General features: G+C 36.8%; 1 protein-coding gene across 1 annotated transcript; it reads left to right on the forward strand.

Moving 5' to 3' along the window:
• Positions 1–34,994: 34,994 nt before the first annotated feature.
• TMEM106B (transmembrane protein 106B) lies at positions 34,995–60,718 on the forward strand. Its single transcript, XM_065938681.1, has 8 exons — positions 34,995–35,196; positions 37,468–37,689; positions 40,796–40,859; positions 45,058–45,217; positions 52,423–52,563; positions 52,810–52,859; positions 53,901–53,954; positions 54,683–60,718. The coding sequence occupies exons 2-8, from the start codon at positions 37,470–37,472 to the stop codon at positions 54,819–54,821; spliced, it is 828 nt and encodes a 275-aa protein (XP_065794753.1). The 5' UTR covers positions 34,995–35,196; positions 37,468–37,469; the 3' UTR covers positions 54,822–60,718.
• The last annotated feature ends 2,379 nt before the right edge of the window (positions 60,719–63,097 follow it).

A 63,097-nucleotide genomic window follows, 5' to 3' on the forward strand; every position in this document is an offset into this window, starting at 1 on the left:
AAATAAATAGTCCCTTTTCCTCTGGGAGGTGGAGGAAACAGAGGAGGAAAATGTTTGCCAGATGTTGGGTGTTCCAAATAAGGAAGGGAAGATGGTATGATACTTGTTTTCCTGCCTCTATAGTACAGATGCTATCAATAAAGCGCTACAGTCAGACCATGTGGTCCACTTTAATGAGTCCTCCTGAGTGGCTATTAATTAGCATGTTACTATATAATGTCTTATTATCATTCTATAGTTTATAATTGGTTCCTTAGTTCCTTCATTTTTTTCAGAGTATCTTTCAAGTCTTAAGAAGAAGTTCAAATGCTGACCAGAGCTCAGGGCAGTAAAACGTTTTGTGGGCAGCAAAGAATTGATACTGGTGGGGAGGGAGTACACAATATAGGAGCCAGTACAATGCGGATAACTAGTAATAATGAAGGGCTAAATAAGAATGATGAATGAAGCTGGCTTGTTTTCTGTATCTCAGGCTTTAGCACCATTTAACTGGATAAAATATATATGGTTCAAATTATAGTAAAGTATTATTCCTCTCTTGATATTCCTTTATGCACTCAACAACTATTTACTGTTTACTTGTGATATTTCTGGCAATGGTGTGTGAAATAAAATTATTTTTTTAAACATCCTGATAAAAATGAATTTTAGGTCCCTTGCCTTTTGGACTTATACAAGATAAGTACCTTCTGACTTCAACTTGTGAAAAACTTTTAAAAGGTGAATAAAACACTGTGCCAATTACAAATGCTGCTGCAGCAGCTGACCTTCACCTCCCCGAGAAGAGAGTGCACAGTGAGTATCAAGAGGGAGGCACTCCACGCTCTGGGAAAACAGGCAGAACAGGTGTTCAGAGAGTTAGATGTTTTCGGGAACTGATTTTATTAACCCAATCCTTGACTCTCCTTATATCTAGAAAAGTACTGAATGCCTTCATGGTAACATCAGCTCCTTGTGACTAGCAGAAAATCTTGGCAAAGATAAATGCTTGATTGCCTGACCTCCCTCTACACCAAAATCACATACATATTTACCTTTCTCCCACCCCTACCTCTTTGGTGCAGTCTCTCAGACCCATCTGAGGTGCTGTCTTGCAAGCTGCAGTCCTCATTTTACCCCAAATAAAACTTAACTCAAAACACTCACATTGTGCATTTTTTTTAAGTTGACAACTCTAACAAACGAAGAACATCCATATCCCTCACAAATACATGAATAAAATCTTAATTAAAACATTAATTTTGAAAACAGACAGATTTATTCTTACAAGGTTACATTTTTCACTTTGGAAAAACACACTGTCTACCCATTTGCCACACCCAAGAGAGGTCTAGGCTATGTTGTTGTTAGCAATTTCACGGGTCTATAAATCACTTCATGGCAAATAGATGGGGAAAGAGTGGCTGACTTTATTTTGGGGGGCTCCAAAATCACTGCAGATGGTGACTGCAACCGTGAAATTAAAAGACGCTTACTACTTGGAAGGAAAGTTATGACCAACCTAGACAGCATATTAAAAAGCAGAGACATTACTTTGTCAACAAAGGTTGTCTAGCCAAGGTTATGGTTTTTCCAGTAGTCATGTATGGATGTGAGAGTTGGACTATAAAAAAGTTGAGTGCCAAAAAATTGTTGCTTTTGAACTGTGGTGTTGGAGAAGACTCTTGAGAGTCCCTCGGACTGCAAGGAGATCCAACCAGTCCATCCTAAAGGAGATCAGTCCTGGGTGTTCATTGGAAGGACTGATGTTGAAGCTGAAACTCCAGTACTTTGGCCACCTGATGCGGAGAGCTGACTCATTGGAAAAGATCCTGATGCTGGGAAAGATTGAGGGCAGGAGGAGAAGGGGACGACAGAGGATGAGATGATTGGATGGCATCACCGACTCAATGGACATGAGTTTGGGTAAACTCTGGGATTTAGTTATGGACAGGGAGGCCTGGCCTGCTGAGGTTCATGGGGCCACAAAGGGTCGAACACAAGTGAGCAACTGAACTGATAACCACCAGAGTGATCAAAAATTCTTTCCTGAGGTAATTTGTGAAAATGAAATTAATTTTTTACTTTTTTGTGAAAAAGATATCAATTGGGAAGTTGTTGTGAATGTATTATAATTTCTCATCTATGTTTTATGTGAGGTTCCCATGTGGAAAAAGAATCAGTGGAAGTTTACAATGATTTGTGTCAAGAAGAAAAGGTCATTTTCACTGTAAAAATTATGTATGTAATTAAGTATGCCAACAATTATTATAAACCATATCATCTGTTGGCACATGGGTCTTAATGATTATGAAAAAATTCCTTAGCAGCTTTGGTTTGTTTTTTAAGACCACTGTTAAGCCCCCTGTTTTCAGACACTGTAGACAAAAATTGTCGAGGTTCAACAATCTGTATTACTATGCCTAAAATTACTTGTATAAAATCTACATTATCAGTTTAAAATAGTTTACAGTGAATATTTAAGAAGCTATTCTTTGGCATTACACAAAATCATACATATATTTCTGCTCTTTCCAACGTGGATTCTTCTCTTCAAAATCAGAATTCTGTATCCTACCCCACTCCTCTCTTTTGAAGAAATCACTTAGTCAGCTACCCAAAGAACACGGATATGTTCCTTAAAAAAAAAGAGGTGCAACACATTCTCACATTCTCTCTAAAAAGAAAAACACACTGGATCTGGAAATATAAAACTGGAATTATGTATTTTATGAAAAAGATAAGAAAGATGTCAACCTTTAAAAAATTTAACTATTAAAGACAATTACACTTTGAAGACTTGGAGTAAGAATTAGAAAAATTTCCAAAACAAACAGGAAACATAAGCATAGAGACACAACAGCATACCCACCATAATTAGAGAACAAAAGAAATGAACCAAAGCTTGATTTAAAAGAAGGTGATGTCTTTTCATACACCAGGACAAATTTTATGGCAATTTCTCAGTGAAAAAGGAATATGGAAATCCACTGTCTGTTACACATAATTATGTTCCCAGTAGACTGAATAGTAAAGTTCATATAGTTCTCATTCCATAGTGAGTTCAGTGATTCTAGACAAGCACATAATAACTTAGGGTCCTAATTAAAGAATTATTGCAGGCATATTTGTAACAATGACCTCTCTGTAATTATTCTAGTCAAGTTCTAATGCCAGGATAGGGAAAGCAAAATAAGTAGAATGTTTTCATAGATGCTATCTTTAACAGAGCTTATCTTTGGGTGTTCTACTTATTGTATATACATGCCTGATCTCTTGTGAAACACATCCTATAACAATGTCAAGGTGAGAAGTGAGACTCTGTAATTTTCTATTAGTCATCAGGCACTAGATTCAAGCAGCAGATTGTGTCTTCCAACTGGTCTATTTAGCTGGTGCCAAAGCCTGTTCAAATGTTCCCTGTATGCTGTTTAGTTTTGTATTTGTCACTCAAAGTATTGCCGCCAAGTATTCTATGAACTCCCCAAAATAATTCAAAGAAAATAGGTTGGCAAATGTCATAGGAATGATTATATTAGGGGAAAAGGTCAAATATATCTGTCAGGGAGTCGGGGCAGGGGGAAGTACTTCCACGTACATCATTAATTCTTAATATAATGAGAATAATTAAAGTAAGGCACTGATGATATACTAAGTGTTTAACATTAGCTAGGAAATAATGATTAAGTAGTAAAAACATATAAAACTTCGATTGCAAGGTGATGAGTACATTAGAAGCAGAGCAGGAAAGAAATCAAAGTGACAGGAAGAACACGACAGGAAAGGCAGAAGCCCATGGACTGACTGCAGACTCCTGGCAGTGTTTACACTTGAATTCCCGTGCAGAAGGCATCAGTATCCTGTTAAATAGCCATCCTATCAAATACTCAAGCCCACATGCCTGGGGTCAGACATGGACGGGCTAAACTGCTCAAATGTGACTAGATGAACAAAAGGGCACATTTGAGTGGAATTAATGAGCCAATTCTGCAGGATACAATTCTCATTTCTTTTTTCCAGTAGCTGACAACCTTCCCTAACTCCTTCTCTAGATTAAAGTGCAAATGGCATTTCACTATTATTATCTGATAACAGCTCTTCAAAGCTACTGTCAACTTTGCCTCTTTGGTTTAGAGTATTAAATCTGTATCTATCATCCATTTCAAAATTCTGAATAATATTTATTATTTAATTTTAATTATTTAACATGATTTATTATTAATAATCAATATATATAATTAATTATGCCTATCTTCACTCTCTTCCTAGTCTTTGACCAGAAAAACCTTAAAAATAAAGCACAAAACAATTATTTAATAGCAAATATTACAAAATAATTTAAGATATATGATACACAATGATTTCCATGACACAATACATGTATTGAATTTTACAATTTCATCCAAATTACTTATGATCAAATCAGGCTAGATATATAGAAGAAAATACATCTATTCAAATACAGTCAAAGCATCAACTCATTTATTACTCAGTTTCATTATTTTAATTTACTTTTCTAAAAAGTAATTTATTACTGCCGTATGACCCAGCAATCCCACTCCTGGGCATACACACCAAGGAAACCAGATCTGAAAGAGACATGTGCATCCCAATGTTCATCGCAGCACTGTTTATAATAGCCAGGACATGGAAGCAACCTAGATGCCCATCAGCAGACGAATGGATAAGGAAGCTGTGGTACATATACACCATGGAATATTACTCAGCCATTAAAAAGAATTCATTTGAATCAGTTCTAATGAGATGGATGAAACTGGAGCCCATTATACAGAGTGAAGTAAGCCAGAAAGATGAACACCAATACAGTATATTAGCGCATATATATAGAATTTAAAAAGATGGTAACGATAACCCTATATGCAAAACAGAAAAAGAGACACAGATGTACAGAACAGACTTTTAGACTCTGTGGGAGAAGGCGAGGGTGGAATGTTCTGAGACAACAGCATTGAAACAAGTATACTATCAAGGTGAAACCGATCACCAGCCCAGGTTGGATGCATGAGACAAGTGCTCAGGGTTGGTGCACTGGGAAGACCCAGAGGGATGGGATGGAGAGAGAGGCGGGAGGGGGGATTGGGATAGGGAACACATGTAAATCCGTGGCTGATTCATATCAATGTATGGCAAAAACCACTACAATATTGTAAAGTAATTAGCATCCAACTAATAAAAATAAATGGGAAAAAAAAAGTAATTTCTTTCAAATGTACTGTATGCAATGCAAACATTTATTTCAAAACCAGTATATCGTTCCTCCAATTCATGGAACAGCATTATAAAGATAGTGCAATGAATGAAAAAGAAACATAGACACAAGAAGGAACTTTAAAGTTTATACAGGTACTGAAGGTCAGAAGAGGCAATAAGTTCAAAATCCAGGAAAACAGGTAAGGAAATAAAGCAGCAAAAAGACTGGGCAACACAGGTCAGACAAAGGCACATGCTCTATATAACAGGAATTTAGAGCCCAACTAAATATTAATGAGAGTAACAAGATATAAACATCAAATAGAGCTCCAAACTAATTAATTGAATATGACCTTACTGTCTCATGGGAAAAAAGTATGGAATATTAAGCCTCTGCAATGTAAAGTCAAGACAAACAGAAACCTCCAGGACAGAAGACAAAGTGAGATAAAGAGAAAGAAAAGTACATCTAATACTTTAAGTTTTCTAAGGTATAAATTTAAAAATTTTTATTGAAATATAATTTACATATAAGAAAAATCTACAATGTTCAGTTCAAAGAGTTTGTGCAATTGCATGCAACACTTTTTTTGTCAAAGCTAAAATAAAAGAACATTTATATAATCCCAGAAAGTTTCCTTATGCCGCTTTTATCCATTTCTACCTCTACTTGACACAATCACTTTCTGACCTCTGTAATCATATATTAGCTTTGGCTTTTCTTGAAATTCATGCAAACAGAATTACATTGTATACATTTTTTAAAATCTATATTATTTTGGCCGGGACTGGGATCTGGGAGCCGGGCTGGTGCACGGTGGTGCAGAGATCAAGTTCTGAACCTTTGGAGTGGGAGCACTGACCTCAAGACCCTAGGCTGCCGGAGAACTAACCCTAGGGAGTATCAGAAAGTGAGAACTCACACAAAGAAAGTTTACTGAATACAAGACCTGGCATCACTCAACCACCAGTAGTACCCTGTGCAGGAAGTCTCATCTAAACGAAAAACAAAAATACAAACCCAGTTATCAACAGACAGAATTACGATCTCATTCAGCTTTGTCCATCAGAGGAAAAACAAACAAACAAACAAACAAACAAAAACTCAGCACAAATCTCACCCTATATGAAGGGTAAACAAACCACTGGACCAACCTTGCTGCTGCTGCTGCTAAGTCGCTTCAGTCGTGTCCAACTCTGTGCGACCCCATAGACGGCAGCCCACTAGGCTCCTCCGTCCCTAGGATTCTCCAGGCAAGAATACTGGAGTGAAGGGCAGAAATCAAAACGAAGAAAGAATTCAACCTTGAAGACTGGGAAAAGGAGACCTCAAACACAATGATTTAAAAAATATAACAATGAAAAGGCAGAGAAATGCCATACAAATGAAGGAACAAACTAGAAACACAGAAGTCCAAATAAATGAAGAGGAAATAGGAAAACTACCTGAAGAAGAATTCAGAATAATGATAGTAAAGATGATCAAAACCCTTGAAAATAAAACAGAGAAAATGCAAGAATCAATTAACAAAGACCTAGAAGAATTAAGGAATAAACATACAGAGACAAACAACACAATTACTGAAATTAAAAAATAGTGTAGAAGGAATCAATAGCAGAATATCTGAAGCAGAAGAATGAAACCGTGAGCTAGAAGAAAAAATGGGGGAAATAACATCTGAAGAGTAGAATAAAATAAAAAGAATGAAAAGAGCTGAGGACAGTTTCAGAGACTACTGGGACAATATCAAATGCACAAACACTCGAATTATAGAAGTCCCAGAAGAAGAGAAAAAGAAAGGGTATGAAAAAAATTTTTAAGAGATTATAGTTGAAAATTTCCCCAAGATGGAAAAGGAAAAAAGTCAATCAAGTTCAGAGGCACAAAGAGTCCAATACAGGGTAAACCCAAGGAGAAACACAGCAAGACACATACTAATCACACTAACAAAGACGGAACACAAATAAGAATACTAAAAGCAGCAAGGTAGAAGCAACAGGTAACATACAAGGGAAACCCCATATGCTTAACAGCTGATCTTTCAGGAGAAACTCTGCAGACCAGAAGGGAATAGCAGATATACTTAAAGTATTGAAAGGACAAAATCTGCAACTAAGATTACACTACCCCGCAAGGATCTCATTCAAAATTGATGGAGAAATAAAAAGCTTTTCAGACAAGCAAAAGTTAAGACAACTCAGAACCATCAAACCAGCTTTACAACAAATGTTATAGGGACTTACATAGTCAAGAAATACAAGAGAAGAAAAAGATCTGCCTCAAACAATTAAGAAAAATCAACCCCAAACAACTAAGAAAATGGCAATAGGAACATATATATCAATAATTACTTTAAATGTACATGGATTAAATGATCCAACAAAAAGACACAGACTGGCTGCTGAATGGATACAAAACCAAGATCCATATACATGCTGTCTATAAAAAAACCCACTTTAGACCTAAAAACACATATAGACTGAAAGTGAGAGGATGGAAAAATATATTCCATGCAAATGGGAAGCAAAAGAAATCTGGAGTAGCAATCCTCATATCAAACCAAAGAAATCTGAAAATAAAGAAGATTACAAGAGATAAGGAAGGACACTACATAATGATCAAGGGATCAATCCAAGAGGAAGACATAACAATTGTAAGTATCTATGCACCCAACATAGGAGCACCTCAATACATAAGACAAACACTAACAGACATAAAAGGAGAAACTGACAGTAACACAATAATAGTAGAAGCCGATAACACCCCACTCACACCAATGGACAGATCATCAAAACAGAAAATGAATAAGGAAACACAAGTTTTAAATGATACATTAGATGAGATGGATTTCATTGATATCTTCAGGACATTCCATATAAATGCAGAATACACCTTCTTCTCAAGTGCACATGGAACATTGTCCAGGATGGACCACATCTTGGGTCACAAATCAAACCTCAGGAAATTTAAGAAAACTGAAATCACACCAAGCATCTTCTGCGACCACAACACTATGAGACTAGATATCAATAACAAGAAAAAAAAAAAAAAAACTGTAAGAAACGCAAGGACATAGAGATTAAACATGTTTCAAAATAACTAACAGCTTACTGAAGAAATAAAAAGGTAAATCAAAAGATTTCTAGAAACAGATGACAAAGAAAACACACAACTCAAAACCTATGTGACACAGCAAAAGCAGTTCTAAGAGGGAAGTTTATAGTAATACAATCCTACCACAAGAAATATGAAAAACATCGAATAGACAACCTAACTTTACACCTAAAAGAACTTAAAAAAGAAGAACAAACCCCCCCCCCAAAATTAGTAGAAGGAAAGAAATCATAAAGATCCGAGCAGAAATAAATGAAAAAGAAATGAAAGAAACAATAGTAACAATAAATAAAACTAAAAACTAGTTCTTTGAAAAGATAAACAATATTGACAAGCCTTTAGCCAGACTCAACAAGAGAAAAGAGAAGAATCAAATCAACAAAATTAGAAATCAAAAAAAGTAGCGGTTACAACAGACAATGCAGAAATACAAAGGATTTTAAGAGACTATGATGAACAACTATGTGGCAATAAAATGGATAACCTGAAAGAAATGCACAGATTCTTAGAAAAATTCAATCTGCCAAGTCTGAACCAGGAAGAACATAAATGAACAACCCAATTACAAGCACTGAAATTGAAGCTGTGATCAAAAAGCTCCCAAAAAACAAAAGCCCAGGACCAGATGGCTTCACAGGAGAATTCTATCAAACATTTAGAGAATACCTAATGCCTATCCTTCTAAAACTCCTTCAAAAAATTGCAGAGGAAGGAACACTTCCAAACTCATTCTACGAGACCACCATCACCCTGATACCAAAACTAGACAAAGACAACACAATAAAAGAAAACTACAGGCCAATGTCACTGATGAACACAGATGCAAAAATTCCTCAACAAAATTTTAGCAAACAGAATTCAGCAACACATCAAAAAGCTCATACACCATGATCAAGTTGGACTTATTCCAGGAATGAAAGGATTCTTCAATATATGCAAATCAATCAATGTGATACAACATATTAACAAGCTGAAAGATAAAAACCATATGATCATCTCAATAGATGCAGAAAAAGACTTTGACAAAATTCAGCACCCATTTATGATTAAAACTCTTCAGAAAGTGGCCATAGAAGGAACCTACCTCAACATAGTAATAGCCATATATGATAAGACTACAACAAACATTATTCTCAATGGTGAAAAACTGAAAGCCTTCCCCCTAAGATCAGGAAGAAGACAAGGGTGTCCACTTTCACCACTATTATTCAACATACTTCTGGAAGTCCTAGCTATAGCAATCAGAGAAGAAAAAGAAATAAAAAGCATCCAGATCAGAAAATAAGTAAAGTGCTCACTGTTTGCAGATGACATGAAACTGTACATAGAAAACCCTAAAGATAGTATCAGAAAATTACTAGAGCTAATCAGTGAATTTAGCAAAGCTGCAGGATACAGAATACAAAACAATACACAGAAATCACATGCATTTCTACACACTAACTGAAAAAATCAGAAACAGGAATTAAGGAATCAATCCCATTCACCATTGCAAGAAAAAGCACTAAATATCTAGGAATTAACTTACCTAAGGAGACAAAAGAACTGTACACAGAAAATTATAAGACACTGATGAAAGAAATCAAAGATGACATAAACAGATGGAAAGATAGTCCATGTCCCTGGGTAGGAAGAATCAATATTGTGAAAATGACTATACTACCAAACACAATCTACAGATTCAATGCAATCCCTATTAAATTACCAATGGCATTTTTCACAGAACTAGAACAAAAAATTTCACAATTCATTGGAAACACAAAAGACCCTGAATAGCCAAAGCAGTCTTGAGTAAGAAGAATGGAGCTGGAGGAATCAACCTTCCCGACTTCAGATTATGCTACAGAGTTACAGTCATCAAGACAGTATTGTACTGGCAGAAAAACAGAAATATAGACCAATGGAACAAGATAGAAAGCCCAGAAATAAACCTATGCACCTAAGTGTAACTTATTTTTTACAAAGGAGGCAAATATACACTGGGGGCAAAGACAGTCTTTTTAATAAATGATGCTGGGCAAGCTGAACAGCTACATGTAAAAGAATGAAATTAGAACACTTCCTGACACCATACACAAAGATAAACTCAAAATGGATTAAAGACCTAAATGTAAGACCAGAAACTATAAGACTCTTAGAGGAAAACCTAGGCAGAACACTCGATGACATAAATCAAAGCAAGATCCTCTATGACCCACCTCCTAGAGTAATGGAAATAAAAACAAAAGGAAACAAGTGGGACCTGATTAAACTTAAAAGCTTTTGCACAGCAAAGGACACCATAAGCAATGTGACAAGACAACCTTCAGAATGGGAGAAAATAATAGCAAATGAAACAACTGACAAAGGATTAATTTCCAAAATATACAAGCAGCTCATACAACTCAATGCCAGAAAAACAAACAACCCAATCAAAAAGTGGGAAATGACCTAAACAGACATTTATCTAAAGAAGACATATAGATGATGAACAAACACATGAAAAGATGCTCAACATTGCTCACTGTTAGAGAAATGCAAGTTAAAACTACAATAAGATATCACCTCACATGGGTCAGAACGGCCATCATCAAAAACTCTACAAACAATACATGCTGGAGAGGGTGTGGAGAACACAGAATGCTCTTGCACTGTTGGTGGGAATGTAAATTGATACAGCCACTATGGAAGATGGTATGGAGACTCCTTGAAAAAACTAGCAATAAAACCACCATATGACCCAGCAATCCCACTCCTAATACCCTGAGGAAACCAAAATTGAAAAAGACACATGTATCCCATTGCTAATTGCTGCACTATTTTCAATAGCTAGAACATGGAAGCAACCTAGATGTCCACAACAGATGATTGGCTAAAGAAGTTGTGGTACATATACTCAATGGAATATTACTCAGCCATAAAAAGGAATGGATCTGAGTCAGTTCTAATGAGGTGGATGAACCTAGAACCTATTATACAGAGTGAAGTAAGTCAGAAAGAGAAAGATAAATGTCATATTCTAACACATATATATGGAATCTAGAAAAATGGTGCCAAAGAATTTATTTAAAGGGCAGCAATTGAGAAACAGATATAGAGAACAAGTTTATGGATATGGGGAGAGGGGAGGAGAGGGTGAGATGTATGGAAACAGTAACATGAAAATTTGCACTACCATATCTAAAATAGGTAGCCAATGGGAATTTGCTCAGGAAAAACTCAAACAGGGGCTCTGTATCAACAGAGAGGGGTGGGGTGGGGAGGGAGATGCAAGGGAGTTTCAAAAGGGAGGGGATATATATATACTGATGACTGATTCATGCTGAGGTTTGACAGAAAACAACAAAGTTCAGTAAAGCAATTATCCTTCAATTAAAAAATAAATAAAAAAAAAGAAATTCCAAACATAACATTAAAAATAATAAATCACAAGTTAAGAGGACAAAAGAATAACTTTTGGCAAAATTCAACATCTATTTATGATAGAACCTTTCATCAGAGTCAGTGTAGAGGAGACCCTCCTCAACCTAATAAAAGTCATTTATGACAGACTCAAAAAAAAAAAAAATCTAGATTATTTTGCACATCAAAATATTCTTGGGATTCTTCCATGCTGTTTGTATCAGTAACTTGTTCTTTTTAAAAAATTACTGAGTAGTAATCTATTAGATGAATGTACAAATATATATCATTTGCTTGACCCTGTTGATGGATATTTGTTGGGGTTTTTCTTCAGGTTTTGACGTAGGAAGAATAAGACTACCATGAATATTCCTGTATAAGTCTTTTTATGGGCATGTTTGATATTTCTTTAGGTACCTGGGTCATAGGATGGATGTATGTTTAACTTAATAGAAGCTGCCAGATAGTTCTCCAAAGAATTTACTTTTCAATTTCCATTAGCAATTTACAAGCATTTTAGTTGTTTAACATGTTCACCGTAGGACAGAGTCCTATGTACAACAGTTTACACAATAGCAACAGCTTATATGAGTAAGGTACAAAGGTCCATCTGGTCAAGGCTATGGTTTTTCCAGTGGTCATGTATGGATGTGAGAGCTGGACTGCAAAGAAAGCTGAGTGCTGAAAAATTGATGCTTTTGAACTGTAGTGTTGGAGAAGACTCTTGAGAGTCCCTTGGACTGCAAGGAGATCCAACCAGTCCATCCTAAAGGAGATCAGTCCTGGGTGTTCATTGGAAGGACTGATGTTGAAGCTGAAACTCCAATATTTTGGCCACCTGATGTGAAAAGTTGACTCATTGGAAAAGACCCTGATGCTGGGAGGGATTGGGGGCAGGAGGAGAAGGGGACGACAGAGGATGAGATGGCTGGATGGCATCACCGTCTCGACGGACATGAGTTTGGGTAAACTCCGGGAGTTTGTGATGGACAGGGAGGCCTGGCTTGCTGTGATTCATGGGGTCACAAAGAGTCAGACACAACTAAACGACTGAACTGAACTGATATGAGTAAGGTACACTTGTTACCATTAATGAACTAATATTGATACATTTCATTTTCTTAGGGTTTTTTGCTTTTGTTTTACATTTCAGCCCTTCAAGTGGATGAGAAAGTTTTGATTTGCACTACCAAATGACTAAATTTTCACTACCTTTTCCTTTTCTGGGGCGGAGGGGAGCAGGTGGAATTTCCCTAATGGCTCAGATGGTAAACAATCTGCCTGCAATGCAGGAGATCCAGGTTCGGTCCCTGGGTTGGGAAGATCCCCTGGAGAAGAAAATCGCAAGCCACTCCAGTATTCTTGCCTGGAAAATCCCATGGATAGAGGAGCCTGGTGGACTTGGAAGATGGAATTTTTCTAAGAATCTGTCCATTTCTTCCAGGTTATCCATTTTATTGCCATATAGTTGTTCATAATAGTCTCATAATCTTTGAATTTCTGCACTGTTTGTTGTAACTTCTCCTTTTTGATTTCTAATTTTGTTGACTTGATTCTTCTCTCTTTTTTTCCTGATGAGTCTGGCTAAAGGCTTGTCAATATTGCTTGTCTTTTCAAAGAACTAGCTTTTAGTTTTATTTATCTTTACTATTATTTCTTTAATTTCTTTTTCATTTATTTCTGCTTGGATCTTTATGATTTCTTTCCTTCTACTAATTTTGAGGGTTTTTTTGTTCTTCTTTTTCCAGTTGCTTTAGGTGTAAAGTTAGGTTGTGTATTGAATGTTTTTCTTATTTCTTGAGGTAGGATGGTATTGCTATAAACTGGAGAAGGAAACGGCAACCCATTCCGGTATACTTGCCTGGAAAATCCCATGGACAGAGAAGCCTGGTAGACCATGCAGTCCATGGGGTTGCAAAGAGTCTGACACGACTGAGCAACTTCATTTTTCTTTCTTTTCCCTCTTAGGACTGCTTTTGTTGCATCCCAAAAGTTTTTTGTTGTTGTTGTTTTGTTTTGTTTTATAGCCATTATATTGTATTAACTTTATTTATTTCCCCCCAGTTATTTTTATTAGCTGGAGGCTAATTACAATATTGTAGTGGTTTTTGCCATACATTGACATGAATCAGCCATAGATTTTCATGTGTTCCCCATTCTGAAGCCCCCTCCCACCTTCCTCCCCATCTTATCCCCCTGGGTCATCCCAGTGCACCAACCCTGAGCACTTGTCTCATGCATCCAACCTGGACTGACGATCTGTTTCACACTTGATAATATACATGCTTCGATGCTGTTCTCTCAGATCATCCCACCCTTGCCTTCTCCCTCAGAGTCCAAAAGTCTGTTCTATACATCTGTGTCTCTTTTTTTGCCTTGCATATAGGGTTATCATTACCATCTTTCTAAATTCCATATATATGCATTAGTATACTGTATACTGTATTGGTGTTTATCTTTTTGGCTTACTTCACACTGTATAATGGGCTCCAGTTTCATCCATCTCATTAGAACTGATTCAAATGTACTCCTTTAATGGCTGAATAATATTCCATGGTGTATATGTACAATAGCTTTCTTTTTTTTTTTATTAGTTGGAGGCTAATTACTTCACAACATTGCAGGGGGTTTTGTCATACATTGACATGAATCAGCCATGGAGCTACATGTATTCCCCATCCCGATCCCCCCTCCCACCTCCCTCTCCCCCTGATCCCTCTGGGTCTTCCCAGTGCACCAGGCCCGAGCACTTGTCTCATGCATCCAACCTGGGCTGGTGATCTGTTTCACTACAGATAATATACATGCTGTTCTCTCGAAACATCCCACCCTCGCCTTCTCCCTCAGAGTCCAAAAGTCTGTTCTGTACTTCTGTGTCTCCTTTTCTGTCTTGCACATAGGGTTATCATTACCATCTTTCTAAATTCCATATATATGCATTAGTATACTGTATACTGTATTGGTGTTTATCTTTCTGGCTTACTTCACACTGTATAATGGGCTCCAGTTTCATCCATCTCATTAGAACTGATTCAAATGTACTCCTTTAATGGCTGAGTAATATTCCATGGTGTATATGTACCACAGCTTCCTTATCCATTCGTCTGCTGATGGGCATCTAGGTTGCTTCTATGTCCTGACTATTATAAACAGTGCTGTGATGAACACTGGGGTGCATGTGTCTCTTTCAGATCTGGTTTCCTCAGTGTGTATGCCCAGGAGTGGGACTGCTGGGTCATATGGCAGTTCTATTTCCAGTTTTTTAAGGAATCTCCACACTGTTCTCCATAGCGGCTGTACTAGTTTGCATTTCCACCAACAGTGTAAGAGGGTTCCCTTTTCTCCACACCCTCTCCAGCATTTATTGCTTGTAGACTTTTGGATAGCAGCCATCCTGACTGGTGTGTAATGGTACCTCACTGAGGTTTTGATTTGCATTTCTCTGATAATGAGTGATGTTGAGCATCTTTTCATGTGTTTGTTAGCCATCTGTATGTCTTCTTTGGAGAAATGTCTGTTTAGATCTTTGCCCATTTTTTGATTGTGTTATTTATTTTTCTGGAGTTGAGCTGCAGGAGTTGCTTGTATATTTTTGAGATTAATCTTTTGTCTGTTGCTTCGTTTGCTATTATTTTCTCCCAATCTGAGGGTTGTCTTTTCATCTTGCTTATAGTTTCCTTTGTTGTGCAAAAGCTTTTAAGTTTCATTAGGTCCCATTTGTTTATTTTTGCTTTTATTTCCAATATTCTGGGAGGTGGGTCATAGAGGATCTTGCTGTGATTTATGTCAGAGTGTGTTTTGTCTATGTTCTCCTCTAGGAGTTTTATAATTTCTGGTCTTACATTCAGATCTTTAATTCATTTTGAGTTTATTTTAGTGTATGGTGTTAGAAAGTGTTCTAGTTTCATTCTTTTACAAGTGGTTGACCAGTTTTCCCAGCACCACTTGTTAAAGAGGTTGTCTTTTTTCCATTGTATATCCTTGCCTCCTTTGTCGAAGATAAGGTGTCCATAGGTATGTGGATTTATCTCTGGGCTTTCTATTTTGTTCTATTGATTTATATTTCTGTCTTTGTGCCAGTACCATACTGTCTTGATGACTGTGGCTTTGTAGTATAGTCTGAAGTCAGGCAGGTTGATTCCTCCAGTTCCATTCTTCTTTCTCAAGATTGCTTTGGCTATTCGAGGTTTTTTGTATTTCCACAAAAACTGTGAAATCATTTGTTCTAGTTCTGTGAAGAATATCATTGGTAGCTTGATAAGGATTGCATTGAATCGATGGATTGCTTTGGATAGTATACTCATTTTCACAATATTGAGTCTTCTCATCCATGAACACAGTATATTTCTCCACCTATTTGTGTTCTCTTTGATTTCTTTCATCAGTATTTTATATTTTTCTATGTATAGGTCTTTTGTTTCTTTAGGTAGATATACTCCTAAGTATTTTATTCTTTTTGTTGCAATGATGAGTGGTATTGTTTCCTTAATTTCTGTTTTCCCATTGTTAGTGTATAGGAATGCAAGGGATTTCTGTGTGTTAATTTTATATCCTGCAACTTTACTATATTCATTGATTAGCTCTAGTAATTTTCTGGTAGAGTCTTTAGGGTTTTCTATGTAGAGGATCATGTCATCTGCAAACGGTGGGAGTTTCACTTCTTCTTTTCCTATCTGGATTCCTTTTACTTCTTTTTCTGCTCTGATTGCTGTGGCCAAAATTTCCAAAACTATGTTGAATAGTAGTGGTGAGAGTGGGCAACCTTGTCTTGTTCCTGATTTCAGGGGAAATGCTTTCAATTTTTCACCATTGAGGATAATGTTTACTGTGGGTTTGTCATATATAGCTTTTATTATGTTGAGGTATGTTCCTTCTATTCCTGCTCTCTGGAGAGTTTTTATCATAAATCGATGTTGAATTTTGTCAAAGGCTTTTTCTGCATCTATTGAGATAATCATATGGTTTTTATCTTCCAATTTGCTAATGTGGTGTATTACATTGATTGATTTGCAGATATTAAAGAATCCTTGCATTCCTGGGATAAAGCCCACTTGGTCATAATGTATGATCTTTTTAATATGTTGTTGGAGTCTGTTTGCTAGAATTTTGTTAAGGATTTTTGCATCTATGTTCATCAGTGATATTGGCCTGTAGTTTTCTTTTTTTGTGGCATCTTTGTCTGGTTTTGGAATTAGAGTGATGGTGGCCTCATAGAATGAGTTTGGAAGTTTACCTTCTGCAATTTTCCGCAACAGTTTGAGTAAGATAGGTGTTAGCTCTTCTCTAAATTTTTGGTAGAATTCAGCTGTGAAGCCATCTGGTCCTGGGCTTTTGTTTGCTGGAAGATTTCTGATTACAGTTTCAATTTCCTTGCTTGTGATGGGTTTGTTAAGACCTTCTATTTCTTCCTGGTTCAGTTTTGGAAAGTTATAGTTTTCTAAGAATTTGTCCATTTCTTCTATGTTGTCCATTTTATTGGCATAGAGCTGCTGGTAGTAGTCTCTTATGATCCAATTTTGTTGATCTGGTTCTTCTCTCTTGGTTTCTTAATGAGTCTGGCTAACGGTTTGTCAATTTTGTTTATCTTTTTAAAAAACCCAGCTTTTAGCTTTGTTGATTTTTGCTATGGCCTCTTTAGCTTCTTTTGCATTTATTTCTGCCCTAATTTTTAAGATTTCTTTCCTTCTACTCACCCTGGGGTTCTTCATTTCTTCCTTCTCTAGTTGCTTTAGGTGTAGAGTTAGGTTATTTATTTGACTTTTTTCTTGTTTCTTGAGGTAAGCCTGTAATGCTATGAACCTTCCCCTTAGCACTGCTTTTACAGTGTCCCATAGGTTTTGGGTTGTTGTGTTTTCATTTTCATTTGTTTCTATGCATATTTTGATTTCTTTTTTTATTTCTTCTATGATTTGTTAGAGTTGCATTCCAAAAGTATTGAGTTGTGTTTTCACTGTCATCTGTTTCTAGAATTTTTTTGATTTCCCTTTTGATTTACTCAGTTTCCTGTTGTTTATTTATAAACCTGTTATTTAACCTCCATGTGTTTGTGTCTCTTATAGTTTTTTCTTGTAGTTGATATAAGGCACTTACAGGGCTCCCTTACATGGGGTCCTTCTCTGTTGTTTGGCACATCAGGCACATAAAGGGGCCCCCTGCCTGGGGTCCTACACTGTAGATCAGCACGTCAGACACTTAAAGGGGCACCCTGGATGGGGTCCTGCTCTGTAGTTCTGTGCGTCAGGCATTTGATGGGCCAGCCTCTCTATTGTACAGCTGCTGATGCTGGCAGGTGGGGAGAGAGAGGCTAAGGTGCTGGGTCCACCCCCTACATATGACCCAGCAGTATCACCTTGCTTCTTGGCTGCCCAGCTTTCCTCCACAGGCATTTCCCAACACCATCTCCCTCCTCATCTCCCCTCAATCCATCTCTCCACACTCAACAGCAGCCCTCACCCTGGGATTGCTCCACAATCCCCAAACTTCAGCTCCCAGCTGCTGCGCCTTCCAGCTAACCCATGTCCCTGTGCCAGGTATGTATGACTGCAGCGAGGACTGTCTAATTCTCATTCCATTTAGGCTGCTACAGACCAGCTCTTTTACTCTCAGCCTTAAACGTTTCTCCTCTGATTCAGACAATTGCCCCAGTGCGGGGATCAGACCCCTGTTTCAGTTCCCCCGCCTGCCAAAGGCAGGTCCAGTCGTACTAACACTCCTGTTTTTCCCCTTAGTTCCTTCATCCTACTGAGTTTTGCGTGGGTCTATATATTCTTTTCCTCTGGTCAGGTATTCTTGTCTGCTCTCAGCTGGTTTTCTGTATCTGAAGGTGTATTCCTGATGTGTTCATGGAGAGAGATGTTCTCCACGTCCACCTACTCCTCCACTACCTTGTTCTCCTATTTTAGTCAATAATCTTTTAAAGGTATGTGTAGTTTTAGAAAAAGATTTCTCTGCATATTTATTTATATATCAAAACTTTCATCTGATATCATTTCACATTAGCCTGAAGAACTTCTGGAATTTCTGCTGGAAATGTTCTGGAGGTGAATTTGCTCAGCTTCTGTCTGACTTTATAGCTTTATTTTGGCTGAAATATTTGGACTTTTTTTGCTAGACATAAAGTTTAAATTGATATATGTTTTTTATAGTCTTAAGACACTTCAAAAATTCCATTCCATTTTCTATGGCATCTGTTGTTTTTGACATAAAAAAATCACTAATGATTTTTTAAAACATTTTTTCCCTGCATGTATTGTGTATCATTTTTCTGTTTTAAATTTTTTTTGCTATCATCTCCTAAGTTTAACTTTCTTTCAATTTTATGCTTTTTAGGATTCACTGAGCTTTCTGGATTGATACCTTCAGTTGTTTTGGAGATTTCTTAGTTTTTCTCTCTTCATATACTACTTTTGTCCTCTTTTTTCTTCTCCATGAATTCTAAGTACATGTATGCTAGACCATTTGATACTATCCTGCAAATGTCAGACACTTCCATCTGCCCCTCCACCCCATTTTATAATATAAATTTATATTTATATAAAGATATAAATATAAATGTTTTATATTTCTATTGAACTGTCTCAAATTTATGAATTAATTAATCCAATTTGCTCATAATCCTACCAAATGGACTTTTTATGCCTGATATTTTATCTATTTTATTTCTATCATTTTCTTTGCTTTTTTTAAAGTTCCCTTCATTTCATCATAATATCCTGTCCATTCATGTTGTTCACTTTTCCTATAGATTCTATAACATTTATTTTTTTAAATAAATACAGTGATTTTAAAGTCCCTTTCCCTTTCAGATAATTACAATATGTGGGCCATTTCTGTGTTTGCCTCTTAACTATTTTCTCTTTTGACCATGGCTCACATTTTCTTGTGCCTTCACATATTTCACAATTATTATGTGCTAGATATTATGTAAAACAGAATAAGTAACATTTACCCTAAAAAGTATCTTACCACACTTTTTTTTACTAGACTTCTTATTTGGAAGCCTGCATAAACTGAATCTTTAAATTTGCTGAGTCTGGGTTTTCTTGAAATTAATTAGATTCAGCTCACCATGTCCTTTAAAAGTGCTTGGGTGTTAAGCACTGGCAAAGCTCTAGAGATGACTTTGTACCTGACAGTCGATCCACTGAATTGTTAACTCTCTTGGCTCAGAAGCTCAGCTTCCAGTATGTCTGTGGGTTGTTCTCTTTACTACCCAGTCTTGCCTGCCTTCTGGTGCCTGAGCAGAACTCCCTCCATCCTGCTGCCTGCCCCTAGTCTTCAGAGCATTGTTGCAATGCATTTGAAGACAGCCTGGCATGCTTAAAGGGATTTTTTCCAGTAATCCTGCCTTACTCAAGGCCTTTCACATATTACTTTTGAGTACATAGTTCAGGCCTTGGGAATGAGTTAGAGGCTGGGCACAGACTCCCCTGATGATTGAAGTGCCATGAGATTATAATCTATTATATCATTGCAGCCCACACACAGCCATTAAACATTTGGCTGGTCTCCCTTTACTCCTATTTTAGTGCACTCATGTAGTAAAAAGATACTTGAGGCACAAAAACACCATTAACTGTTCTGTAAGAAATGAAAGCAGTTGTCATTCTCTCTCAGGAAGTCATTACCTTTTGGATTTAAGTTTATTAAGGTTTACCTGTGTCCTCAGCTCTCTAAGTTGTTTTTTATTTTTTTAAACTTTTTTGTTTGTTTTTAATCTTCTCTGGCTTGTGCTTTTGGGGGGCAAGCATAAGTTTATGGGACATAACTGAATTTTTGTGAAGTGGAATAAATCTTTTACTTCTTCGTATTTTTTTTTCTAATACACTGGCTTTTATTTCTGGCTGCACTAGGTCCTTGCTGCTGCATAGGTTTTTCTCTAGCTTTAGTGAGAAGCGGCTACTCTTCAATGCAATGCTCAGACTTATCGTGGTGGCTTCTCTTGTTGTGAAGCATGGACTCAAGGAGCTTGGACTCGAGTAATTGCAGCATGTGGGCTTGGCAGTTGCAGCTCGTGGGCTCCAGAGCACAAGTTGGGAGTTGTGGCACATGGGCTTAGTTCCCCTAAGACATGTGGGATCCTCCTGAACCGGGATTTAAATCTGTGTACCCTGCATTTGCAGGCAGATTCTCAACCACTTTGTAACTTGATTGGATTCTGTATTTCTGTTTTACAGCACTTTCAAAACACTGCCTCAAGAGTTCTCTTTTCAGCGGGAGTGATGATCACTAGTAAAAGTGAAATACTTCCTTCTTTCTTTCCTAAGCACTTAACTGTACTTGTTCATGTAGTTAAAAAGTACTTGATCCCCTATGACTGTTATTATCTGACCATGTTTCTCATTCCCTGAGTCTCTGACTCCGGTCATATTTCCTTCTCTACCTGTGCATTGTTGGACCTTCCAATACGTTGAGAACAATTCAGATCTTGGTTTTCTAGGGTTTTATTTTATTTATTTATTTTTGGCTGTCCTGGGTTTTCATTGCTGTGTGGGCTTTTCTCTAGTTGCAGCAAGAGGGGGTCATTCTTCATTGCCGTGTGCGGGCTTCTCATTGAAGTGGCTTCTTCTGTTGCAGAGCATGGGCTCCAGGGAGTGTGGGCTTCAGTAGTTGAAGCATATGGGCTCAGTAGTTGTGCTCCTGGGCTCTAAAGCACAGACTCAATAGTTGCGGCTCTCAGGCTTAGTTGTTCCACGGCATGTGGGATCTTCCTGGATCAGAACTGACAGGCTGATCCTTTATCACTGAGTCACCAGGGAAGCCACAGACCTTGGTTTACTATTAAGCTATATTTTTAGCTTAGTTTCCACCACAGATGTACCACTGCTCAGATATTTTGCCTGAATCATTAATTTGCATTGGTTGGCTCTTTGCTCAGGGTTCTCACACTGTATAAGGATAGCCTTATCCTGAAAACTCTTATTTCTTTAATACTAACCAACTTGTCTTAGCCTGGTAAGGGAAAGTACTACTTCCAAGTTGGGCTGACCTTTTGGATTTGATCAGTTGCCCAACTAAACACATAAAACTTGCCTATCATTCTCTGACTTCACTGATCTCTACAGTTACAAACTCTGAACAGAAAAAAAAAAAAAAATCCGTCAGTTTCACTTCCTGTTGTTCACTTGAACTCCAACCTGAATAGTTTAATTGTCTCCCAAGTCACTTAGCAAATTTGTTGTCTCATCTGAGATTGCTCTGATTATTTAATAATTAATCTTAAAATACAAACACAGGAGGTATTAATTATGATATATTATTCCCCTGGAAAGATTTGATTATTCTCCTATAAAGATTTGAATCCCAAATAATCTTCAATTTGTAAAACATATGGGGATGTATTTTGAGTATAGTATGTGCATGCTAAGTCGCTTCAGCCATGTCCAACTCTTTGCAACCCTACAGATTGAAGACTGCCAGTATTCTCTGTCCATGGGATTCTCCAGGCAAGAATACTGGAGTGAGTTGCCATGCCTTCCTCCGGGGGATCTTCCCCACCCAGGGATTGAACCCATGTCTTCTGAGGCTACTGCACTACAGGCAGATTCCTTATATCTCTGAGTCACCAGGGAAGCCCTTGAGTATGTAGCTCCACCTATTCCTTGACTGCTGTTGCTGTAAGTCGCTTCAGTCATGTCCGACTCTGTGCGACCCCATAGACGGCAGCCCACCAGGCTCCCCCGTCCCTGGGATTCTCAAGGCAAGAACACTGGAGTGGGTTGCCATTGCCTTCTCCAATGTGTGAAAGTGAAAAGTGAAAGTGAAGTCACTCAGTCATCTCCGACTCTTAGCGACCCCTTGGACTGCAGTCCACCAGGCTCCTCCATTCATGGGATTTTCCAGGCAAGAGTACTGGAGTTGGGGTGCCATTGCCTTCTCCTATTCCTTGATTACTAGTGTCCATTACTAATCTAATGACCATGTTGATCTACCAGCCATCTCATCAATCCCATTCTGCTAGTTCCTCAGAGAACAAAATATATAAAACAAATAATGAAATTTCAAATTATGCATCCCTGTTTCTTGGCTATACCATTTAGGTCATTTATGCTTAAAAATGTTCTTTCCAAATTCCACATTTAACTTCGTCCACAGTCTCATAGGAAATATTCAGTGATGGTCAAATCTTAGTCTATTTTCCAATTATTTATAGTTGTCCATCTTCTCTGGCTTAAAACTCAACATTCAGAAAACTAAGATCACAGCATCTGATCCCATCACTTCAAGGCAAATAGATGGGGAAACAGTGGAAACAGTGACACACTTCATTTTGGGGGGGCTCCAAAATCACTACAGATGGTGACTGCAGCCAGGAAATTAAAAGACACTTGCTCCTTGGAAGAAAAGTTATGACCAACCTAGACAGCATATTAAAAAGCAAAGACATTCCTTTGCCAACAAGGATTTGTCTAGTCAAAGCTGTGGTTTTTCCAGTAGTCATGGATGGATGTGAGAGTTGGACTATAAAGAAAGCTGAGCACCAAAGAATTGATGCTTTTGAACTGTGGTGTTGGAGAAGACTCTTGAGAGTCCCTTGGACTGCAAGGAAATCCAACCAATACATCCAAAAGGAAATCAGTCCTGAATAGTCAATGGAAGGACTGATGCTGAAGTTGAATCTCCAATACTTTGGCCACCTGATGCAAAGAACTGACTCTTTTGAAAAGACCCTGATGCTGGGAAAGATTGAAGGCAGGAGGAGCAAGAGATAACAGAGGATGAGATGGCTGGATGGCATCACTGACTCAATGGACATGAGTTGAGTAAACTCCGGGAGTTTGTGATGTACAGGGAGGCCTGGTGTGCTGCAGTCCATGGGTTCACAAAGAGTTGGACATGACTGAACGACTGAACTGAACCTTCTCTGTCCCCCAGGCATCATTACTTTTGTCCTGGTTCCTTCTCACACTATCTCAGCCCTCAATATTCATCCCATCCATTTCCCGTGCATTTTCGGCAACAATTACTGAAAGATCATTTAAAAATGCACTTATGACCATAATTATTAGCATAAAGTCATAACCCCTTAATGCACAGGATCCTTCATGACTATTTTCTCAGTTTTCAGCCTAATTTCATTTTCTATTTTGCCCTCATATGTATACTATGCTATACTTATATAGATTTCATAGTTAAAAACATCATTCTCTTTCACAGACTATGCCCATGTTTTTATCTTGCCTGCAACTCCATTTCCAGCTTTACTCAACTAGCTTCTCATCAGGTATCTCCTCCTTCACAAAGTCTTCATTAATCTTAAGTATGAGTCGAACACCATCTCTTCATGCATCCTGTGCAAATGCTTATCATAGGACTTATCACATTATATTGTAACTGTGGATTTACTTAACTCTCTTACCTACTTGGCTTTACGTAATGTTGATAAATTCAAATTTATCAAAATTAAGAACTTCTGCTCTTCGAAAGACAAAGTTGAAAGAATGAGATTGAAAAAATTCTGCACATCATATATATCTGATAAATGCTTGTATCCAGAATATATTTTTAAACCCCCCCCCAAAACTCAATAAAAAGAAAACAAAATAATAAGAAAAACTAGGCAAAATCTTGAAGAGACACTTCACCAAATAGTCTATGAGAATGGCAAATACGGATTTGAATAAATGTTCAACATCAGTAACTATTAGGGAAATGCTGATTAAAACCACAGGAGAAAGCCACTACTCATCTATTTAATGGCTAAAATTAAAAAGAATGACCATATCAAGCTTTTTCCTCCATCTGGTTCCATTTATGCATTCAGGATTAGGTGTAAAGCCATACAGAAAATATAGATTGTGCTACAGGACCATGACCCACATCCATATGATCTTTCCTTATGAGAGAAAACTCCTCAACAGTAAAAAGGGATGGACTATGAATACTTACAAGATGGATGAATCAAGGAGACTGAATGAAAAATGCCAGACAAAGAAGAGTACATAATGTTTGATTTCATTAATGTAAAATTCTAGAAGATGCAAGTTAATCTATAATGACAAAGTATATCAGCAGAAGAGTAGCAAGAATGAGGTTACAAAGGGACACAAAGCAATTTGTGTGGGTGTGAATATGTCCATTATTTCTATCACAGTTTTGGTTTTACGAGTATATTCATATGTCCAAATTTCTCAAATTGTGTACTTTAAACATGTATAGCTAATGGTATGCCAATTATACCACAGGAAAATTTTAATGAAATTTAAAAAAAAATCTACACATTCCTCACTTCTCCGAGGAATCATCATCAATCTTTATTTCCAGATACTAGTAGATAGCATTCTTTTATGCCTACTTCTATCATTCATATACCTTATCATATTTCATTGTTTTCCTTGATTTACCTTTCTACTTCACTAGATTTTAAGCAATATAAAGGGGGATATTATTTCTGAGAGTGATTTCTTAGAGATAAGACACACCCTCTCTGAAAACGCACATTGGTTCTGTTCAAAGTAGAATAGTGACTTGAATGGACATTGCCCTCTACTGATACCTGTTGACCGAAGAAAAATGCACAACCAAACAGTTGCAAGTTATGTTTTACTTGGGGATCTTACCGAGGCCTATTGCCTGGGAGACAGCCATAGCTCTGAGAAATAGCTATGAGCTATTAAGATAGTTGTGAGGAACTGCTCCAAGGAGGTAAAACAGGAGCCAGGACATACAGAAGTTTTGCTGAAAAAAAAAAAAAAATGTAGTCATACATCAAAAGATTACTGCTAATCTTAGATTAGCTAATAAAGATTACTGACAATCTGATTGCTAAACACAGACATCTCAAGTTAATGATTTTTGTGCTTCCCTTTGTATGAGAAGATCCAAGAGTCTGGGCTCACTGCAATTATTTCCTAGATATGCATCTTAACTACCCAGGGCCAATACCCTGCTTTTCTCCATCCTGAATGCCCTCAGAGGCAGCTACAGTGGCTAATGGCTTGATGGTGGGGCAACATTCTGTTTACCAAAATGGCAGGCAACAATTTTTGTCCATATGCCAAAGGTCTATGCCTATATACTAATATTTGTTGTCAAAAACCGTCATTATAAATTATTAATGACTGAAATTTGAAGACTAATCTGAGAAGAACTGAACATCTTCACAATGATACTTAATAATTTTGAAAAGTTGAAATCAGGTTTAATATATATACTTTAACACACACCATGTAGATATGCCAGCTTCCATTTGGCTCTTCTGTTTTAAATCTAAAACTACCTGATATTCCTATGCATATTTGTCACTCAGGGGAAACTTCATTAGGGGTTACATGTTGGGAAACATAAAAGATAATAATGCTAATAGGCTAGGCTGTATCCAACTGCCATAATTTAGGAGTTGGAGTATGGAAGAGCTTTTGAAAGCCAGTGTTTAGGAATGAGAAATGGAATATTTCCTGCCATATCAGTAAAGAAAGATTGTCACAGTCATCAACGATTACACCACAGTCTATGGTGAGCTGATGAGCTCTGAGGTAACTCAGGAGAGAAAGAACACCTGAATATGAAAACACAGGATACTGGCCCCAGATAGCTAAGGCGCATATCAAAGGAATGATTTCAATGAGCCCAGACTCTGCGTCTTCCCATACATAGAAACGCACTAAATGTCTAAACTTCACATATCTAGTTTTCTTTAATTAACAATAATCTTTTGAAGTTCAGGCTACCTGCCCTTTGTTACAAAACTCCTATGTATCTTGGCCTCTCTCCGCCTGCCTCTTGGGAGCAGTTCCCTCAGGGTTACTTGAGATGCTGACTCCTGAGCCTGAAGTCCTAATAATTCCCACTAAATAAAACATAACTCTCAACTTTTAGGTTGTGAATATATTTTCTAGTCAACAGGAAAAGAGAACAAATATAATGAAAATTAAAGGAAATTTTGGAGTTAGCACAGAAGTCTAAACAGTCATTAAGATGAGAGGTAAATGGGGGTGGGATGAATTGGGAGATTGGGATAGACAAATATATACTGTTGATACTATATATAAAATAGATATCTAATGAAAACATGCTGTATAGCACAGGGAACTCTACTTAATGCCCTGTGGAGACCCGAGTGGGAAGGACATCCAAAAGGGAAGATATACCTGTATATTACGACTGGTTCACTCTGCTATACAACAGAAACTAACGTTAACAATGGAAAGCACCTATACTCCAACAAAAATTAACTTAAAAAGAAAAAAGAGATGAGCAGTAAGTGGTATTCTTTCCTCCCTTAAACTAAAATTTTCTAGTTATATAATAATAAATTTAAAAAAGCAACAACTAAGAACTCTATTAGTTATGTTGTGTTACTGCATGGAATTCTGTTACTAAAAGAATATATCCTGGACTTCCCTGGTGGTCCAGTGGTTAAGAATCCTCCTGCCAATGCAGGGGACGTGAATTTGATCCCTGGTCTGGAAGATCCCACATGCTTCGTCCCCATGCCTTGTAGCAACTAGGCCCACGTGGCATAAGGACTGAGCCTGCGCCCTGACAGCCCGTCCTCCACGACAAGAGAAGCCACTGCAATGAGTAGCCTGAGCACCACAAGCCCTGCTCACAGCAGCTGGTGAAGTCCACACACAACAACAAAGACCCAGCAAACCAAAAATAAAGAAATAAATAAAAGAACATGCTTATTTACTTACAAATAGATAAAATATATTATGTATATAAATTTATTTATAAACTTATAAAATAAATAAACTAATAGCCTCATATAGCTATTGAGCACCTGAAATGTGGCTACTCTGAATTGAAACGCATAAATTTTAACTTCATATGAAAAACAGTATTTAAAATATCTCATTAATTTTTTATCTTTATATTTTATATTTATGTTGAAATAATCATGACTTAGACATACTGACTGATCATTAAGATTAATTTCACCCATTTCTTTTTACTTTTTCTAATATGGCTACTAGAAAATTTTAAATTACATGCATGGTTTGCATTTGTTGCTCAATTGTATTTTTGTTGAACAGAACTGTTTATACAGAATAAACACTTTCACCCAACACCTGAACTGATAACTGGCATTTCAGAGGAAGAATTTTCATACCTACAGGTTAGTCCTTTTACATTGTAGTCATTGTATTTCAATAAAGGAACAAAAGAAGAAAGGATTTCAAAATTTTAATATAAATGTCACTACATTCTAAAGAAGCTGGGAGGACATTGCCGTGTTTGAGAACAAACATAGAAGGGCATTTGGTCATAAGAAAAGAAACAGAAGTCTCAAGGCTAGTCTTAAAACAGACATTAAGGTAAAGGTACAGCCAAACTGACCTCTATAAGAGTAATTTTCTATTTTCACTGTAGTATCTTGAGAAAAGGAGAGTCTGGGCCCCTGGGCTGACAGAAAAGCATTTGGGAAAAATCTTGCTGGAGAATCAGAATGGGCTCCTGGGTAACTGATGGACTGGGCTCAGCGCATGGAGGATCAGTATAATATGACTCGTGGCAGAAAATGAACTTTGAACTTTAATAAAAATCAGTGTTGATACAGTTTTAAGTTGTTTGCTTTTTGTATGCTTAAACCACTTTAGCTGTTATACATACAGCTTTCTGTTCATGATGACTTGCGGTCTGACAGAAAGGAACCTTGTTTAAATGCATGGCAAAAGGATGCAGAGAGTGCAATGAAGAATCCAGAAGTAGTGATAAGATACCATAAAGTGATCAAGATTGCTGTCAGGAGCAGAGCACGGAAAACAATGACAGTCAACTTTCAGCAAAATGTTGTAAGCCTTCCTTCTCAGATATTTTTAGAAAAACTGGGGAGTGCATGCCCCAAGCAGAAGGAGAAGGGGCCAGAGGACGAGATGGCTGGATGGCATCACTGACTCAATGGACATTAGCTTGAGTAAACTCCAGGAGATGGTGAAGGACAGGGAAGCCTGGCATACTGCAGTCCATGGGGTTGCAAACAGCTGAATACAACACCACCACCACACGCCTCTAGGACAGAGGGTTCATGGAGTTTTATTTGCCTACTAATGGAAAGGGTGACTCTGGAAGACTGAAAAACTAGGAAGACACAATGAATAATTTGCACATATGAAATCTCTATTGAGGTATTTCCAGTTTCTCATCTGCTTTCACTGCCTATTTTAGATTTAATATTTAATGAGAAAGAACAATTCATTTAATTACAAGCTCTAACTAGATTTTTAAAACATCATTTTGAGCTTGGGGGATACTAGGTGTCAAAGTGGTAAGATCTCAATATTTAGAAGCTCCCTTAAGACTTTAAAGTTTTAATTAATTTGATTCTTACTAATTCACTCTTAAATTTATTATATTTTTGAACATTATTTCTATGATTAGGGTATTCATAGAATATGTAACATTTCCATATGACCAGGCTATTTTAAAATGACAATCCATAAAACAATGAGTCTACTTAGATATTAGTACCATGGTGATCACTGAGGCAAATTTGAAGAACACATAGCCAGAATCCAGGATGTCCAAGCTATGTCCCACTTATAAATAAAAACTAAAACTTACCCCTTTTTAAGGTTAAACTGCAATTTAAAGTATGGCAATACTGAAAGTAGGAAAACTATAAAGAAAAAAAAAGAAGAAAGATGAATCTTTTCAGGGTATTTTGAAAAGAAATGTGGGGTCACCTAGTGCTGATATGCCACAACAGAATCCTGTCTCTATATCTAATTCATAATTACTATTTCTCAAAGCCCATTTTGAAAATTAGAACAAATAATGGTTAGCAAATATAGCACCACTGTTGTAATGACTGAGGTCTAAATAGAGCCATCTTTATCTAACTGGGTTTTATAATCCATTTTCTTGCCACATTAATCCTTAATGATTTTACAGCAACGGTTTTTAATCTGGCCCACATGGCCAGACATCAGAGAAATCTGAGACTCCCGTTTTTGTTTCTTTTCTCCCACCTTGGGAGAGTAGTTTCATATCATATGTAAGATTACTAAATAGATTTATGAAAATAATTTAACAAGCACTGATTTGGAATGTCTTTTAAGTGAACTCTAGATGATTTCCCTGGTGGTCCAGTGACTAAGAATCCACACTCCCAATGCAGGGGGCCCAGGTTCAATCCCGGGTCAGGGAACTAGATCCCACATGCCACAATGAAATGATCCTACATTCTGGAACAAAGATCAAAGATCTTGTGTGCCACAACTAAGACACAGCAAGTCAAATAAATAAATAAACTTTGATTTGATGAATCCTGTTATATCTTAATGAAAACCTATTGTGGGGATTGTGGTTAGCACTTGGCATTTTCATGAGGCCCTTGGTTTGATCCATGGTCAGGAAACGTAAGATTTTACAATTTGTATGTGTGGCAAGAACAAACAAAGAAACAAAAACAGAAGAAAATTATCATCTCATATGTAAGTATTAGACTAAGATTTGAACACAAAGAGTAGCAAAGAGTAGTAAAACTTTTTATCTATTGGGGAAGAATATCTGAAAAAAATTTAAGAGCATATTTAAGATCCTACCTCTATCAGTTCAGTTCAGTCGCTCAGTCATGTCCAACTCTTTGCGACCCCATGAACTGCAGCATGCAAGGCCTCCCTGTCCATCACAACTCCCAGAGTTTATTTAAACTCCTGTCCATTGAGTTGGTGATGCCATCCAACCATCTCATCCTCTGTCGTCCCCTTCTTCTTCCACCTTCAATCTTTCCCAGCATCAGGGTCTTTTTCAATGAGTCAGTTCTTTGCATCAGGTGGCCAAAGTATTGTTGAAGCGGAAACTCCAATACTTAGTTTCAGCTTCAGCATCAGTCCTTCCAATGACTATTCAGGACCTGATTTCCTTTAGGATGGACTGGTTGGATCTCCTTGCAATGCAAGGGCCTCTGAAGAGTCTTCTCCAATACCATAGTTCAAAAGCATCAATGCTTCAGCACTCAGCTTTCTTTATAGTCCAACAAATCTAAAAAAAAACATTATTCTTGTTGCTGCTTTCAGCATTCTCTTCCACGAAAACACAGAGCAGTTTCATTCCCTTCACAGTCTCTGCTATGAAGTTTAAGAATTACTTTTTATATTAGTATATTATATTACTTTTTATATTAGACTTTTTCAGTCTTCATGTATTTTAACCTTTTTTTTCAGGCAAAAATTCATCTTTAAAATTAAATACAGATACTTCTGCTATGGTGGATAATACTTTAGCCTTTGAAACCAGAATATTTGAGTTCCAGTTCTGCTATTTGCTAGTTCTGTGGCTATGAATAAGTCATAATACCTCAAATCCTCTACTTCTTCTATTTTAAAAAAAGATGTGGGATAATAACAGAACCTATTACATTTAAATGAGGTGATATAAAGAACGCCTGGTACAATAAATTCATTCATTCAGCACAGCTTTCTCAAACTCTTAGAGTTATTCTCATTAGAAATTATTAAGATCCTGTAAAAAATTCAGATAATTCAAGTCACAAACTAGTTTTAATTATTTTTACTGTTTTCCAGCTTTACTGACATATAATTGACGTATAACATTGTGTAAGCTTAAGGAGTGCATGTTGATTTGATACTCTTATATACTGCAAAATGATGTCACCATAGCATTCATTATCTAAGACCTGCATCATGTCACATAATTACCATTTCTTTTCGCAGTTAGAGAACATTTACCATCTAGTTTTGCAAGTGTATGATACTGTATTGTTAGTTATAGTCACTATGCTGTACATTAGAGTCCCCAGAAGTTATTAATCTTGTAACTGGAAGTTTGTACAACATTTCCTTTTTCTCCCACTCTTTTTTTAACCACAATCCTAGCTTCTGTTTTTATGAGGTCAGCTTTGTAAAATTCCATGTATAAACTGTATCATATGGTAATTCTTTCTCTGCTTGGCTTTCTTCACTTAGTACAATGCCCTCAAATTCTATCTATGTTGCCACAAATAACTGGATGTCCTTCTTTCACACTGGCAAATAATATTCCTATGTGTTTGTGTATGTGTGTCTGTATATACATATGTATATATATATATGTATCAATATATATGCACATCTTGTTTATTGATTCATCTACTGACTGTGGTGTTGGAGAAGACTCTTGAGAGTCCCCTGGACTGCAAGGAGATCTAACCAGTTCATCCTAAAGGAGATCAGTCCTGGGTGTTCATTGGAAGGACTGATGTTGAAGCTGAAACTCCAGTACTTTGATCACCTGATGCGAAGAGCTGACTCATTTGAAAAGACCCTGATGCTGGGAAAGATTGAGGGCAGGAGGAGAAGGGGACAACAGAGGATGAGATGGTTGGATGGCATCATTGACTCGATGGACATGGGTTTGGGTGGACTCTGGGAGATGGTGATGGACAGGAAGGCCTGGTGTGCTGCGGTTCATGGGGTCGCAAAGAGTCGGACACAACTGAGCTACTGAACTGAACTGACTCTTACTTTGTTTCAACATTTTGGCTACTGTGAACCATGCTACAATCAAGTGCATGGAAGTGCAGTTGATGGAAGTGCAGATATCCCAAGACCTTATGTTCATCTCCTTCAAATATATACTATGGAAGTGCAATTGCTGGGTCATATGGTACTTCTAGTTTTAACTTTTGAAGGAACCTCCATAATGTTTTTCACAGTGTCTGAACTAAGTTACACTCCCATGAACAGTTGATAGAATAATGACTAAGTATTGCCTTCAGAATTAAAAAATACTACCTTTTAACTGAAAAGCAGTATACGTTAAATTAAAGAAACATTTGCTAATTCAAAAATGAGGGAATTCCCTGGTGGTCCAGTGGTTAAGACTCTGCTTCCAATGCAAGAGGGGTCGATTCGATCCTTGGTCAGGAAACTGAGATCCCATGTGCCATGCAACACAATCAAATTAAAATAAATAAACAGATGCCTCACTTCTCAAAATAAAAAAAAAAAAAGCATAGCCTCAAACTACAAATGATTGCTTACTTTGTATAGTTCCTTCCATTTATACCCATATGTTCTAAATGTGAACAGACTTTACAGCCTTTATAATATTTCATACACTATCTATTGCATATTGCTTTTATTTAGTGGTATATTATCATCACTTCTCATGTAATAAAACATTTACAACATAATTTTTACAAATTTTATAAGAGCTAATTGCATGGCTATTCTGTATTTAGGTAACCCTTTAATTCTATAAGTGTAGGGTCATACAGGCAGGCCATTACAATAGATTTGCAAGTTATTTTTTTTCCTCCATGATTCTGATTTCTTTTAGCCATAATATTTATTTTTAAATTTCAAACAATGTTAGTAAAAGATGCTCACCCTTCTCCTCACCTTTGGAAGGCCTGGGCTAAATATGAGGGCTTAAACAATTTAATCAATGCTTCCAAGGGAAGATATGGGCTAAAAGGGGAGGTGAGGAATGATTTAACTAACCTCACATTGTTGGACATTTAGGTTAAGTGAGGGCTTCCCAGGTGGTGCTAGTGGTAAAGAACCCATCTGCCAATACTAGGTTGGATCTCTGGGAGGCTAAGATCCCCTGGAGAAGGGAATAACAACCCACTCCAGCATTCTTGGTCTTCCCTACTAGCTCAGCTGGTAAAGAATCTGCCTGCAATGAAGGAGACCCTGGTTTGATTCCTGGGTGGGGAAGAACTGAATAGAAGGGAGAAGGGATAGGCTTCACTTGGGCTTCCCTGGTGACTCAGCTGGTAAAGAATCCACCTGCAATGAGGGAAACCTGGGTTTTATCCCTGGGTTGGGAAGATCCCCTGGGGAAGGGAAAGGCTACCCACTCCAGTATACTGGCCTGGAGAATTCCATATTGCATAGTCCATAGGGTCACAGAATCAGACACAACTGAACAATTATCACTTTGAGGTCTTCCCTCCTAGTTCAGTCGGTAAAGAATCTGCCTGTAATGCAGGAGACCTGGGTTCGATTACTGGGTTAGAAAGATCCCCTGGAGAAGGAAATGGCAACCCACTCCAGTATTTTGCCTGGAGAATCCCATGGGCAGAGGAGCCTAGAAGACTACAGTCCATGGGGTCACAAAAGGCCCGACACGACTGAATCGACTTAGCATCCATGCACTTTGTACTGAAATCTTATTAGAGTTCTCCTCAAAAGTGAAAGTTGCTCAGGCGTTTCCGATTCTTTGCGACCCCATGGACTGAGGCCGGAATACTGGAGTGGGTAGCTGTTCCTTCTCCAGGGATCTTCCTAACCCAGCGATCGAATCCAGGTCTCCTGCATTGCAGGCGGATTCTTAACCAGCTGAGCCACAAAGGAAGCCCTTAGGTTTAGGATAAATTCCAAAAGGTGGGTCTGTGGGGCTAAAGGATGTGAAAATATAGTTTTAATACTCTTGCTACATATAGTCTAACAGCTTGCCTGGATATTTATGAGTTTATATCTTTACCAACATTGTGTGAGCAGACTCATTATCTTACACGTGTAAATAGGAATTTAAGATACTAAATTGTATGTTTTTTATTTGCATTTCTTACTTTTACATATCTTCATATTCTATTGGCCTGTCAGAACACAAAAATACAATAAATTACTATCACTTACTTCCTTGGTTATGAGGTACCTTGTGACCGTGATTATAAAAGTAGCTTTCATTCATTAAACGTGAAGTTCTCTGCAGGCAATGAGTCCAGTCCGTGGTTGATAGACAATACCTCATTTAACTCTCAAAACAACTCTGTATGGTTATTCTCATTTTTCACATGAGATAATCTACCCTTTGAGATATTGAGGAGAGTAACCCCAAGTCACAGGGATGAGTTGAAACACGGGAATTTGGGCGGGGATCTCACACTCTTATAACTAAGTACTTACGGGGAGGAGGGAGACAAAACGTGCAAAAACAACAAAACCAAATCCGGTTCCCACCCACTTACTATTCCTTTCTATAATTAAGAGGTTCAAAATTAAAAGAGATGTGACTTCTCAGCTACCAGACACGCGTCTACCAACCAATTTCTGTCACTCCCAGCGTGGCGAGTGTCAGGGGGCACTTGAAGAGCTTGGACGAGAGGCTGCTCAGCTCAGGGAGTCTTTCCCCTTTGCAAAGGGAAACAGCCTGACCAGGGAAAACGGAGGGAGTACTACTATTTTCAAATCTTCCAGGGCCACAGCGGTCACATTTTACCGCTGGTTCTTGGGACCCCAAGGAAATGAAACCGGGAGACCGCAGACAAGAACCGCAGCAGCCCTTCAGAGCTTTAAGAAGGCGGAGGAAGGACGCAGGCGTGGTGCACGATTCCGGGCCCCGGCGCGCACACACTGCCCCTCCCCCACCACGCCCCGCCCCCCCCCCCCCCCCGCCGGGAGCGCTCTGCGCAGGCGCGGGCGCAGGTTGCGGCGACCGCGCAGGGCCTCGGCTGATGCCGTGGTGGTGCCCCACCCCCACCCCGACCCCGCGGCGACCCAGCGCTGCAGACCCGTCGCTCCCGCCCCAGCGCCCGGGACTGCGGACTCCGTGACCCTGCCCTCGGGCCTGTCCGAGCCGGAGCAGCTCGGGACTGCGCAGCACCCCGCGTGCCGGTGAGCGACCCGGGACGCGGAGCCCCCAGGCCCCCTTCACCGGCGGGGGCCGAGCGGGCGCCCCGGGAAGAGCCGAGCCGGAGGTGGAGGTGGCGGAGGGGAGGCTGCGGGGCAGAGAGGCGCTCCGGGCCGGGCGATGGAGGTGTGTCAGCTCCTCCTCCCCCGGCCCAGCCTTCTGCCAGGGGGCTCCGGGCTTCGCTGCAAGCCCGGCGCACGGGGAAGATACCAGGCCCCCACGCCTTGAGCGGCCGGTAGCCCTTAGTTCTGCTCTTTTTCAGTATTGTCCGACTGCCTGTGTTTCATCTTTCACCTTTCCAGAGTCGGCAGGCTGCATCCTGGGTTTGATGTAGCTTACGAAAGGCGCCGACTTCTTTCGTTTAGAAGCTCACGACCTATTTAAATCGGATGGAGTCCTGTACTTCCTCCCCCCCTTCCATAATAAGCCTAAGATTCGTGTTGCTCTTAAGTAAATGAAGGGATTTTGATTAAAAAAAAAAAGAAACAAATATTGAGCACAGGGGCCTAGTACCTTTTTATAAGTCTCCAGGAATAAAAGTGGTTAAACTTAGCAGCGCTTTGAGGAAAATCCAGTAGGGAGGGCAGGAATGGGCAGTGCCTTACAAAGCCTGGCACTTGTCCATTAACCTTGATGAAACAAACACCAGTCCCACGCCGACTCTAAGGCAGCTGTTACATAAGGATAGAAAACAGACTCCGACTCAGAGCCTCTTGTTGTTTTTTTTGCCTTCTGTGTCTTTTCCCTTTAAGTCATTACAGTGGGAGGCACCCTATACCTCTGCTGTGTTAACAGATCCTAAAAGGGTGCGTTTGGCGCCCTGATCCCAGGTCATCTAGTATTCCACATAAGCCCAAGGTCAAAGTGTGTGCGGTCAGTGATGTTAATTCACCCCTGAACGACCTGTGACTGGCAAGTATTGGTTTGGCTTGCATTAAATGTCTTTGGGCAAAATCCAGAGAAATATATGCATTTTTAGAAGTCATAAGTTATTTATGTTTTTGAACTTAATGGGCAGTGTGTACCTAGATTTTTTTTAACACTGAAAACAAGCATTTTATTCATCACTCTGAAATTTTAAGTTCGTCTACTAGTTATATAATTTTTTATCCTGCTATTTACCCTGTGTTTGAGTGACCCCAACACATGGATCACATACAAGTTTTAAAAAGTAGACTTTTCTTCATAGAATAAGATAAGTTGAATTATTTTGAGGGTCAGTTTTTTCTTATTCAAAGAAATGAGCATTTTTAAAGACATATCTTTTTATGTGAATGCCTTTAATAATCTGTTTTAGGAAGTGATAAAAAATTTATGGTCACGTTTAGAAACAGAAGTGGATTGTTTTTAAATTCTGTTTTCGCCCTTTGTTAATTTGTGCCCAGAATATCAACAGATTAAAACATATGGCTTAAAAAAAAATTTTTTTTTAATCCTAAAACTTGTGTGACTTCAACTTCAGTTTTACTGCATTACTTACCTGTGGATGTTCTTTTGATATAGGCACTAGCACTTCCTATTTTTGTCTTTAAATTTATATTTAATTTCCCACCTGCATTTTTGATACTGTTATCCTAAAAATTTGAAATTAATATTCAAAATTTTGTTGCTTTGTATTGGTGAATTTTAGTCAATATTTTGGAATATTAATTTCTTAATTTTAACTTTCACTAACTGTTGAATGAAAGAAAAAATCTGAAGGTTTGTTTTTTGTATTTTTTTTGTTGTTGCAAATGTTTAAAGCTAGAAATGTGAGCTTGAGAAAGATTGTGGATTTTGTCTATCACATAAGGGCATGAATTTTAAAAGGTGAAAAATACTACTTTGACATTACTTGGTGATACCTAGCTTTAATATGCCCAAAGCAACTTTTGCTTTGCTGCTGTTTTAAAGGTAGAACGTGTTTTTGTTTTATTCTAAGAAAAGTGAAGCCCATGTGTTTCTTTTCAGAGAACTCTTAAAGAAAGTGTAGACTTCTGTCAAATTTTAATGCTATGTGAAAACCCTTTGTCATCACAAGTTTGATATGATATCATTTCCTAACATTTTGTTAGAAGAGCACTTTTGGACTCTAGTAAATGGCTCCTTTATTTCAGACATTATTTTGATTGAATATAATTCCAACCCAGATAGTAGTTTGAATACTCCCTTGAAGATTATTTTAATTAATTTGATGAGTATAAATATCCTGTAATGTCTTTAAGTATACTTTTTTTTAAACTGAAGTTTACTGTAAGATTTTTTCTTTTTCTTAGACATGGGAAAGTCTTTTTCTCATTTGCCTTTACATTCAAATAAAGAAGATGGTTATGATGGCATTACATCGACTGAAAATATGAGGAATGGATTGGTTAGTGGTGAAGTCCATAATGAAGATGGAAGAAGTGGAGATGTCTCTCAGTTTCCATATGTGGAATTTACAGGAAGAGATAGTGTCACTTGTCCCACTTGTCAAGGAACAGGAAGAATTCCTAGGGGTATGTGTTATTGCACTGTTTCTCCATTAAAGAATAATTCCAGGAATTTTCACAATTACTTTAAAACTAATGGGTCTAAGCACAACCGTTTTATGTTTTAAAAGACAGAATTAAAGTTAAAACTTCCTATCAGTTATCTTTTGTCAAAAGGGCACAAACATAAAGATTTTAATTAGGGATCCTAAAGCAATAATGAAAACCACCCTTCTACCTCCAATATTTTTTTCTTACCCACCTGAAATTATAGCAGATATGCAGCGTGTCTTGACTGTAAAGTTTTAGTCCCATTTGGTTTCAGTAGAGATCAGGTCACAGTTGCTTTGCTATAGTGGGTGTTAGGAGAAGTAATGTGGTGACCAAATATTTTTAATTTGTTGTTTAAAGAATAATAATAAGCTGGTCACGCGCTAATTAGTTCTTTTTTAAAGGAACTATGTGAAGAGGGATGATACATGAAGATGAGCCATATAGGAAAAAAATCAGTTTGTGCCTTGTCATAGGAGGAGTCAGTAGGGAGTAATCCCCATGTGCTGTTTGTAGGTTACTTTAGTAGCAATGGAAGTAAGGAAAAATAATTTAAAAACCTTGTACTGTTCTCATGTACTGCTTGATTGAAGTGAATATTTGACCCTGGAGAGATGCTGAGGGAAGGCCAGAATGACAATACCTTTGCAGAGGTAGTAGCTATTTGAGAATTAAAGGATTATTGTAGTTAAAGGATTAATGCACCAGACTGGGGGCCTGGGGAGGGCTGGAGTCTCAGTTTTGCAATCTAGATATATTTTCGAAGTATAGCCAGTAGGCCTTTTTGACTGCCTGGATGTGCATTGTGGACAGTAAGGTGAAGGATGATCTTGAAGATATTTTTGTCTGAGCAGCTGGAGGAATGGAGTATTAAATTATTAAATATTTATTATTTACTTATTAAATTAGAGAAAAGGTTTGAGTATATCTGTCAGGGGAGAGAGCAGGAGTTCAGTTTTAGATATATAAAACTGGAGATGCACTTTTGACATCTGAGTGGATTTGTTCAGTAGGAAGTTAGTTATACTAATAGCCTAGAATTCAAATGCAAGGCCTAGGCTGGAGTCATGTCGGTGTAGAGATGATACTTAAAAGCTGAATTGAATGAGAGCACCAAGGTTGTCAGTGTGAATAGAAAACAGAAGAGACTTTAGCACTGAACCTTGGAGCATTGCAACATTTTGAGGTCGGTGACATGAGAAAGAATTAGCATAAGGACACTAAAAAGAGCAGCTAGAGCAGAAACAGGAAATCCCTTTGTCTGTGGTATCCTTGAAGATAAATGAGAAAAATGTACTCCTTGGTGGGGGAGAAGTTGGTCAACTATGTTAGATACCCCTGATCGGATAATGTGAGGACTTAGAACTGACCTGGGGATTTGGTAATTTAGAGGCCAGAGACCTTTTAAAAGAGCAGTTTTGGTAGCAAAGAAACGCATAAACGTGTGTGGAGTGGGATCAGGAGTGCATAGGAGGCGCACAGTTATATCGTCAGAAAAGAGGTTTTTTTTTGAGTTTTATTGTGCAGGAGAGGAGAGGAAACAGGTGATAGCTAGAGGGGACTATGAGGTCAGGAGAATTCTTTGAAGATGGAATGGATAACGTGTTTGTCTGCTGCTGAGACTGAGCCATAGAGAGAACACTGCTAAGGCAGGTGATGGAGTATTACAGTGCGCGGTGACAACGGGCTCCTCCTCCAGAGGAGCAGGGCCAGTCTCCTCCTAGCAGTGCACAAGCGGGTGGGGGGTGGATGTGGTGGTGGTAGCAGCTTGGTGGGAATTCTTCTATCTTTGCCGCATCGTGAACTGAGCGTAAGGACAGGGGAGAAGACATTGGAGGTTTGAAGAGAAAGTTGAAGTTATGAGATTGTAGTTTGGGAGAGTCAGGTTGAGAGTATGAACTCGGGAAATAGAGTGTAAGCATTGGCATTATTAAAGGCCACTTGAGATTAGTGATCTAAAATGAGACTGTTTTTCTCTATCTACTTTTAGCTGTGTAGATACAGGCATAGTAGCTAAAGGGTTAGTTTTAATCAGTAGCCATTTAAACAGATGAATAGCACCAAATAGGATATGCACACACACACATACACAGATACATATTTATATGTGAATACGGTAGGGGAAGTATGAATGAGGGGAGACTTGTGGAGGGGGCAGGGAGGTATAACAAGAGTATTATGGAAAGCTTTAAAAGAGAATTTGACTATGGGGCTTTGATAGTTAATATGAAGAATCAAGTTTTCATAAGATTGGAAAATTGGCATTTAGAGGTCCAGTTATTCATTAAGTGAAAGTGTTAGCCTCTCAGTCGTGTTTGACGCTTTGCTGACCCCATGGACTGTAGCCTGCCAGACTCCTCTGTTCATGGAATTCTCCAGGAAAGCATATTGGAGTGGGTAGCCATTCCCTTCTCCAGGGGATCATCCCAAATCAGGGATCGAACCCAGGTCTCCTGCATTGCAGGCACATTCTTTATCATCTGGTCCACCAGGGAGTGGATAATAGATAATGCTCAACCCAAGAAAGAAATATGGAATTTTGAAGTAACTTAATATAGAGGTGTCCTGGAAGAGTCCTGAAAGAGTCCTGGAAGGCTATGTGTACGTTTGGGTTCTTGAAGCCTGAGAGTTAATATATGTCAGTTTTGGCTTTCAGGGGGAATAGTTTAAGAACCTTTGTAGTTACAGGGCTTTAAGACACAGCAGTAACAATATACTGCTTCTGCGCTCATTCAGATAACCCAGCTGAAATCTTGATGGAAAACTGGGTGAAGGAAAGCCTGATAAATTCAGATCTGAAAGCCTGGATTTTGTGATTTTTTTTTTTCCCCCGACTGGAAAAAAGAATCTCTTTCTCATTCTTCATAGTATTTTGATTAGCTATAAATACAGGTATGAAAAAACAGTGTCTGCTTTGGAGCTCAGCTGCCACTGGATAATTTTTGAAGATCTTGAGAGAATTTAATAAAGGAATGAAGTGAAAGCCAGATGATTTTCTGTTCTTTCCAAACCAGACTTTGATGAGGAGCCATTATACTTTTAATTAATCATGTTAATACATTTCTAAATCTAATTCTTTTAGGACAAGAAAACCAACTGGTGGCATTGATTCCATACAGTGATCAGAGATTAAGGCCAAGAAGAACGTAAGTAATCATTAGAAAATGGCAATTTTTAAAAAAAAATTTGCTTTTCAAATATGTATAAATAAGTATTTTAGTTAAAACTATTAAAAGGAAAAATAGAATCAGGTTAAGTTATGCCATCATATCCATTATGTCATTAGAAAATAAAAAAGATTCCTGATTGCATAAGTTCTTGAGAGCAGTGTAGTATCTAAATCTTAAATCTGTTAAAACAGATAGACCTAAAAGAGCAATTAGGTCTCAGTTACACAGAGACAACATTTTCATCAAAAATAGGTGTTAAGGTATTCCCACTAACTTCAGAATAAATATGGTTATTCATACCATGATGACATAAGGACGCAAAAGTGTTTAGCAGCTTTGTGGAGGTTGTGATGAAACGCAAAAGGAGAGCTCCTAAGAGCTCTTGGAAAAAGTAAATACTTTATCCCAAAGAAGAGGTCCCCACTCAGAAGACTTCAGTGAATTTCCTCTGAGAATATCCTGTTAACATAGAAAATCTAAAAACTCTTTAACTTGGAGAGAGTGCACAAAAGTCCACAGAGAGACCCAGAGGGGCCTTGAGAAAATCTAAAGGAACTGGGTCATCCTAAGTCCTCAAAGACCTTAAGGAAACTCAACAGAAACTCCTACAAAAAGGAAGATACAACCTAAGGGAAAAAATTACTGACAGTAGAATCCAGGTTGTATAGAACAAGAGTAGGGATAAAAGAGAGAAGAGGTTCAGAAACTATACAGTTAGTCCCAAAACTATAGAAGTGGATATATGTAGAGACCATCTAATACTTTGTGTAACAATAGAGCATGGAGTCCTTGAACAGTGAAGCTATGAAAGCAATCCTGGCCCATCCTCACCACACAAAATGGCAACTTCTCTTAAAAGTACAAAAATGTATCTAATTTAAATATGAGCATTAAAAAAAAAATCACTAGCATTATACAGAAGTTCAGTTCAGTCGCTCAGTTGTGTCTGACTCTTTGCGACCCCATGAACCGCAGCATGCCAGGCCTCCCTATCCATCACCAACTCCCTGAGTTTACCCAAACCCATGTCCATTGAGTTGGTGATGCCATCCAACCACCTCGTCCTCTGTCGTCCCGTTCCCCTCCTGCCCCCAATCCCTCCCAGCATCAGGGTCTTTTCCAGTGAGTCAGCTCTTCGCATCAGGTGGCCAAAATACTGGAGTTCAGCTTTAACATCAGTCCTTCCAATGAACACCCCTTAGGATGGACTGGTTGGATCTCCTTGCAGTCCAAAGGACTCTCAAGAGTCCTCAACACCACAGTTCAAAAGCATCAATTCTACTGCGCTCACCCCTCTTTATAGTCCAACTCTCACATCCATACATGACCACTGGAAAAACCATAGCCTTGACTAGACAGACCTTTGTTGACGAAATAATGTCTCTGCTTTTTAATATGCTATCTAGGCTGATCAGAATTTTCCTTCCAAGGAGTAACCATCTTTCAATTTCATGGCTGCAATCACTATCTGCAGTGATTTTGCAGCCCCCAAAAATAAAGTCAGCCACCATTTCCACTGTTTCCCCACCTATTTGCCATGAAGTGATGGGACAGGATCCCATGATCTTAGTTTTCTGAATGTTGAGCTTTAAGCCAACTTTTTCACTCTCTTTCACTTTCATCAAAGGGCTCTTTAGTTCTTCACTTTCTGCCATAAGGGTGGTGTCATCTACATATCTGAGGTTATTGATATTTCTCCCAACAATCTTGATTCCAGCTTGTGCTTCTTCCAGCCCTGCGTTTCTCATGATGTACTCTGCATATAAGTTACATAAGCAGGGTGGCAATATACAGCCTTGACATACTCCTTTTCCTATTTGGAATCAGTCTGTTGTTCCATGTCCAGTTCTAACTGTTGCTTCCTGACCTGCATACAGGTAGTAAAACTTATAAAAGAAGAACTGATCAAAATACTAACAGATGATAAAGCATTATCAGAAAAGCAGATGAGAACTTTAACTTAAATACTTTCGTGTTCTGAAAGAGATTAAGGAAACTATGGAAGCTCTGACAGTAAAACAAAAAAGTCAAAAATTGAGGAACTCAGAAATACAGTGACTAAACCGTAGAAGGATATGAAAAGAGAGTCTACAGGGCCCTGGAAAGAGAGAAAAATAATTTTGGAGATGAAGACAAACAGAAAGAACACGGTACAAAGAGATACCTTGGAAAGTGCACTTAGAAGACAGAGTGGATACAAAGGACGAAGTCAAAACATTCACCCATGCGTGCACACACACAAACAAAAATTAATGAAAAGTACTTGAGAGAAAGTGGTGCACCACACAAGCCAAGGAGATCAAGCATAGATGTAACTGGAGTCCTTGAAGAAAATCAAAGGAGTCAAACTGAAGAAAGAAAACATTTAATTCAAGATCACTTCCTTGAAATGAAACAAGACATGAATCTACACACTGAAAAGGCATACCGTAATTTTGGAAATAACCAATCCTAATGAAATTACTGGACTTCAAAGGTAATAACAAAAAACTGAATAGCCCCTTTGAACACCCAAGCAAAGGACTGATTAATTTTAAAAAGGGATAGAAAATCAGATTGGCATGTTCCTTCTTAACCACAGTGCTTTAAACACATAAGCAATAAAACAGCACACCAAGTCTTCATGGAAAGAAAAATGCAACTAGGACTTATACACAGTCAGTCTGACCCTTTATTATATAATTTGCAGATAATTAAGAATGTCCAAGAAATTAGAGTTAATTTTTTAATAACCTCAGAGTGGAACTGCTTTCCCAACTGTGGTTTAGAATCCAGCAATAGAGGAATAGATTAATAAATTGGGATAAAATTTAAAAAGTTAATAAAAGTGTAGGTTAACTTTTAAAAGATGAAAGCAAAAACAAGATGCAGATCAAGTCAGGATAGAAATAGCAGACTAAGAAGTGGTATTTGCAAATTATTAGTAGAGGTCCAATATCCTTACTCTAGAGTTACACAGTTTGAGAAGAAAAAGGCTAACCATACACAAAGTAAGATCTGTGAACAGCCAGTTCACAGGGAGGAAAGGCAGGTATCTTTTAAACATGAAAAGATGGTGAATCTCACTCATAGGAGAAATGCAAATTAGAACAATACCGAGGTACCATTTCTTGTGTATCAGATGAGCAGAAGTCCAACATTTTGACAGTGTTATTTTGTTGGCAGTGCTGTGTGAAGTCAAGCACACCTTACCTCACTGCTGAAGGGGAAGTTTGCCTGATCTGTCTGAGTTACGTACACACTTACCTTTGGCTCAGGAATTGTACTTTGAAAAGTTTATTCTAAGGATTACTGTCAAATACAGTGAAGAGCATTTGCACACCTTATTCACTGTGGCAGTATTTATTTTACCAAAAACTAGAAATAATGTAAATGGCTACTAGTAAGGGACTAGTAGAAGAAGTTACACTAGATCTATATGATAAAATGGAATGAGGAAGAACTGTATTTTACTATAGCATGATATCCAAAGCACATTTTTTTTTGAAAACACACACAGGCATGCACACGGAGAGAGAGACAATAGAATGATAAACTATAGACTAACAAAATTGATTACCTTCAGAGTTTGGGACAGAACTTTGAAGAGGAAGCAGGTAAGCAATTTAGATATCTGTGTGTACATGTATATATTTCTGTTGTTTAGACTTTAGATCATGTCCTTTTTTTAATATCACTTAAAAGATTGTATCAAAAGTAAAAAAAAAAAGCAGTTCCTAAAAATTGAAACAAACTGAAACAATTGACTCTAACTGTATATCCAGTTGATAAAATAACCACAGATTTTCACACACAAGTGAAAATTCTATTTCAGTAAATTCATCAGGGAGTCTTGAAATCTATACTTTTATAAAACTCCGCAGCTTGATTCTAATGAGCAGCCTGCTTTGGGAATTACCACAGTAATTGTTCTATCTATAATAAGCCTGAAATTTTAGTCTCCAAAAAGATAAATATGTCTTTTAAGAAGAACATTTTAATGCTTAATAGATTCAAACCTACTCTGTTCAATACTTTTATAATGTAAAAAGATGGTAAAAAAAAATTATACATCTTTTCCTGCTGGTGTAATAGAGGAAAAATTGAAAATGAAAATGTCTTCTCTGAATGTTTCATTATGTAATTTTTGATGCATGTATGTTTAAATATTTCACTTTCCTTTTTTTTTTTCCAGAAAACTGTATGTGATGGCTTCTGTGTTTGTCTGTCTGCTCCTTTCTGGACTGGCTGTGTTTTTCCTTTTCCCTCGTTCTATTGACGTGAAATACATTGGCGTCAAATCAGCATATGTTAGTTATGATGTTCAAAAACGCACAATATATTTAAATATCACGGTAAGAGCATGTTTATATTAATATTTGACTTCATTCCTTTATTTTAAAAAATTTTTTATTGCGAGGTATTTGCTTTAGAGTATTGTGCTTGTTTCTGCCATACATCAACATGAAGACGTCATTCCTTTATCGTGTTAAGCAACATCTTTGTCCTTATTGAGAGAACATGAAAGGTAACACTCTAATACTTAGTTTTCTTTCTTTATGTCTGATGTATTGACCTTTTCTATCATCTTTGATTCTGCTGAAAATGGCAAATTCTGTGTATTCAGAATCCTTAGCATTTGAAGATGCCTTTGGGAGGGTAAAATAAAATAATTAACTGGGAGAAAAATTTTTACAATCTGTTTACTTTTCAACTTTAGACTCTTAGTTGCTCCTAACAAGATGTTAATATAGTTGATTGAATAGCTGTTACACATGTAACATTTTCATGTCCTTGTGTTTTGTGAAACACAATTTTTGCCATCTTTAACAGACCATTCGTTTGTTTTCAAAGGTAGTGAACAAGTGATTGACTTCTCTTGTAAATTAGTATGTGTGAAAATCTTTGTTTCTCAGGACAGTAGTTTTTAGGATTCTGCAGCCTTCCCACACCTGAAAACAAGCAGACAAAAACCTCAGAGAAGGTCTTGTACCTGTTCTACATTTATGTAAGCATGGTTTGCAAATCTCTGTATTATTAATAAGGAAGATACATTGCTTCTAGCTTTAAGGTACATCTGTGTGGCAGTGATTTGTTTGGAAGGGGGATATTGGACTTCATTCGTTTTCCTTGAAGAGTTGTTTGTTGTGCTAGAGGTTGAGGTAGATGTGCCTGTGGTGCTGGTTGGGAAGAGGGGGGTTGAGAGAGATAGAGACTGAAAGGGAAATGTGTGTTGGGTAGAATTACTACTTAATTACTGGGAAAAAAGAATTCACATGGATTCTTTTATCCTTCTTTTTAAAGAAGAAACTTGAATTAGCTATACTCTGTCAACTATTTCCATACCGTTTACGTTGTATTAACAGCTATGTATGTAGCATTTACACTGTATTAGATATTAGAAGTAATTTAGAGATGTTATGTGGAGGATGTGCGTAGGTTATATGCAAATATACACCGTTTTATATCAGGGACTTGAGCATCTGCAGGTTTTGGTATGATGGAAGCTTGAGTGGATGGGATAGTTGGTCCTGAAACCAATCCCCCATGGATACCAAGAGATGATTAAACATACATTTGCTAACTCTGTATATAAGCATTTCCGTGCATATATTTACACATATACATTTTAAAATGGAATTATATATAAAGGGTACACACATATGAGTGTATATACATGCACGTTTTCACTTAATTTATCTCACTGCATTTTCCCATATTATGTGATTGCATGTAGCCTTTTACATGGCCATATTACAATTTTTATTCAACCTTCTTAATAGTTGCTTAGTTTTGATATTACAAATATTTATTCCAAAAACATCTTTGTGATTAAACTTTGTGCTTCCATTTCAGGTTATTTTTTAAGGATAAATTCCTAAAAGTAAATTTGCAGTTAAAGATCATAGATAGTTTAAGGCCATTGATAATAAATCATCATTATTTGAAAGCCTGTGACTGTAGTTCCTTGCCTTATAAATTAAATGGATTCTCACTATTTTCAGCAGTAAAATTTTTTATTTTTCGTACTAAACTTTTTTGTCCGGTCTTATTTTTTGTTGTCTCTCTTGATGTTTATCTTTGTGTTATTTTTTAAACTACCAATTTATCTTTCTGTAATTCTTACAAGTATTTCTGTTTCCATCCTGTTTTGCATCTTTGACTCCTTTAATATTCTAATGAAAAGTATGGACACCTCATCAGAAAAAATGTGTACCAGTATTAAATAGGACTCTAAGATTTTCCTGGATCCTATTCCTTGGTCTTTATCAGAGGGTCCATTGACCTTAAATTTGCAGTTTTTTACTGTAGTGTCTAGAAATAAATGGAGAAGGACATGGCAGCCCACTCCAGTATTCTTGCCTGGAGAATCCAAGGGACAGAGGAGCCTGGTGGGCTGCCGTCTATGGGGTCACACAGAGTCGGACAGGCGACTTAGCAGCAGCAGCAGCTAGAAATAAAATGATACTGGTATTAAGAGCCAAGTAGGTGAAAATGTTTATATATTTAGAGACAGGTTATTTCTACTATTTTATGGAATTTTAAAACATTTCTCTACATTTAGCAAAATGAATGCATGAATGTGATCATAAAATTGCTGGTTGCTAGCACATTTTTTTAAAAATCATTTTTATACTAAGACCATTTTCTATCTTCTTTTCACTTATCCCATGTTGCCTCATTCTATATCTTTCTCCATATTCATATTAATTTACAAACTCACTTGTTCAGCTTTTCTTAAATCATTATTTAGTTTTAAAAATAATATTTTGTATATACTTTTATGCATCTTGGTTTTCTCAGTTGTTAATACTTTGCAGGAGTCACTCCTGATTTTCTGCTTATTTTCTGTTCATTCATTCTTTTTAATGGCTGCATATTATTGCATGTAATGACATAATATTATTTTTCAAGCATTCTACTTTATGTTGAACATTCACTTTATTTTCAAGATTTGTGTTTTGTTTTGTTTTTTTGCCACTACAAATAACACTGTCATTAATATCCTAATGTTTTTATTTCTGTGGAATAATTGCTCAGAAGTAGAATTGCTAGGTCAAAGGATAATACATAATTTAAATTTCAATGAATATTGCTGTAATCCTTCATATATTTTCCAGGAATGCAAAAATACACCCTTTTGCCTATATCCCTGCCAGAAATAGAATCCGTCATTTTCTATAACTTTTAGTTTAATGGATATAAAACAATATTTGACTTTTATTTAGATAACTTTTCTCTGACCATAAGTTAATTTGACAAATAGTGTTTCTTGGCCATTTATATTTGTACTCTTCTGATTTCTTTACTCATATCCTTTGCTCTTATTTTTTTTTAATAGGAGGCTTTATGTCTTTTCCAGTTTGTAAGGCCTCGTAGTATAGTTGATAACCATTACTATCTCTTCCAAATACTTCTTCAAGATTTATTATTTAATGTTTTGTGATTTTGTTTATTATTTCTTTTGTTAGCACTATTTTAGATGTTTGGTTATTTCCTGATTTAACAATGTTTCTTTTCATTGACTGTTTATAAAGTAATTTCAAACAGTTGTTTAAGTTAGAATTGCAGAAGTTCAGCCCAGCTGTTAATTAAGTGTGGAAATGATGCAACTGTATTTCTTTTTATCAAGTCTTGAATCTGTCCCAGTTCCTCTTAAAAGTGACCTGTTGGAAACCTCTACTCATGTATAAGTTAAAAAATTTTTTATTTAGTTTTTTAAAATGGTTTTTTTTTAATAGTTTATTTAAAGTTTTGCTTAACATTTTAAAATGTTGTCTTTGTATTCAGTAGAATCAGAAATAATTTAGCCTGTGAAGACATGTACATATTAACATTTAGAAAAATTTGGATGGAACTTTAGAATTACTTTTATTGAAAAATAAAAAAGTAATTTTCCTTGGGGACATACAGCATGTTGGCGTAAGACCTCTTGGAGTAGCCATTAGCCCCACCATAGAGCCTGTGCGTGTAGTCATTTAGTTGTGTCTGACTCTTTGTGACCCCACGGACTGTAGACTACCAGGCTTCTCTGTTCATGGGATTTCCCAGGCAAGAATACTGGAGTGGGTTGCCAGTCCCTTCTCCAGGGGTTCTTCCCCACTCTGGGATTAAATTTGAGTCTCCTGCATTGCAGGCAGATTCTTTACCATCTGAACCACCAGCCCTACCACAGAGCCTGCAGACTCCAGGACTGGCCTACTCAGGCCAAACAACTAACAGGGAGGGAGCACAACCCCACCCATCAGCAGAAAATTAGATTAAATATTTAGTGAGCAAGGCCCTGCCCACCTGAGCAAGACCTAGCTTTCCCCATAGTCAGTCCTTCCCATCAGGATGCTTGCACAATGCTCTTATTCTCATCCATCAGAGAGCAGACAGAAGAAGCAAGAACTACAGCCCCATGGCCTCCAGAAAGAAAACCAGAATCACAGAAAACTAAGCAAAATGATCACATGGATCATACTGTTGTGTAAATCAGTGAAGCTATGAGCTGTGCCGTGCAGGGCCACCCAAGGTGAATGGGTCATGGTGGAAAGCTCTGATAAAACGTGGTCTGTTGGAGAAGGGAATGGCAAACCACTTCAGTGTTCTTGCCTTGAGAACCCATGGAGACTATGAAAAGACAAAAAGATATGACACCAGAAGATGAGCTTCCCAGGTTGATGTGTCCGGTATGCTACTGGGGAAGAGTAGAGAAATAGTTCCCGAAAGAATGAGGAGGCCTAGCCAAAGCAGAAATAACACCCAGTTGTGGATGTGTCTGCTGGTGAAAGTAAAGTCCAATGCTGTAAAGATCAGTATTGCACAGGAACCTGGAATGTTAGGTCCATAAATCAAGGTAAATTGGAAGTGGTCAGGCAGTAGATGGCAAGAGTGAACATCGATATTTTAGGAATCAGTGAACAAAAATGGAAATGGGCAAATTTAATTCAGTTGACCATTATATCTTCTACTGTGGGCAAGAATCCCTTAGGAGAAATGGAGTAGCCATCATAGTCAACAAAAGAGTCTGAAATGCCATACTTGGGTGCAGTCTCAAAAACCACAGAATGGTCTCTGTTGGTTTCCAAGGCAAACCATTCAGCATCACAGTAATTCAAGTCTGTGTCCCCAAACACTAATGCTAAAGAAGCTGAAGTTGAATGGTTCTATGAAGACCTACAAGATCTAGAACATACACCAAAACCAGATGTCCTTTTCATCATAGGGGATTGGAATGCAAAAGTAGAAAATCAAGATATTCCTGGAATAACAGGCAAGTTTGACCTTGGAGTACAAAATGAAGCAGGGCAAAAGCTAACCAAGTTTTGCCAAGAGAAAGCACTGGTTATAGCAAATACCTCTTCCAACAATGCAAGAGATGACTCCACATGGGCATCACCAGATGGTCAGTATGAAAATCAGATTGATTATATTCTTTGCAGCCAAAGATGGGGAAGCTCTATTCAATCAGCAAAAACAAGACCTGGAAGTGACTGTGGCTGGGATCATGAGCTCCTTATTGTAAAATTCAGACTCAAGAAAGGAGGGAAAACCACTAGGGCATTTAGATATGACCTAAATCAAATTCCTTATGTTAATACAGTGAAAATTACAAATAGATTCAAGGGATTAGATCTGATAGAGTACCTGAAGAACTATGAACAGAGGTTCATAACACTGTATAGGAAGCAGTGACCAAAACCATTCCCCAGAAAGATGAAAGAAGGCAAAATGGCTGTTTGGGGGGGTCTTACAAATAGGTGAGACAAGAAGAAAAGCAGGAGGCAAAGGAGAAAGGGAAGGATATACCCAACTGAATACTGAGTTCCAGAGAATAGCACGGAGAGATAAGAAAACCTTCTTGAGTGAACAATGCAAAGAAATAGAATAAAACATGGAATGGGAAAGACTAGAGATTTCTTCAAGAAAATTGAAGATACCAAGGAAACATTTCATACAAATATGGGCACAATAAAGGACAGAAACGGCAGGGACCTAACAAAAGCAGAAGAGATTAAGAGGTAGAAGAATACATAGAAGAACTGTACAAAATGTTCTTAATAAACTGGATAACCAATATGTTGTGGTTATCCAAATGTACAATCTGGATTTAGAAAAGGCAGAGGAACCAGAGGTCAAATTGCAGACATCCGTTGGATCATAGAAAAAGCGAGGGTATTCCAGAAAAACATCTACTCTACTTTATTGACCACTCTAAAGCCTTTGTGTGGATCACAACAGACTGTGGGAAATTCTTAAAGAAATGGGAATACCAGACCACTATACCTGCCTGCTGAGAAACCTGTATGAAGGTGAAGAAGCAACAGAACTGGACATGGAACAATGGACTGGTTCAAAATGGGGAAAGAAGTACGTCAAGGCTGTGTATTGTCACCCTGCTTATTTAACTTACATGCAAAATACAGCATATGAAATGCTGAGCTGAATGAATCCCAAGCTGGAATCAAGGTTGCCCAGAGAAATATCAAAAACCTCAGATGTTACCAGACTTATGGCAGAAATCAGAGGACTTAAAGAACTTGGTAAAGGTGAAAGAGGAGAGTGAAAAAGCTCACTTAAAACTCAACATTCAGAAACTAAGATCATGGCATCTGGTCCCATCACTTCCTGGCAAATAGATGGGGGAATAAATGGAAAAGATGGCAGATTTTATTTTCCTGGGCTCCAAAATCACTGCAGACAGTGACTGCAGCCATGAAATTAAAAGACACTTGTTCCTTGGAAGAAAAGCTATGACAGACCTAGATAGCATATTAAAAAGCAGGCACATCACTTTGCCAACAAAAGTCTGTACACTCAAAGCTTTGGTTTTTCCAGTAGTCATGTATGGATGTGAAAGTTGGACCATAAAGAAGGCTGAGTGCTGAAGAAGTAATGCTTTCAAACTGTGGTGCTATAGAAGACTCTTGAGAGTCCTTTGAACAGCAAAGAGATCAAGCCAGTCAATCCTAAAGGGAATCAACTGAGAATATTCATTGGAAGGAGTGATGCTGAAGCTCCAATACTTTGGTCACCTGATGCCAAGAGCTGACTCATTGGAAAAGACCCTGATTCTGGGAAAGGTTGATGGCAAGAGGAGAAAGGGCCACAGAGGATGAGATGGTAAATGGCATCACTGACTCAATAGACATGAGTTTGAGCAAACTCTAGAAGATAGTGAAGGACAGGGAAGCCTGGCATGCTGCAGTTTGTGGGGTTGCAAAGAGTTGGACAGAACTTAGCGACTGATCAACAACTTTTATTGAAATTTTTCTAAGGTCACAAATACATTTTATAACGTTAATTTTTCTATGTTCTGGTACTATACATTTCCTGGGCCTACTCTTTAAAAAGTGTATGTTCATTGTAGGCATTTTATATACATAGCACTCATGCGAAATCCAAATAATTGGTTCATTGAATGTTCTTTGATGTTTTGGGAGACAATTTACTTCCTTCTGGTGAATGAAGCGTAGCCACAGCTGGAGTCATTTTCTCTATTAATTTTGAATACTTCTTTATTATGCCTATTCTAAGACAACTTGCACATTTTCTGCCTTCTTTTCTTTTTCAGAATACACTAAATATAACGAACAATAACTATTATTCTGTTGAAGTTGAAAACATCACTGCACAAGTTCAGTTTTCAAAAACAGTTATTGGAAAGGCACGCTTAAACAACATAACCAGTATTGGTCCACTGGATATGAAACAAGTAAGCTTCATTCAGAAAATACTTTGGAGGAGTTAAATGCATCTCAACTTTGTATATAATATTAACTTTCAGGAGATGGGGGTTTTCCTAAAAAATTAGACTTTGAAATGTATCCCATAATATGTAAAAGAAAGTCATAGAATCAAACCCATAAAAAGAGAGATTTCCAAACTCTCAAATGTGTCTGAAATATTTGATATTTTGATACTATTCTCTGTTGGTTTATTTTCATTTTTTGCCTTTCAGATTGATTATACAGTACCTACTATCATAGCAGAGGAAATGAGTTATATGTTGTAAGTTCTGATTTTTAATTATTTTCTCTCATTAAATTATAAAGAATAAGTGTGTGTATGTGTGAATATATAGGGCTTTCCTGATAGCTCAGTTGGTAAAGAATACGCCCGCAATGCAGGAGGCCCCAGTTCAATTCCTGGGTTGAGAAGATTCACTGAAGAAGGGATAGGCTACCCACGCCAGTATTCTTGGGCTTTCCTTGTGACTCAGCTGGTAAAAAATCTGCCTGCAGTGCAGGAGACCTGGGTTCAATCCTTGGGTTGGGAAGATCCCCTTCAGAAAGGAAAGGCTACCCACTCCAGTTTCTGGCCTTGAGAATTCCATATACAGTCCATGGGGTCATGGGGTCACAAAGAGCCTGACATATATATGTGAATATATATATTTAATGAAAATATGTGTTTAATTTTCCATCATTTTAGCAGAGACAAGACCACATTTTTAGAATATTCCTTCTGGCCTTTGATCATCTCTGTTCTCTCTTTTCAAAATGTGTAACATTAATGTACGTATACCTGTACACATAGTTTTTTTCACAATTAGGATCATGCATACCATGTCACTTTTTATTTACTATGCTATAAAAATCATATATTCTGTAATTTTTTTGTTTTTGTATAAGAGCATTACAAATGCTAATGATGGTTAATAGTCTATTCTGGTTTGAAGTTGTGAAACTTTTAAAATTAGGTCTAAATGATTATTAACTCTCGTTAAGTAAAAAATTGTGATAATTTTTTTATCCTCTTTTGATATCAGCCTGATACAGAATTTCTGAGTAGATAATAATCTGGTTACTAAAATTTCAAAAGGTGAAAAAAAATAGAAGTAGTTAGTAGACAACTGCATAGAATAAGAAGCCATGAAAATATTAATCATTTGAGATACAGAAAATGCTCAACCATTTAATAGCTATTTATTATATCTTAATAGTATTTCTACTAGCTTTAACATAGGGAGAGGAATTGTAATTAACTACTTTATTAATAAATTTATAATGTCATAGTTTGTGTGTATTTACATTGCTTTTTTCTTTACAGTGATTTCTGTACACTGGCAACCATCAAAGTACATAACATAGTGCTCATGATGCAGTAAGTATGAATTTTTTTTGGAAAGAATTTCTTTGTTTCAACTTTAGATGTATAACACTAGCTTAGAGTATACACATCTTTATAAATGCTGTCTCATTTGTATTTTAAGCCTTACATGAGTGCGGTGAGGTGAAGTAAATAGTTTCCCACTTTACACAAGGAAATGGGAGCTCAGAGAAGTAGTGAAGAACCACATGGCTGCTAAATAGTGAATCTGGACCTTCCTAGAACTCGGGGAAAATGGTAGAAATTGATACAGAGAGAAGGATGAGCTCAACAGCCAATTCCTTCACTAACAGTAGTGAAGAGAAACAATGTTATTGGTTTGCAAGTTGGGTGTTTTCCTAAGCCATGAAAACATTGTAAGTTATAGGTTGGGTCTTTAGGCCATTAGCTAACACCTGATTAACCCTTTTCCTCTGATGAGAGAACTGTGTGAATTTTTTTAAGAGTGCAATGAACTAAATATATTTTTAGCCAAAGACAGGTGTTTTGAAAAAAATTACATTTTTTTGTATATAATTACTTGGATAGGGCTTGCTCAGCCAGCATTCCTGTTGTCTACTGGGGAAGTACTCCCTAAGAGACCCATGTCTACAACATTAAGTTATCATTAATCAAATGACCTCTCCCTGAAAAGAATTTTGATATATAAAGTATTCCCACTTTAGAAAGATTTTTTTAATGTATAATTATTCAGTGCTTCTCTCCCTTTATTTTATTTTTAGAGTTACTGTAACGACAACTTACTTTGGACATTCAGAACAGATATCCCAGGAAAGGTACCAGTATGTTGATTGTGGAAGAAACACCACGTATCATTTGGGGCAATCTGAATATCTAAATGTACTTCAGCCACAACAATGAAGACTCAGAGATGCACCTGGAGAAAAAAAATATCTATTGATATTTTCCAAACTCTGAAGGATGAGGTACTTCGTGATAGGAGATCTTAAATTGAACAACCTAAAGTTTACATTTCTGTTTTAAGAGTACATCTAAGAATATGTGGACTTGTAGTTTATTACAACTCTCCACTCTGTGTTTGTGATATTTGTACCAGCATCCTTTATTTGAACTTAAATTTACTGATTGATGTTCTTTGCTCCTTTCCCAAAGGGGAAAACTAAGACTTCTCCTTCAGGATAATAGATACTTATTTAAAATTCACAGCTGTAATCACTACTGAAAATATAATTTTGGTGATGAACATAATTTGAGAAACTTTATTTCTGAATGTTTTTATAGAAAATTACAGAGGGCCTATTACTGATGAAGACATTTAAAGAATACCTTTTCTTTTTTCCTGTTTTATAAACTCCCATTGCTACTTGGTAGTATTTAAACTATGTGCTATTTTAGCTTTTAGCTAAATATTTTTACTTTTTCATTTTGAAATCCCACTCATTTGCATGGTTTTGTCAGTGTTATTTCAAGCTAGTGTTTGCATAACACTTATAAACCAAAATAATTTTTGCAAAATTCTGTACCTGAAAAATTTTAAAAACCCTTATATAATGTGTTTCACATGTCTTTCCATGTTATAGTTGTGTGAAACTTTTGTGTAATATGCAAGTATAACCATTTAATGTACAGTATTGTAAATAAATTATGCATGGATTCTAAATAGTTGTAATAAATGTTAAAGTGGTACAGATTTAAAATCTAGTAAGTTGCTCATAAAAATTTTAAAACAGGAAAATGAAATTCAGAAACCTCTAGAATGTGAATATGTTTCCAAATACATATTTGATCAGGTATAACATAGATTTGAAATAAAATATTTTGGTGATCCACTTTTTTTTAATGTTGCTTTTCATACTAAAGAATTATGAAGACACTTTTCACAACTGTTAGGTACTCAGATCACCAATTTTATGAATGTTTTAGAGGTGAAATTATTTTGGTAAAATTATCCAGGAAATCCTGTTATAAATTATGGTGGCTATAGCAAAATAAAACCTATACTCTGCTTTTTAAAATTTAATTACTTTGCACATCATGGATATCAGGCCTCTAGGAGTTACATTTTTTAAGTTTTCTACTTTTGGTTTAGATTTTGTTTAAAGTTGTTCTCAAGTGTAAATTATTGACTTACTTTACTATTTTATATTTTTACTACCATTTTGCATTTGGGCTTTTGGCCTTTTCACTTCCCAAGTTCAGAGTATCTTTTAAATACATGCTACTGAGCATAGGGGCTGACTATTGATACCAAAAACAGTCATTGGCTTGAGATTAATTTCCTTCAGTTCCTTAGTGACAAATCAGGTTACCCTTCTCTCTACCTGAAAAGTGCCTAACTTAGGTCTGAAACATTCTTATTTATAAGTCTGACTCTCTCAACTATAAAACATGAGCTTTATTTAATTATAAGTAATTACAGCTAATGAAGCCCTCCTTTCTGCCTTTAAACCCACTCAGGTTTCCGCTTAGTTTTCATATCCTTTTTTCTAAGTTTTCCTCAATGAACCATTTTAATAGATGAAATGTACTAACTTTTTTTGTTTTTAACCACTTAGTCTCCCCTTAATCCATTGCTAACTCATCCATCCTTACTATTAAACTAAAATCACCCCTTTAAATTAATTATGGATTTTGTGGTCCAACCCAATCTTCAGTATTTTTTCTGCCATGTTTTTTGACCACCCCTTGTCTCCTTGAAATTGCACACTTCACTACCGTGTGGGTTCTATTTGTATTTTTCATATTGTTCTCATTTCATTTTTCTTACTCTCCTATCTTCTGATGTTGTTATGAGTAGCATCCAGACCCTCTTCTGCCTCAAAATTTCTACGTCTGTGTCTTAAACAATCACCTCCGTTCGTACATCCAGATCTGTTTCTACATCCCTGACCAGTAACCTATCTAGTTTCTCATTTAACTAATGAGTTAGACTTCCCCAGTAGCTCAGACATTAAAGAATCTGCCTGCAGTGCAGGAGACCCAGATTTGATCCCTGTGTTGGGACGATCCCCTGAAGAAGGGAATGGCAACACACTCCAGTATTTTTGCCTGGAAAATTCCATGCACAGAGGAACCTGGCGGGCTGTAGTCCATGGGGTTGTAAAGAGTTGGACATGACTGAATGACTGACAGCTTTTAGAGATAATAGTATTTCAGTGACTGTGTAAAAGCAAAAAATGTTAAAAAAAAAAAAATACCGTATTTTGTTTTGTCCCATTTGTTCAGAATCATCCTTTCAGATATGCCTTCTTCAAAAATCCATCCTAGTTTATTTTGCTACTTTGTATCTTTTAACCTTGGAAAACTGTATAGTGTAAACTAAGTGGACTTTTGTTTTGATATGCAGCTCTAATGTCCTTGTAGAGTGGATGCAGAGCATCTGCTGAAAAGTCAGGAAAGTTAGAGAACATTTGCTTTTACTGACTTAGTTCTGAATATTTATTCATTCTTTAAATTAAAAATTCCTTATTCTGCTTTCTCTGGCATTCAAGTCAGAAAGAAACTGAAATTTAAATTAAGTTAAAAAAAAAAAAAAGTAGAGAAGTAAAGATCACTTGTGACTATTTTCACAGAGGGTTAAGTAACTGCCAGAGAACCCTAGAGCAAAGTAGGCTGTAGATTAATACAATTACAAAAGCACATTCTAGTGATGCAGACTTATAGCCATTAAAAAAAAATCTGGAAAGAACAGATGAGGTCATTTCTTAGGTCATTGTCCAGTGCAGTCTCTGACATGGTAATAGGATTTTTTAAAAATTATTCTCAGGTCTTATTCAACAAACATGGTAAAGATGTTAATTTTTTTTTTTTTTTTACTGATACTTCCAAGAATAACTTCCTTTGCACCTTTAATAATAGACTGGTCATTCTAACCAAGGCTACATGTTTTGATATTACATTTATATAGCACCATGCCCTTTGCAGAACTCTTGTTTTGTCATATCATTTGCCAGAGTCCTGTGAGTCAGAAAAGGAGGGTGGTAGGAGCCCCATCTTTGAGAAAAGGAAAAAGAGGCATGGAGAAGTTGAGGGACTTGCTGAATATTTAATAAATACTTTAACTGATGCCAGACCAAATTTTTCTGTCTGCCATATCTGTACTTCGTCAATTAAATCACCCATTGGAAAGCCCTGTTAACTCAGGTTAGTATAAGTAAAAATCAGAGAAAATAGGTACATAGGTAACATAGTGACAGTCCAATTAATACTAATGAACTAAGATTTTGGATATCTTGAAATTAGTACCTTAAATATTTTCAATGGGAAATGAAAACTTGTAAGATATTTTGGAGCATAATCTAGAACTTAATTTTTTTAAGTAGCTTAATTTTCTGTTAAATCTGTGATTATTCCAGTAAAGATAATAGACTAATTATAAAGAAGAGATTAATAGATTTGAGATTTGAAAATATTAGACCCAGGTAAACTGCTTGCAATTTCTAAATAGCCATCTTTACTGTACCATGTAACATGTAAATGACCATGGTTTTATTTGTGTGCATTTTTTCCATGCTTTTTTGTTTGTTTAGGCAAATGACATAATTATTTTCTCGAAGCATTCATGACAAGAAAATAAAATTCACTTTAGATCTTCTGAATCGTAGTTTGGGAACAACACAGTGTGGTGTTCAAATAGATAGGAAGTGATCACCAAAACAAAATGAAAGTAACTTAAAAACTTCAGACGTCAGCCTGATGAATCTTTGTGGTTCTTAGTCTTATCATTATTGCAATATAATTCTAGATGTTTAATTGGAGTACGTGTCCCCAACTTTCTCTCATGCCATTGACTTTTTTTTTTGAGTTTTAAAATAATTTTTTATATATTGCTATGTCTTATTTAAGAAAATGATTTGTTAGATACTTAACCCCAGAGTAAGTCACTTCTCAGTATAGCTAATGTTTATTGATTACTTTCTGTGTCACATACTGTACTGTACTAACTTTTCTCATCCCTCAGAAGAGTCCTTTAAGGTAGTTACTGTCATTACCCCTCCCCCATTTTATCTCTGAGGAAATTTGGGTTTTAGAGAGATTAAGAAATATACATAAGCTTTAACGTGGCAGATTAGAGATTCACAACAGGTCTGTAACTCAAGCATCATTGTTCTTACGGTAAGCATATTTTCTTTCTAGCCTTTGAAAATGTTTTATTCATAAAAATGTATTGGATATGGCACTTAATATGTAGGACTGAGGCTTTTGATAGTATTTTTAAGAATACTATTAAGATACTTTATTATTTTGTAAATCTTTAGTATAAAATGTTTATCTTTAATTATTAATGCTTATCTGTTAGGGTTTCTTTCTAAAAGATAGAAAATTTTAAATTTACAGGTACATATGTCTTCCTTGATTGGGCTTCCCAGTTGGCATTAGTGAGATTGTAAGCCAAAGGTTGCTCACCATTTTATGATTTTTTAGCTCATAACATCTGAAAACAGTAACTACTTGGTTCAAATACATCTAAGAATTAATTTTATTTCTTTCTCGTTTTTTGTAATATCAGATTTTAAATAAGATGTTAAACTATTTTAAGGAAAAAATATGTTTGAGGTGGGATAAAAAGACTGTTAAACATTATTTCTTTAAAAAAAATTATTTTTACATGAAAACTAGATATATTTGTGATGTGTTCAATCAAAAAATCACTACTGTATCCCAGAGCTACATATTTCAAAGTAAAAATATTCACTTGTCAGCTGAAATTTCTGATTAGAACCAATATTTGTATATTTTTGTGCTTAGTCAGAATTTAAATTTCACAGTGGATTTTTTTTTTTTTGAGATTGGCCTTTAATTAGGATGAAAGCAAGTGATATATTTATATACTATAGGGATAAAAATGGTAATTTTCATTTTTAAAAAACTACCAGTGTGATTATGTTTTTAGTTCCTTTTACTCATGTTTAGCATAGACTTTCAAGTTAAAAAATACACTGTGGTCTGTATTGACCCAAAAAGTATTCCATAAATTAAACAAATATATGGCAAGTTTTTCATAGCTAAATCTAATTCTTCTAGAAGGAAGTTATTGCCTTCTATTTAATTACATTAATTGAAATGTGTTTAAGAGAAATGTTTTCAGCATATTTTGTATACTAAAAAACAAAAGGGGTTAGTATTGGGCCAATGGCCAAGAGGTAATGTTACTACCTCGTAGACTGTTACAGTTCAAATTGTCCCACTGCCCCCAGAATTTTAGAAACTAGAAGTCTGGGAGATGCTGTCAGCTGTCAGCGGTTGACTAAATGCTGTAAGCTGTATTCATCTTTCGTTACTGTGTGAGATGGGGAAAATGCCACATTGCACAAGATGCATAATTTCATTGTATAATGATTTAGGCACATAATATCAGCAAGCTTGTCTTGTGTGTTTTGTCTTATATTTCCTCATAGAACTAAATTAAGTAAGATTTTGGGAAATGATTTTAAAATGCTTTCTGACTTGACATGCTTGGTCAGAAATGGTTGGCATTGGTGGGTAGGTTCTAACCAGTGGTTTTAATTGTGCAATAAATAATAATAGAGTGTGAGACTGTGCTTGGGCACTTACTATTTGTTTATATTAGGTATTAGCCTCCATTATAACATACTAAATTTCCAAGTTGAGCAGTTCTGTAGTTTTAACTATTGTTGCTGTACCTGTAACAAAACATACTTACGACAGTAAAATGAATAGAAGTGCCCCCAAATACTATTTTTTAATTCACTTGTAACTGTTCCTCTTGTAATTGTGTATGACAAAATCAAATTTGTAAAAATTTTAGCATGAAAAATAAAATTTGTATCAGTCAAGTGTGTTGGTTATGCTTTTGAAATTGATTTTTATCATCTGCTTCCCTTCTAATTTGTGGCCTAATATAATACTGTCTAGGCTACTAATATCTCTAAAATCTGTCTTGTAGTTGAAATCTCTGTTGCTATTCGTCCCTAATTTTTTTTTTACTGAATAAAGCCCTAGTCCCAACTGTGGTGTTGGGAATCTTTTTTCAGTCTGGCCACAACCTACAATTTACAGTCTTTATTTCCTGTCATTGCCCCTCCCTTATGTCCCAGGCAAACTGAGATGTTTCCCACTCCTTGGAAACATTCCTTTCCTTTGTCCACACTTTGCGCATCCTCTTTTTCTAGAACATTATTGAAGCATTTCTTTAGTCTCCCAAACTTCTTTTCCAGCACCCTGCTCAGATGTCCTACCCTGCTCGCCTTCTTTTCATCGCAACTTACTGAAATATTTGGTGACATTTTTCCACTTGTGTACTTTTAAAAGAATTGCCTAATCACAAAGAATATTTTTTATTTTGTTTTTGAACTCTTAACTTTTTGTTTTGAACTGAACTTAAACTTGTTTTAAACTTTTAATCATTATTCAAATGCATTTCGCTAGCTTAGAATTAGTGTTTTTAAAGGTTTTAAAAATCTTTTATCAAGTCGCACGATCTGAAGTTAGATGAAATGTGATCTGTAGTATCTTGGTGAAAAAAAGATTTATTATGTGCATGTGCATTTCCTAGCCAATTTCTCAAGAAAGAACAAATTCATGAGGTGTTTTTTTTTTAACCCCTGATAGATGTCTGTTTTTTGTTCAGTGACTTTCAGAATTTTTTTTTTAAGTTACAAAACCTATTTTTTTATACAAAGTCTTATGTAGAATCCCAATAAGTGACAAAACACAGCCACTTTGATGTTATTGGGTGAAGACCCACAATCCCTCACTATCCATCTTCCACAATGGACCCTGAAACCATTAGTCTAGAGTATGATGTCCAGTCACTTCTTTAATGATAACTGCAGTTTAAAGCTGCTCTGGCTAATGACTGAAATATATTTCATAACTGGGCAAGTAAAACCTTAAATTTATGTTTATATTTTAAAAATAGCTTTGAAAATGACAAGGGAAAATATATGTCAAATGGTTAGTCTTCAAAGGAAACTTTTTAAAAGTTTGGGAAATGTATCTTAGTGATTTTGTAATGAACAGTTGAACGTTTATTTTCATTTAATGAGTTTCAGATCCTAACAATATTTTATAATAACATTTATTTTAATTTCCACAAAGAGATTAGAACTACCCAGAATTCTAATACCAAATCTGTTTCAGATATTTAATTCTTAAATATTAAAGGGTACACTCTCTAAATAAAACTGACCTTTTTGTCTTAATATTTTGTCAATAACTTCAGAATAAAAACAAATGCTATCTGTAAAAACCTATAAAAAGTCAAGAATGAGGCTTAAAGTCAGATTTTTTTAAATAAGGTAATCGGTCTGCAATGCAGGAGACCCGAGTTTAATCCCTGGATTGGGAAGATTCCCTGGAGAAGGGATTGGCAACCCACTCCAGTATTCTTGCCCAGAGAATTCCATGCACAGAGGAGCCTGGCCAACTACAGTCCACGGGGTTGCGAAGAATCGAACACGACTGAGTGACAACACTTTCATTTTTCACTCAAATGTAAGCTTTCATGAATTTGAGATAAAGTCTTTTATTCCAGAAGTTATTTGTTCACATATAAAGTGTAATCTTTTTAAGTTACACTCTTGTTTATATGTTAATTTTAATTTTTTTCTTATGGATAATCTTGTGTTTTTTAAGTAATATGGAATTTCCTAAAATTACATTTTGAATATTCGTGTTACTTATCACAATGTTAAAAGCATTGCCTTCTTCAACATCTTTTCCTTCCTAAAATACTAGCTGACTCTTTGATAAGCTGTGCATAGGTTTAAAAAGGTAGAAGCGCTTGCAACACCCCTGAACCATGGAATTCCCATTCTTTTTTCCATGCCTTTTACTTTCTTGCATAGCATCTATCTCTGTGTGAAATACTATACATATTTACTGATTTGCTTATTGTCTGTATACATATAATGAAAAGAGGTATTTTTGCCTATTATATTAACTGCTGCAGTACTCATTCATCTACCACTCCAATTACTTAGCACTCAAATACTTGCCAATGAAAGAAAACCTTGAAATAACAGATTTTTACAGAATTTTTTAAAGTTTTAATATTTTCAAGATCTTTCATTTGTAATAGTTTGAAAACATATATATAGTATGTATCATCTGTGACTTGACTTAAGAGAGGGCATCAAACATTGCTGTGGTATTAAAGTCAGCTTATTCTTCATACAGTCTTCTACTGTAAGTCAAGCTGTCATTTTAATGAG

Source organism: Muntiacus reevesi, chromosome 6 (assembly GCF_963930625.1).
Source record: "Muntiacus reevesi chromosome 6, mMunRee1.1, whole genome shotgun sequence".
NCBI lineage: Eukaryota > Metazoa > Chordata > Mammalia > Artiodactyla > Cervidae > Muntiacus > Muntiacus reevesi.

What these genes read in the sequence shown, in the direction of transcription:
- TMEM106B (XM_065938681.1), top strand. Translation starts at nt 37,470, where the DNA reads ATGGGAAAGTCTTTTTCTCATTTGCCTTTACATTCAAATAAAGAAGAT. An exon ending in AACAGGAAGAATTCCTAGGG is followed by an intron (nt 37,690 to 40,795) that starts GTATGTGTTATT and finishes TAATTCTTTTAG; the next exon opens with GACAAGAAAACCAACTGGTG. An exon ending in AACATAGTGCTCATGATGCA is followed by an intron (nt 53,955 to 54,682) that starts GTAAGTATGAAT and finishes TTTTATTTTTAG; the next exon opens with AGTTACTGTAACGACAACTT.